We start from the raw sequence: 72,089 nt of genomic DNA, 5'->3' as shown, positions 1-72,089 counted from the left end.
TAGGTCTTCACTATACAACATGATCCCTTCCATCTAACTTAAACTATACACTAGTTTAATATGTGAAGTACTCGGTCCATATTGCAATGCTCAGTCAATATAGATAATTTTATTGATGTTCAACACTAGCTATGTAAATGATTCTTGTGCACTAGTCTTTTCATAAATACAATCTTATGCATCTTTAATTATGTAAATATGAACATTAGCTCTTTTATGTTTGGAACTAATGTAAGATATATCATTTTAATATGCAGTTCCTTACATACCATTCTTGATTAGTTTGAGATGATATGGTCACCTCCTCCATTGAATTGGGTGATCTCATCTCTATTTCCTCCACTATTTCCATCTTCTTCCCTTTTATTCCATGTTTGTTTGATCTCATTCCTTGTTTGATCAATGTCCACTTTTCCTTTACCCTTGTTGTGATTATGATTTATTGGTACTTGGGTCCTACAGTTTTTTCTTAAATGTCCAAACTTGTCACATTCTAAACCTAAATTGTTAGGTGCATGAATCTTCCTTTTGCTTTTCCAATAGGGCCTTGTTTGTGATCTAAATTCATATGCTTTATCCATACCTTTGACAATTTCACCAATAGCCTTCAAATCTAGATGTGGTAAATACATTTTTCATTTTTGATCTACACTCATGTATTTGATGTCCTTGCTTCTTGTGGAAAAAAATAATAACCTGTAAACTTAGGTTTAGGGTTTTGCATATCATTTTTTCTCCTATATATGTTTCTAGTATGGCCATGTTTTTCATAATGATAACATCAAGGCTTGCATTTAGGCTTTGCATTTCTTAGTTCTCCACTCTTGGATGATTCTCCTTGCTTGATAATGAATGACCTGGTCCAAAAGTGTTGCCAGATGACCTCATTAGTTCTTCAAACTATTTCATTATTTCTTTAGGATTTTTGAATCTTTGCGCAAGTTCTTTCTTAGTTTTTAGTTCATTCTTCAATAAGTCCTTCTATGATCATAGATCTATTGTTTCCACATCCTTTTTATTCAACTCTTGATTTGTAAGCATTAGTTGATTCATCATGCTATTGAGATTGCTGGTATCTCTAATCTTTATTGTCTATTAGTGTCAATCACATAGTCATTTACAAGGTAGATTCATACAGTCATCACTATGAATGAGCTACTCTACATAGGATGAGTCAAATGTAAATAAGCTAGTATGTACTAAGAAATTGTACAAAATTTGAGCAAAGTATGGTATATGGAATAAGCTCATTCATATAATGAGTAAGCTATTAGCGACTAAGTATAGTTCCAAGTATATAAGTACCTAGTGATATAGTATGTGCCAAACATAGTATATTCCAAGCATTAGGAAGTTAATAAAGGTCAAGAAAAAACAATACTAAGCACCAATAACAATAGACACCGAGCAATGCAAAGGTTATAAAAAAGTCATGAATAGAATAGAGTTTTAGGTAAAATGATTGTTAGGCTGACTCGGAATGTATATTTAAGTTTTGAAGAGGTTGTTATAGAACATTTAGTACTTGTCGAGTGACTTATTCATAAATAGTGAAAGTGAAAGGGAAACACAAGAGTATCAGATAAGAGAGAGGATAAGTTAGTAATGAGAAGACTCAAAATCAGCTTGCAAAGCAAACTGAGAGTTAGGTACTTAGCCAATTTTAATAGATTTAGATCAAGATAAATCTCTTAACAGAGTGGTCTTAATAAATCTTTGTAAATCTCATAGTAGAGTCCTTACTTGGTTGTAAGTGTCAAATCCTCTAACCAAGTGAGACCTAATAGTTTCATAAGTCTTTAATAGGAAAAAATCCTCACAGAGTAGATCATATATTATGGTCGAACATGGTAACCTTAACTTGTTAAATTTATTACTATAGTAGCGAAGATTTGTGGGTGTCATCCTGACTCTAGTTTTACCTTCACCTTGGAGGGTTTCTAAATAACAAATATTGTGTTATGTGTTATTACTTTCATGCATCTGATTGAATTGATTTACATCTTCCAACATATTTACAATTATGGTATTACATGCGTAAGTTATTAATGGATGTGGATGAATTGGAGAAAATGATTAAATTGTTATAGATCCAGATTCACCTCCCTCTCATGATCTAGTTTACTCCTCTATAAATCAACAATTGGTATTAGAGAATTGATTCTCTAAAGGAAGCTTAAAGGATTGGAGATTAAGTCTTGGAAGATGGAGGCTTTCAAACTAGATAAGACTATTGACAATCAGCTGATGACATCCAACTCACACTACAGAAGTTAGAACAGGCAAGACAAGATCTGAAGGATTACCTAAAAAGGAGGGGTCGGTGCAAGAAGTTGCGTCTCACTTTTGGCCAAAAAATGGACGTGTTTTTCCTATTTTTGAAATTTTTTGTCAATTGATGTCAAAATTTGAGGTATTTAGAGATTGAATATTAAAAAACTCCAAAAATAAAATTTTTAGTGTTCAGAATCTAGTTTTTGAATATGTAATTTATTTGTGTGCCCATATGATAGATTTTTTTTTGGTATGGATCTTTAAAAACCACTTTTTCAAAATGTCTGTTTCAGGACCATACCATGCTCATGTACAGACACCATAATTTGACACAAATAAATGAATTTTTGCAAATCCTTTTAAAGGGAGTTACCTAATACACCTAAGATTCATGACAATATTTTTCCTTAATTTTTTATTTAATAAATTTTTTTATTAATTATTAATTCTCTATAAAGGTAAATTTTAAAACTTGTCGTGTACGAACCACATAATTTGATCAAAATCTCACTTTTTTCAAATTTTTTTCTTAACATCAAAAGAATTTTATGTAGATTGATGACATATAAATTAGTTTAAGAAAAATTATAAAATAAAAAAGTTATTAAAGTTTTAGTGAATGTCACTTTTTAACATTTAGGAGATAGTTTTGATTAATAAATAATGGAAAAATAGAAAATAAACTAATAACACTATAAGATTTAAATTTTTGAAATCAGAACAGTAAAATCTATAATGGGTTTTGGTCTCGTCAAAAAATTCAATAGGAATGACTATAAAAAATTACGACAATACTAGAAATTGTCGATTAAATGCCTTAAAAAAAAAAAAAGGATCACAAAGGCATGGCTTGGTGGGACCAAGCCTATGCCATGCCTTTCCCCAAGGAAAAACCCCATGCAAAAGTCAGGAGCCATACCAAATTCCTGCTCATGTCTCACGAATCGGGTGCCCGATTACTTTGAACCATTGTACCTGACTTTTTGAAAATTAGGTACCCAATTCTTTTAAAAATCGAGTACCCGATTTATAAATGAGTACCCAATTTTTAAAGAAACGATATTTTTAAGCAATCGGGTACCCATTTCTAACGTACCTTTTGGGCTCCAAAAGCTGCCCCATCGAGCCAATTTTAATGCTTGAAATGATTGAACAACAGTTTCGATTTGCAATACCGAATTTCATCATGCTTATTCTATTTTCTTGTCCTCTTATACAATTTGCAAGCTACTGAATCAAATTCAAAATTGGTACAAACATGGGATCAAAACAACAAAGAAAGAAGAAAGCAAGAGTTCTAACAGATGAGGAGATTGCAGCAGATAAAGAGAATGAAGCACAACGTCAACAAGAGAGAAGACAGAGAATTAGAGACTTGAACAATGTTTCAAAGGACAAAGACATTGAGGATACCACAATGGATGAAGAGGTCAAAGAAGAGAACCCAATACAAGAAAATTCAAGTGCACATTCTAATCATGTGTTCAATACAGGTGCGTCTCCAAACCCTCTAATTTTCTCTCATGATGAAATTGGTGATTCTTTAGAAGCAGGTTACAATTTAAATGATTTAGATTTCCTTCATGAGAAGCAATTGTCAAATGATCATGCACAAAACACTCCAATTGAAATGCCTACCCCAAAAGAAATACCAAGAAAATTTGAAAATGATATTCAAATCCCAAATAACAGTGAAAATAGTAAAGTGTTTGAAAATAAAAATTGCATGAATGTAGACATAGAAACACCAACTACTGAATAAAGATGTCAGGATGATAGTAAAGGGTCTAAAAATAATTTTCATATTCCTAATGATGTGTTAGATAATCTTGAGGGATTGGTTTCATGGAGACAAATTAGGACACGTGTTAATAGATTGTATAGGCATTTTTTTTATAATAAGAAATTTGGGTTTCAATGTCAGCTAATGTTGCAACTAATTAAAATGTCTAAAATGTGAAAAGTAATGAGAAGGTTGGGAATGTATGAAAAACCCAAGAATAAAATGAGTCTTTAAAACAAGTTGTATCCACTATTGCTAGTGCCTTTGATGTTATCGAAAAGAGAAGTCGGTCTAAAGATAAGAATGCAGCACGACGAGCAATAACAACATCTTTAGTTAACAAATCAACATCTGACAAAAGATTGATTACCAACATAAGTGGATATCTTAATGTGAATCGTAAGACTCTAGAAAGAGCTGTAAAGAGAAGGGTTAACTTTGAATGTGATCCATCAAATATTTTATGGACTTCTAGTGGTAGACTCCCGAGATGCGATATGAAACTTACTAGTGAAATCAAAAGTTTGATTGAAATTTTTTGGCATGATAATACAATAGTATCACCTAATTCAAGAGATGTTCTTAAATTGAGAAATGGGTCAAAAATACATGATCCACATCCTAAACACATTTTGGACATGACTCAAACTGAATTGTTTAAAAAATTGTAGATGGTAAGGTATTAAATATTACCATTAGTAAAAGATCTTTTGAAAAGTGTAAACCATGGTATGTAAGGATTAACAAGGAAAGAGTCACATGTTGTTGTAAAACTCATATTCAATTTCGTTACCATTATGATGTATTTCAATCTATACATGGTACCATGCATAGTAAAGAAATGTTGCAAGAATGTGGTATAAAAATACCACCTCAAACTATAAAAGATTTCATATCAGGTTTGTTTTGTAAGCCACCTAATGATCAATACTTTCTTTTCAATGCATGTCTTTCTAATACATGTGATATGTGTAGTAATCTTTCTTTGTTAGATGAATGTTTGCATGAAGATGCTTTGACTACTTTTGGACAACAATTAGTTGAGGTAAAAAAATTCAAAACTATTGAATATCCATTGAAGGATGGGAAGATTGGAAGAAGGTGTGATCTAATTACAGATAAAGTTAGTTGTCATGCATTTATGAATGAGTTTAAGAGTGTGATCATACCAAAATATGTTAAATGCTCTCAATATTCTAGATGGCTTGATGGACAATTTTGCATATGTAAGAATACATTTCCAATTGGTACTATACTTTTAGTTGTTGACTTTGCAGAGAACTACACGCTTGCACCACAAGAAGAGGTACAACCACAATATTACAATTCAGTGCAAGTAACAATTTATGTTCATATAGTTTATAGGCATGCACCTGATAGTATAGAGGAGGATCGAAAAATATTGAGAGAGTACCATTTTTATTTAAGTGATAATAAACTCCATTCATCTAAGTTTGTCCAATATTGTTTCAAGGTCTTTTATGATAATTTAAAAGAGAGACAAATTCAAATGACATGACATTGGATATGGTTAGATAATTGTACAGGACAATTCAAGAATGCTAGAATGTTCTATTGGTTGAGTAGGACACATAAACAAACTAACATCCAACATGTGTGGAGTTTTTTTGAGGCTGGACATAGTAAAGGAGAACATGATTGTGTTGGTGCATGTGTGAAGAGAGCCCTTAGAAGAAAGCAATTAAAATTTGAGGAAAAAGCTAAATTCAAAAATGCACATGAGATTGTCGAATGGTGTAACAAATATCTATACACGGGATCAAGTCAAAAGTCTACAATCAAATGTTTCTTCTACCTAGTTGAAGAAAATAATATCCCTTCAAGATACGATTTTGATACAATTAGTGGGTCAGCTAAATGGCATTCATTTAGGAGTTCAGATTCTAACACTTGGACTATATGGATTAGGGAGCTTGCTTGTTTTTGTCAATTTTGTCTTGCAGGTGAATGGGAAGAATGTGAGAATACAGAATGGGTTGAAGATTGGCAAAAAAGATCATTAGCACCTACTGACACACATTTTAAAGATGATATAGTAAATGAGGGCCAGAATGTTACTTTTTCATCAGAAGACTATGATCGTATTTCAGACCTCATAGAACCTAATATGCACAATTTAATTAGATTTTTTTGTGATCTCATGCTTCAATTTATATAATTTGCATATGTACACTCATGTGATTAAAGTCTTTCTATACTTTAACTTATCTTGTAGGACATGTTTATGCTGTTATTGCACCTAGTGATAATGATGAACATATTGAGTATTGGCTAGCTAGATGTGTGGAACCTAAGAAAAAATTGACATGTCATCAAGTAGACGATGATGGTTTTGAGTATCCAATAGGGTCTATTGTTGTAGCTGACACCTGGCTATGTAGATACCTAACAAGAAGAAATAGTTTGCCAGCATTTGAAGACTACCAAACTGAAAAGAAAATTTTAGACTATTCTCATTTGGTTGTGGCAACAAATATAAAATTAGTAAGATACAAAGGGAGACCCGCCAATAAGGTATTATGGACAATTTCAATGGATGAGCACCGGACAATCATAGATGCATTGCAAAAGAGAGGATGTAGATGGTACAGTGGGATGACTACATTTAAATCAAACACATGTAAGTTTTTTCATTATTGTATTATTTTTATATATATGTACTTATATAATTTAATTACATGTATGTTTGTGTTGTCAATACCAATTTAGAGAACTTACATACCTCTTATTCAGGTCTCAATTACAATTTATGCAAATTTAAATGTTAAAGTGGATCGAACATCAACATGTTGTGCAATTTCACATGGTAAGTATATACAAATTACACATATATTTACATAGTTCAGATACCTTGAATATTAATTTATGTGTTTATTAACATGTGTGTTTTTGTTTTACATTTTTATTTTACAGGACCTCATTTGAAGAGATGTGTTCAACCAATTTTATGTTTCAAATGAGTTCACTGAACTATAAATATATCATTAAAATTGTCTTACATATATTGTGAAATATGTTGTACAAATTAATTCAAAAATGAGAGTTTACTTCTATTTGAAAGTTAAAGGTATGTGCACTTGATAAATTATAAATTAATTGTCAATTTAAGTAATGACTTCCTATTTTGTTCCATTACTTTTACATTCAAGCATGTTTAAATTAATGTTTGTTTGAAGTTTCAAATTACTATTGATTGTAATATTAAAAACAAGTCACTTGCACATGATAATTTAAAGATCATTACTCATTGTATTCATTGTATTGATTATATCTTACATTACCAAACAACACATTAAGATCAATTATGATACATTGTTAGGTATGTTATCCATACATGTGTGTCTTATGGGGACATGGGAGTCCTAGTAGGTCATTATGTTTGTTATAGGTTATGATAGGTATTCATATGTTTACTACCACATAATAGGTCTTATTAGGTGATAATGAGTCTTACATTACCAAACAACAGATTAAGATCACTTATGATACATTGTTAGGTATGCTATCAATACATTTTTTAATCTAGTAGGTCAATTTTATTTGTATGAATCTCAATGCATAAATTTGATGTGATATTTATCCAATAATGCTCTATAGATAGTTAAAATTATTGTTCATCTTGCATATATACTTACAAAATGTGTCATATGTTCATGAATAAAATATGTCACAATAAAGAAAATGGTTTGAATATACTTAAAACATGGTGAAACATAGTAATATATGTACTACATACACAAGCATGAAAAGAAGTCATAAAAAAATAGTACATGGTCTAACATACAATTTTAACTATCCTAACACAAAGTGTATACATCATAAATAATATACATCATAGAAACACAATCTATAGGTGCCAACAAGACCTAATCTATCTGATCAAATGTTTTCTTTGCTCCACATGAAGAGGACTCATATGGATCATCATATGTAACATGAGTCGTCTCGTCATGTCACCCTGTGAGGTAGATGTATCACCCTGTGTAACATGAGGCACGTCTCATCATGTACATGCTTAATTGAAATGGGTCTCAAAATATAGCTTGGAAATAAATTAAATATTTAATACATAATAAAATAAATTATACCACATGAGATTGGTGTCCCTCAGTAACAAGAGGAGGCACACTATCAAAACTACCAAATGCAGCAATGGTGAGGTCTTGTAATTTACAATACATGCATTTTTTAAATTTGATTTTAGAGCATAATGAAATATACATTATGTACATAAATCAAAATACTAACCTCAAATGACAATGTAGGTACCTCCATCTGGCTAAGTCCTGTGCTTATAGCAACACTCGTGGTGACGTAGTCCTAAAATTATGGATACATAAACGTTTAGTCAAAATTAAATATACATGAATAATTACAAAGTACATAACTTGTACACTACAATTTTTATACACTATAAATTTAACATGTATATATAATGTATATATCATACCTGAGTGGTAGCCAATGTCACAGATGTATCTATAGGTATGCTAGCACGATAATCATAAGATGGAGTCAAAAATAGACTATACTGAGGCCTATATGGATGAGTATGATATGGCTCCTGTTCATAAAATCAAAACACATAAAATATATATACATGTGAGTCAAAATTGTTTAGATTATAAGTTAATAATAATGTACATACATAAAAATAATAAAAATTATTTGTCTTCAGTCAAAAGTTCATACCACATGTATTTGAGGCTGTGCCTCAGTGGTAACTGGAGTACGACTTGTACTAACATCAATATGTGTAGATGTAGACAATCCCTAAAAAATCAATAAAAAGAACATATGAGCACATGTTATTAAATTTGAATTTGAATGTACATTTTTACAGTGTAATTGAAAGTGCATACCGTATAAGGGATACCAATGTCTGTAGGTCTCGAAAAAAGACTATACTGCCTCCTAGGAGGAACAATATCATCCATCCTCTATTATTTGAAAATTACAAATTAATATAGTTAATACAATTACACATGTATTTAGAAAGTAAATAATTATGTGCACTTTATATTTATATTGAAATTAAAATTTTACCTGCTACTCTTGACTCTCTCCAGGCTCTCCCTACTGCATGAGGTCAACAAATGATGACATGTCTATCTCGTCACTACCATCACAGGGTAGTATATACATCATCATCAAAATCTACACCCTCAACATAATGGCCATCGTGTGCTGCACTAGGATCGCTCTAGGGGCCTGTGCATATACCTCCACAGCTAGTACAGACATGTCCAAGTAGAGGAGCATGTACCGCCTGCGTCCACTGCTGTACTAAATTGCCCAAAAGGGCACTCAAATGGGTAAAAGTATATGAAATTGCATGATGATGGTGAGGAGCAGGCACAATAGGCACAGGAAGAGGTACAAGGGGCTTAGCTCGCCTACAGTTTCTCATTCTATCACTCAGCTTTGCCCAAGGCCTATCCTGAGGCATCCCTCTACCAACGCCCTAAAATGCTTTCATATCAAAATAGTTGGGTTTCAAACCCAACTCAAACTCAACCCATAAATTCCTAAGGAAGTACATGGGCACCTCATGGTTAGCGTGTGGTGGATGGTCAAATACCATCCACCACCACTCCCAAAAAAGTGCTGGTATGCGTGGATGTGTACACCACCTAATGGAAATGTGAGGCTTCTTATCACTAATTGGTTCACCCATCTTAGGGTTTATAAAATAATCTTAAAAATTCACTTTACCTATATGCAGGTTATGAACCTCTCTATATGATAAGCCCTCAGAGTAGAAGGCACACATGCTTTCCCTCCATGATGTAAATGAATCAATGTCTAAATCAAAATGATGGATGGAGTCAACCACACCTTGCATTCTATCTACAAGATGTAGTAGGTGCGGGGGGTGGTGCCTCTCATGTTGAATAGCCTCTATATCACTCATGAGGTCGTTGAGGTTACGCCTCATGGTCTCGCGGAGCTCATCTAGGAGGTGTGGGTGGAGGTGGAGGTGGAGGTGGATATGGAGGGGGCCGAGGTGGGGGTATGGGAGGGGGAGGGTGTGGCAATGGGTCCATCAAATATAATCTGCATATATATTTAAACAACATAAAACATAAAACATGACAAAAATACATCACAACATAAAACATGACAAAATTACTATTTAATAAAATTTAAATCTAAAATTTATCAACTAGATCTAGATATAAATGCGCATATCTTTATTAAAATCATATCAATTAAATAAATAAAGTTAAACACTTAAGTCAAATTAAACATGAAATACTAAATTTTTAAGCCTAATCATAAAATAATAGTCCAAAAAAATATATCTAGGTTAGTTAAAGGTTTCTTTTATTAAAATAGGAGCCACCAAGCTAATTTTGCTTTCTTGTACACTTATTTTGTGACACTGGGGGATTGTATGAGCTCATTATGGATTATACATGTTCATCTCAAGATGAAACAAAGTTAAGATTATGACAAGGTCATGGTTTACAATTTTGTTATGTTAATAGTATTTATGATGGCCAAGCTTAAGATTATTATAATGATTGCGATCCTTTAATGTTAGGGAACTTACCTAGGATTATGGTTTTAGTTAAAATTATATTTAGGTTTTGGATATTTATTATGGTCCTATTTTTTTAAGGATATATAATAGATGGTGTTAAGACGAGAGTTAAGGTTACAATTATCTAATGAAAGCTTAGAGATAGAATTATGATTTGATTAAAAAATATTTATGATTGTAGTTTGAATCCTAACTATTATCCGCTTTTTAATGCAAAATATAATTGTAGATCACGTCAAGTAATGAACTAATACATGTGAACCCTATCCCTAACCATATAATAATCCTAATTCTAATCATAATCCATAATTCATTACCTTATGAAGCTTTGGATATCCATTTTATTGCCAGAGTAATCCCTTGGCTATCCACAAAATGTTCCTAATAGATTTATATAGAAGACCAAATTGATTTGAATAAAATGAGCAGGAAGAAGAGAAACTTACACCCAATATTCAAGGAGAGAATCTTTTAACATACTTGAATTCTAGCAACCAAAGTGAGATAATTAGAGTTCTAGTTGTTGAGTTTTCCAAAGAATTTCTTGTTGATATAAAGACACATTTCATTTATATGTTAGGGTTTACTACAAATGGAATCCCTAGGTACCTAACCACTTAATTATGAAATCTCCATCCAATACCATATTTACTACACAAGGTACGGGACTCAATATTTAGCCCCAATAGATAGATGTAGAGACATAAATCTTACTACTTGATACAAAGAAAAGAGGTCCAATTTGATCATTAAATGACTCATGTTGCACTCTTCTAGCTTAAAAAGAATACAAATATATTATCAATAAACTATGTACATTAGATACTTATTAATTATTTGGAGAGTAGATCCTCTAACTTTTAGAGACAATTGGTTATCTCTAAGGAGATAATGTAATGAGTCAATGCTCAACAATAAAAAATAAAGAGGATGCAAGAGGACACCCTTTCATAATTGATCTAGAGAGTCCTAAAAATTATGATCTAACCCCATTAATTTCTTTACTAAAACCCTGACTCAAATCATAAGAGAGGACACCATTTGAAATTTAATATTGGATGGAGGGCTTGCAACATCATCATAGTGAAACTCCATTCCACCCTTTTGTAGACATTTTCATAATCAATTACTTGAGCATGCCTACACTCTATCCTAGAAATGTTCATCAATCCAAAGTCTTCCAATAGGTTATGAAGTTCTCCAAAATGCATAAATATCCTTAACAAAACACTTTTGTGTAGGGTTAATGATCTTGGGTAGGATATCTTCTAGTCTAGAGGCTAAGACCTTGGCAATATTTTTTTTGTATGATATGTATTTAGGAGTGTCTTGTCTCTAATTTTTAATGAAATTCTTATCTCCCCTCGGGGATCAATTGATTACTTGACCTAGGGATTTTATGAGCCCTCCGTTGATCACTTGATCAATTTTATGAGCCCTCGATTGATTACCTGACGTAGGGATTTCTCATTAAAATTTTTTTGGATGGAGGAGTTGATTTATGATAGAAATGGGTTTATCACTTGGAATAATGCATCTTCATTCTAGTAATGATGGTTCTCATTTTATCCCTATGTTCTAAATCATTTTGAACTATCACCATCTTCTAACAAAAAAAAATTGATAGTAAAATTAGGAAAAAGATCTTACTATATATATCACTAGGTGGTGGGTATTTCTTTTTATAGAATAAGGCAATATTTTGTTATGTGGCCTTCCATTCTGCAAAGGTAATAAACATTTAGGCTACCCATACAGGAAAATACGAAACAAATAGGGGAATCTCGAGTCTCCAAAAAAACTTTTAGGCACTTCCAAACCAAGATAAATAGAAATTAGTCCACCTTAACATAATTATCTAGTTAGGGATTGGGGTGTTAGAGTGCTTCAATACCCTCCTAATTAGATATTACATGATGAATACTCACTTAGGATATAAAGCTTTATCCATCTAGTGGAAAGACAAGTTATTCACTTCTTTAGATATATTCTTAGGCATCCAAGGGTCTAGTTCAGGCTCCTACTCACACTGAGGTGGACACCTCCACCTCTTGATGGTCAAGGAGGGTTACTTAATTAGATGCCTGATTTGTTCAAGTCTCTTCTAATTTTTTTATATGATGTATCATTTTGAGACCTTGATATCAATGTTTAATTAGTTTTAGGATTAGGGTTGAATTTGGTTTGTACTATTTGATTAGGTTTACATGCTTAGGTTTCAATTAGGACAAGAGTTAATAAATTGAATTAAGTTTTAAAGTGCTAAATTTGGTTTTAGATATAGAATTATAGTTAGAGCTTTTAGATTAAAAACCAACATTAATTCAAAAAAGTTAGGTTTGAATTTTGTTTTAAAGTGTTCAATATATTATTGAGTTCTAGTTTAGGGTGATTTGGTTTAGTCTTAAGGTCAACGTTTAACTTGGTTCAATCTTCTAGGGTAATGGTTCAATTTGATTAATGGTTGGGGAAAGGATTTTTAAGGTTAAATTCAAGGTTTCTACTGTTAAGTTGGGATATATCATTAGGTTTATGATCATGGTTTAATTCAATTTGTTTTATAAGTATAATATTTATTAGTTAAGGGCCAAGGTTACCTTTCAATCTTAGGGTTTGACATTTATAAAATTAGTACTTAAGGTAAGATAGGAAAGTTATTTAATTATTTATATATTACTTGGTGTAGCTTTTAGCTAATTAAGATTAAGGTTAAGATGATAGTAAGGGTTATGATTAGAGTTAAATTCAATACAAATTGACATTATAGTTAATCCTAAATGATGCCCCGCCAAGGGATCCAAAGAACTAATCAAAAGTTTTACTAAGCAAGCAATAACATACATACAATAATTTACATTTATAAAAAACATAAGAGATTGCATTCCTTAATGAGAACATTTACATTTCATTTTAAAATAATTATAAACTACTAAAAGTAAAATAAATAACACATCCACATGAAAGAATATTAACTACTTCAGTTCAATCCATTTAAATAATTTATATACATTTGTTCTGAATGCCACTTGGCAAATTAATTCGGAATGCACAATCATCCATTGTACATGTCACAGGGTATGAAAGGTTGAAATAATATACATTTATAAAATAGTTTAAATCATCCATTTTCGATCCATGAAACAAAGTACAATACAATTTAAGTAAAATCATTTTAAATACTATAAGTTTTTTTTTTGGATCCCTTGGCAGGCTGTTATGTGATTAAGTACTTTATATATGTTTAGGGTTTTATTTATATGGTTAGGTCGAGATTATAGTTTAAACAATGAATTTAGGTCGAGGTTATATGGTTTTGGGTCGAGGTTATATTTATTTGTAAAATTACATGTTTAAAAAATGAATTTACATCTAATCTAATCATTCAAAATTGTAATAAATACATAAATTAAATACATTTCAAAACATCTAAAATAATAATTTTTTAAATAAGCATTTACGAAACAATATTTTAATTAACAAATACAAAAATTTAAACTTCTAAGTTCATTAACAATGTAAATTTACAATTTTACGTACATATTAAAAGTGAAAAAACAATAAATTAACATACATATCAAATTGAAAATTGAAAAAAAAAAGTAAAATAGTATAAAACATATTAAAATAATTGGTGTATCGAAAACTAGCAGCAAGGGGGTAGTCCGTAGGGCTAAAAATCGGGCTCCTATTTTTGAGGTCATTAAAATGACCTCAAAAATGCCAAAAAAGCGGTTAAATAAACTTTTAAAAATTGGGTACCTGATTTGTAAAAAGGTGAGCACCTGATATTTGAGCGACTCGCAAGAATTTGCCATACAGATAGAGAATTTCTCTTATGAAGAGGTTGAAACTAAAGGATTATTTTACCCAGTCAATCCTAATGACAAAGCATCTACTAAACTACTAGAAAAAAAAAATCTCCTCAATCAAGAGATAAGAGTACTAAAGAGAGAACATGAAATCCAATAAATGAGACTATGTGAAGTGGCTGAACAAAGAAACAAAGCTGAAGAAGACAAAACAATAACAAAAGATGATAAGAGAGTAATGGCCACTAGACTAGAAGAAAGGTTATTAGATGTGCAGAAGCTTACAAATACACAAATGGATATGATGAATCAACTAATGACTGCAAATTAGATCCTAAATCACAAAGATATGGATATTACCAACCTAAAATCTCACAATGAGTAATTGAAGAATGAACTAAAGAATGAGTAGGAATCTATGGAGCAATCAATAAACCAAAGCAAACAAAGAAATATTTTGAACTTATGAAGTCAACAAGCTCTTCCAATGGGTTAGAAAATTCATGCATTGAGAAAGAAGGATCATACAAGAATGGAGAATTAAAAAATACAAAGCCAAAAGACAAGCCAACTTGCTATCACTATGGAAACATTGACCATACTACAAATACCTGTCAAAGAAAGCATGGTATGCAAAACTCTAAACCTAAGTTTATTGGTTACTATTATTATTGCAAGAAACAAGGACATCAAATACATGAGTATAGGTCAAGATTGTGGAATGCACCTACTACACCTAGATTTGAAGTGTAATGCTAAAACTGTCACAAATAAGGTCATAGATAATTTAAATGTAGATCAGAGACAAAACCCTACTAGACAAATTAGAGAAACAAGAATTATGCAACTAACAATGCATGTTCCAAATGTCACAAATTTGGACATCAAAGAAAAAATTGTAGAACTAAAGTACATTCAGATAATCAGACAAAGGATAAAGGAAAATAAAAAGTAGAAATTAAGAAAGTGAGGAATGAAATGAACCAAAAATATAAAAAGAAACTAGAAGATGGAAGTAGTGGAGTTAAAAGAGCTGAGGTCACCCAATCCAATGGAGAAGGTGATCATATAATCTCTAACTCAGCAAAAGAAGTGTGTATGAAACTGAATACCTAAATGGTGTCAGAAATATAAGAGGAGTAACTGAGAGGGGAGGGGTGAATTAGTTACCACTAAAACAATTCCAAATCCCTTATATGTCAATAAAAAATTCCTTTAAACTCACAGCTTGATTAGAATAGTAACTCGGTTAACAAACCAATTTGATGTATCAATTTGTATTGACCATTAGTAACTTAGTTGTAGAATGATAAATCATTAAGAAAATAACATAAACACATGAGACACCAAAATTTAAAGTGGAAACCCAATTCAGGAAAACCACCAATGCAACTAATTAAAAAATTTCACTCTTCTGAAGTGTGTCCTGTTAGGAGCCTACCTTGTTAAAGGTTACAAAATACAATGTTAGTTGTGACCCTATTAAAGGATTGAAATCACCCTGTTAGGAGTGGCCTTGTTAGAGGTCTTAAAATACTTCATTCTAGAAATGCCACCTAGTTAGAGGATTTACAAAATGATTGTTAAGGCAATGCTATTAAGAGATTTCTTCATTGCTACAATTGTTAGAGAGTAACAATGATTGACTTGATTTATGAAGCAACTGGATTGTAGATTTAGAGTACTATTCTAGCTTATCCTTTGGACCCTCCTTGATTAGAATACTTTTTGCAACTCCTTGGATACTCTTCTCTTAATCATACAACCTTCTCTATTCATGTCTTATCTTCTTCTCCATTTTCTCATATTTAAATCTACACCTTGAACTTGCATATACATGAAATCCAATGTCAAGTCAGATTGAATACCCTTTCAAACAAAAAAATAACATCTACTGAGTCGACTTGAATAAAACAACAAATATATAAAACTAATTTGATGAAGGTTAGCTAAAACTAGGTCACTTAGTTACCATTGAGTTCCTAGATAATTGATTTGACTTGGTTTACACTAAACTCCTTTGATAAACAACCTGAATTGGTTTGCACATGAATTCTTGAACTTTTCTTCTTTCAAAAATTTTTTCAATGAATTTTAGAGCCTTCTAAACTTGGTTCCAATTGGAAATTCTTAGTAAGATTATAACATTTGTATAACATCAATGACAATATACAATGAAATAGTTGTTATCAACAATCTCCCTTTTTGGCATTGATGACACCACAACATGTCATTAAGAAAAGAAAAATTAGAGAAATTAGGACGATTTAGAAGAATATTATAATATCCTTTGTTTCAATTTGATTCTCTATCCATCCTTGAGAGCACCCTCTCAGATTCTCCCTCTACCATCTTATCTTCAGACTCCATCAAATCAAGTTCTCCCTCTTTCAGATTATTGCCTCTAATTCTTCTCTGATTACCCCAATATCTCTCAATGAATATATGGCATGATTCTCTCCCTTTTTGAAATCAAATGCCAAAGAATTTATGTAGTGATTTTACAATGTACCAAATGCACTGATTCATTTACAATGAGCACTAACTTCTTTGCATCAACTTGATAGGTTTGCAATGCAGATTGGTTGATGCATCACTAATCTATATGCTATTGAGCATCAAATAGAGGAATGACCCCTAGCTTTCTTCTTAGATACAAAAATATATCCTTTGGTAATGGTTTTGTAAATATGTCAACAACTTACTCCTTCATGATAATATATTCCAATCTAAATTTTTTTTTTCATCTTGAACTAATTCTCTTAGAAAATCATACTTGATTGCAATGTGTTTTTTCTTAGTGTACATCACTCGATTTTTATATATATTGATTTCACTTGTGTTATTACAAAAGATAACCACTAGATCTTTGATTTCTTTCGTCATTCTTGATAATAGCTACCTGAACCACATTATGTTGGAACAATTAATTGCTACAACAATATATTATGCCTCTATTATAAACTAAGAGATGAAATTCTTCCTTTTACTTGTCCAAGATACTAAACTCTTTCCAAGAAAGAATGCTCCTCCACTAGTGCTCTTCCTATCATCAATGCTTCCAACCCAATCAAAATTAGTAAAGGATTTCAACTTGAAGTTTCCTCCTTTCTTGTACCATAGAGCATATCCTTGTGTTCCTTTTTGATATCAGGTCTTGTATGAACACTACACTAAAGTTTCCCAATCACTGATCTATTGGTAGTCTAATTTACCTCTTTTGAATCATCATTCTTGGATAAATTATGTCTAGTAGACATAGGTGTTTCAACTGGTTTGGAATCTTCCATTCTAAAGGTCTTCAATATCCCCCCTATCTACAAGTTGGTGTCTTCTAACTATGACTCAATTAGAACTATTTATAACTAAGGTTGCACTGGCTACAACTTAGTCTCCTCTATTTGAAACTTAGTTCCCACGGTCTATGACTTGGGTTCCTCTATCTGAGCTAGAAAACATGTAGTTTTAGTAAATTCTAGGTAAAACAAATTACCTTTTGCCTGATTGCTGATTCAAATTAGGTTTCCTTTACATTCGAAAGCTTGGCCTTCTCATTCATGAATTCTACCTTGAATCCATTAATTTTTTTTAGCTATGCCACATTCAAAAAATTATATCTTAGTGCTTCAACATAGTAGGCATTATCACATCTAATTCCTTCACTCAATGCGATGCATCCTTTTCCCTTTACATAACATGGTTCATTGTTACCAAATTTAACACATCCACCATCATAGTGCTCCAAGTGTTCAAACATAGTTTTATCACTAGTCATGTAATGAGAACAACCACTATCTATTATCCATGTGTTAATTTTTCTAATATGAGAAATAAGTGCCATCTTTTCATTATTATCATTTTCCTCATCATCTTTAATAGCAATATACACCATTTCATCTTCATTGTCACTATCTAAATCTTTAGCAATATAACAAAATTTATCACCTTTTTCTTTGTAGTCATTGTAGCTCTTGAAATATTTCTTGCCTTTGAACATGTTGGGATTTCTATCATCTTTAATTTCCTTTTTTGGATACCTTGCAACAATGTGACCAAATTTCTCACAAGAAAAAAAAATCAAAGGAATTTTACCTTTTTATATAATGTTTCCTTTTGGTAACCTCCTTGCAAGTAGGGCTTCAGTGGCTTCAAGATCATCATCAAATTCTTTATCTTCTTCACTATAAGATTTCGTTCTTTTTGAGTTTCCTCCCTTTCTAACAAGGGTTAGTTTTTCTTTGAATTTTAATTCTATGTTACGAGATCCAGGAAGATAGTTATCAAAGTTATCCAACCCAAAAGCTGTTAATCTTCCCACTAGTGCATCCAAAGTTATATCATTTTTGAGATCACATCTGATCTCTTGAATAGATGAAACTCTAATTGTATAAATAGGAATAAGAGTTCCTAACACCTTTCTAACTACTGTTGTATCTTAATTTTTCCTCTCAAGGCTTTAATTGCACTCACACTTTATTTTATTCTCTCAGTGGATTTTGCAATGTTTTCATCTTCTCTCATCTTCATCTTCTCTTTATGCTTTAGCTCTCCTCAGATTGGCATCTCTTCCATAGATCTTTATTATAATATATAGTCCACCAATATAATTGAGAGGGTTGGGGGGTGGGGGGATGAATCAATTATCCAACTATTATCACCATTATCCAATTTAAACAAAAATAACAAGATGAGTAATATAATTAGAAACTACAACAAGATATTCATACACAATAACATCAGATATGCTAACTAAGGAAATCCTTGATTAGAGGGAAGACCCTAGTGGGGATGATATCCACAAGATGATGTACTAATATAAATATTTCTTGTTAGAGGATGGACCTTGTTAGGAGTCTATAAGAACATTCAGTACATATCAATCCCTGTTAGGAGACTTCGAATCCCTATTAGGAGTTGTACCAACCTTGTTAGGAGTTGTGGAAGATAGTTCAATGCACTACCCAAAAAAATTCAATGTTAAGACCAATGAACCCACTATCTAAATGAGTTATATATTATTCCTTGTAGAATAATAAAAATAAATAGTACTTCCTTCCTCTATCCTTTCAACCAAACCTTTTCTCCTTTTGATCTTGTAACTAGATTACAAATATCATAGCCAATAATCCCTTGGACTACTTACTTGTATTCAGTAAAAACTCTGCTCCTTTTTGCACTTTGCATTTTATATAATGATCACAATACTCATAATCTCATTACAAACAAGGAAAACATCTTTCCTTCATACCATATCTTCAAAATACTTCCTTGAGTTAACCTTGAGGCTTTCCCAAATAATAATAATATAATAATTAATGAATTAAAATTACAATAGCACTATTAGATCATTGTCTATACAAGACTTCACATGTGCAATAGTAGGGCTTGTGCACTTGTTGATGTCACCAAAAAAATTTCCTCTATTACTGGCTGATTGCGCATCTTGTTAGTTCATCTGAAATGTAAGATAGTGAACAAACACTAGGAACTACTTTGCTAGTGCTCTATTTTTGTATTGCTCTCCTTAAATTAGGTGCAACTTCTATACATCTTTGACTTATATGTTGCAGAGTAAATGATTTCATCAAGACACTATATTGAATATGTCCATGATCGCACATCACTAGACAAGAAAAACCTTGTCCATACAACTACAATCTCTCTTAGTTACTTTGTTAGTCTTCATAGACATACTACTATGTTGACATCAAGGAAAAATACATTCATGAATGCAACATGTCAATACTCTCCAATGCTTAGGATACTCCCCCAAAGTAGTGTCATCAACATTGATGCTAATAATCTCTCCCTTTGACATTGATGAAAATAGAGATGAAAAACATCTAAGTTCCAAGAATACCAAAAAAGCACTCTACTACTACTACTGTTATCAACTTCTCAAATCATCTTCATTAATCAAATCTAAAATCCTCTGGTACATTGTAGTTTTCTTCTTCTTCTTTAGGATTGACAACAACTATTCACAGTAAACAACTCACAATACATATCTCCCCCATAGAGATATTCCTCCTTCTTATTTACTTGAATATTTCTAAATTTCCCTAATAAATATTTCTCTCCCATTCATACTTTTTTTATACACTCTCTCCTTTGTACAACTAGAGAGTGTTTTTCATGCATATTCTCTCCTCCATTGACATCAATGAAAAAGTTCTCATTATGTCAATTTACTGCTCCAAGTCTTCAAGCATCCAAAGACACTATTCAAGACCAAATACCAAGAGTCCTCAATGACTCGGCTCATCATAAATACTCCCCCATATAGGAAGCATCAGCATTCAGTCCAGTCTAAAAATAGTGCTCTATACCATTGGACTTATGTACTTATTGCATAATCTACTCAAAAGTCTGTAGGGACATAACCTCATGCATACCTCTAAGGTACTCAAATGTATCTTCAGGTAAGGGGTTCATAAAGATATCTGCAATCTAATATTTAGTACTCACATACTCTAATATGATCTCCTTTTTTTCCTCTTTTTCTCTCAACACATAATATTTAATAGATATATGCTTAGTATTAGAATGTAATACATGATTCCTAGACATACTCACTGTACTTGCATTATCATAGTCAATGATAATAGGTTCTATAAACTCAATTTTGATATCCTTCAACATCTGTTTCATCCACATTACTTGGTTACAATTATTTTTTGCTACAACATATTCTGCCTTAGATGTACTCTGAGAAATACAATCTTGTTTCTTTCTTATCCAAGAAACTAATCTTCCTCCAAGAAAAAATGTTCCACCACTAGGGCTCTTTCTATCATCCATACTACCTGCTCAATCTATATTAGTGTATGTACATAGAGTAAAGTCACTTGATCTATCATATCAAATTCCATAGTCATATATTCCTTTAAAATATTAGAATATCCTCTTTATTTCTATATAATGATATTCCTCAAGATCATCTTGAAATCTAGCTACAATCACAACTACATTTTCTATATATGGTCTGGTGTGAGTAATATATTGTAAACCTCCAATCATAGATTTGTACTTCTTCTGCTCAACTATAGGTGTCTCATCCTTGCTAGATAACTTGTGACTATTTATCAATGGTGTACCAACAAGATTGCAACTTTCCAATCCAAATCTCTTCAACAAATCCTTCAAGTATGTAGCTTGTGAAATGAAAATTCCATCACTATTTTGCACAATTTGTAATCCTAGGAAAAACTTCATTTCTCCTATCATTCTCATTTAAAACTTATTCTTCATTTATTTAGCAAACTTATCACCTGCATTGTCATTTTTTCCAAATATGATGTCATCAACAAATACTGCTATTATCAGAAAACTATTATGAATTTCTTTCAAATATAGGTTACTATCTTCTGTACCTTTAGCAAATCCAAGCATTGTCAAATAGTTGTCCAACCTTACATACCAAGTTCTTGGTGCTTGCTTCATACCATATGGAGCTTTCCTTAGTCTTCCTACCATGTCTTTGTATTTCGTCAAAGGATAACCTTTAGGCTACTCAATATATACCTCTTCTTCAAGTTTTCCATTCATGAAGGTTGATTTAACATCCATCAGATATACTTTGAACTTCTTATTTAGTGCATAAGCCAAAGAACATTCTTACTACTTCTTTTCTTGCTATAGGTGCATATGTCTCCTCATATTCTACGGATTTTTTCTATGAATATCCTTTTCTTACATGTCTAGACTTATTTTTCACTTCACCTTGCTCATTCATCTCATTTCTGAATATCCATTTGGTTCCTATCACATTCTTATCTTTAGATCTAGGAATTTACTCCCACGTTTCATTCTTCACAATTTGATCTAAGTCTTTCTTGATTGCTTGAATCCAATGATCATTGTTATATGATTCATCTATGCTCATAGGTTCAACTTATGAAATCAAACATATCTCTTCATTAACTCTATTTCTTGTCATCACACCTTTGTCATTGCTTCCAATTATCTACTCTAGAGGGTGATTCTTTGTTAGATTCTTGTTAGGGGTAGGAGTTGACATTTCAACTCTTATCTCATCTCTAGGTTCAAATCACTACTCTCCTATTTGCTCAACAATTAACACATCATTCTATAGATCATTGTTAGTCTTAAAGAAAACTTCTGCATTTTTCCTAACAATCTCTGGATCATCAATAATAGTTACCTTTTAGTTATTTTTTCATAAGTAGATCAATACATTCATTGATTTTGTTGTGTCCTTCACATATAAATCTATCTTTACTTCTATTCTTTTGTATGCAAAAAAAGTTTTCTTGATCATGAGACTTGATGCTCATATCTTTACACACATCTGACAACACGCCAAGAATCTTCATTTTTAACTTAGGACTATTCTTTTTGAAAATGACTTGTCATGATCTCCCAAAGTTGTTATTCTTTCTCTTCAAGAACCTGATGCTTTGATACTAATTGTTAGAATATATAGTCCACCAATATAATTGAAGGAGGGGAGGGGGGGTTGAAATAATTATCCAACTATTATCACCACTATCCACTCCAAGAAAACATAACCATATGAGTAATATAATAAAAAACCAAAATAGGATACTCATACAAAATAGCACTAGATATGTTAACTAGGGAAACCCTTGATCAGATGGAAAACCTAGTGGTGATGGTACCCATAAGATGACATGCTAATATAGATATCCCTTTTTAGGGTATGGACCCTATTAGGATTCTATAACTACATTCAGTACATTTCAGTCCTTATTAGGAAATTCCAACCTTTTTAGGAGTTGTGGAAGATAGTTGGACCCATTGGCCAAACAACTTCAAGGTTAAGACCAATGAACTAAATGTCCAACCGAGCTCTATAGTATTCCTTGTAGAATAATAGAAATGAATAGTACTTCCTTCCTCTATCTTGTCAACTAGACCTCTGCTCCTTCTGATCTTGTAATTAGATCACAAATCTTACATCCAATAATCCCTTGGATTGCATACTCACATTTAGTAAACAGTCTACTCATTTTCACACTTTGCACTTCATACAATGATCACAACACTCACACTCTTATTATAGATAGGGAAAACATCTTTGCTTTATACAATGTCTTCAAAATAATTCCTTGAGTTGGCCTTGAGGCTTTCTCAATTGATTATAATAAGATAATATATTAATTACAATTACAATAGCACTGTCGGATCATAGTCTATACAAAATGTCACACATGCGATACTAGGGCTTGGGAACTTGCTAGCATCACCAACAAACTATCCTCTATTATTGGTTGGCTACACATCTCTTCATTTCTTCTTAGATACGAGATAATTACCAAAAATTAGGAACTTATATACATCTTTGACTTACATGCTACACACTGAACCACATTATTAGGACAATGTACTAAAAATATCCATGACCGTGCATCACTAGATAAGAAACACCTTGTCTATACAACTATAATCACTCTCTTTTACTCTTCCACTCTTCACAAACTTACTACTATGTTGACATCAATTTCAAACATAGTCATGAATTCAACATGTCAATACTCTCCAATGCTTAGGATAAATCCACAAAGTAGTATCATCAACATTCATTTTTTAGCTTGTTCTACATTTCATGATTAGTAGGAAAAGCTTTGACTTTATCAAATTCAACATAATTGAGAGAAGAAGAAACATTAATCATCATCATGTTGTGATTCTATTTATCTACCATCTGATCCATAGTCAAATGATTAGGAGGTGACAGATACTAGTTCTCTAGGAATATTAGGCCTATGTCTCCAATGGTTCCCAAATTAAACCTCATGAGTTCCTGCCAAGATTTGAAGTTATCTTTGTTCAACTTGGGAATCTTTCTTCTATAAGACATCTTGATCTTTAACTTAGGTCCTTGAAACCTTTTCTGCAACCACCAAGAGGAGTAACTGAGAGGAGAGGGGTGAATCACTTACCACTAAAACAATTCCAAATCCCTTAGATATCAAAAAAAACTTTCTTTAAACTCATAGCTCGATTGGAATTGTAACTTGGTTAACAAAGAAATCTAATATATTAATGTGTATTAAACTTTAATAACCTAGTTTTAGAAAGATAAAGAAATATGAAAATAACATGAACATATGAGACACCAAGATTTAACATGGAACCCTACTTTGGGAAAACCAACAATGCAACTAGTTACAACTTATCACTCTTCTAAAGTGAGCCCTATTAGGAGCTAACCCTATTAAAGGTTATAAAATGCACTATTAGGTGTGATCCTATTAAAGGATTTAAGTCACCTGTTAGGAGTGGTCTTGTTAGAGGTCATAAGACACTTTAATCTAGAAATGTCACCTAGATAGACGATTTACAAAATGACTATTAAGTCAACTCTATTAAGATATTTCTGCACTATTACAATTGTTAGCGAGTAACAATGATTGACTTGATTTATGAAGCAATTGGTTTACAGATTCAAATCATTGTTTTGGCTTATCCTATGGATGCTCCTTGATCATAATATTCTTTTCATCTCCTTCGATACTCTTTTCTCAATTAGACATCCTTCTCTATTCTCATCTTATCTTCTTCACCTCTTTCTTATTTTTAAATTCACACGTTGAACTTTCATATATATGAAATCCAATGTCAAGTTGGCTTGAATACCCTTTCAAATAAACAAATAAAATCCATTAAGTTGGCTTGCATAAACCAACAAATGGATAAAACTAATCTATTAAAGGTCACTCAATTACCACTAAGGTCCTTGGTAACTAGCCTCACTCTATTTACACTAAACTCTTTTGGTAACTGACCTAACTTAGTTTACATAGATATACTAAAGTCTTCTAAACTCAGTTCCAACTAGCATTGCTTAGTAAGAGTATAAAATTTATGTAAGATCAATGACAATATACAATTGAATAATTATTATCAACATATGGTACATCATACATTAGTTCCTTACATAAATGTGTGCCAAATGTTCATACCTTCATATATCAAAAACAAGAGAACAAAGTTTGTAAAAGGTTTCCATGTATCAATATTTTTTCTATGTTGATCCAATCTTGCAACATAGACTAAGCATTATAATAGAGATCAAAGGCTATGAAAGAGACCAAGTTGTTATGTTAGCTGGCTTCCACTCAAAAAAGTACACAAGAGTTTATGGTAAAATGAATTGATCAAAAGGAAAGGTATATAGAAAATTTCAAATCCATTATTTTATACCATGCATACATATTTTGAAGAGCTTAGAGTGATAAAGTGATCAAGAGATAAAGAGAATTCAAGAAACTGTCAGAGACATCAAGAAGTGAATTGATCAAAAAGGGTTGAATAGGAGCATGCTCGAGTGCCAAGCATCCAAAGAATGAAATTCATCAAAGCCTACTTACAATCATGGCAGGTTCGTCGACTACTAGAATAAGCCAAAAGATTAGTAAAATTCAATTAGTGATGAGTGACACATGTCTGCCTCCTAAATTTTGTGCTATTCCAGAAATTATTGTTAAAGGAGACTAAATGGGTGTGTTATCCTTGATACCACCTAATGTCATCATGATTCATGATGTCAAAAGTTGCTACATGTATAAAGTCAAAGTAGTTGAAGACTATGAAATTAGAGAAGCATATGAAAAGCTGTGTGATGAAGGAACCTTAAAGGATGAGTTCAAATTTGTTGAAAGGAAATGGTTAACTAGAGCCCTATAATTTCCAAGAAATTTCTAAATAGAATGGATCAAAGTCATCTTAATTATAATTTATAATATGAAGTACTGGCTATGAGATCGACCAGTAGAAATCACAAAGATGATGGTGCATAGGGTTACTAGCTATCCAACCCTAGATAGGAAGAAAACCATGTGATGCTTGAGCTAACGAGAAGTTGAGGCCAATTCAAGAGCCAATTGGAATAGATGTGGTTTGTTCATAAAAAACATTTCTGATCTACTTATAGAATTTTTAGTGAGAGTCATTGCTCACAAATTTTATCAATCTAGCAGATTATATAGTGTGCTGAGTGTTTATGTGGACCAAGCATGGAAGGTTGTGATGAAAGATCATGAATATGATCTTTCTGTGTTGCAAATGATACAATTGGTAGAAAATCTATCATCAATATGAAAGACAAAAAATTCAGTGTGTAAGTTTCATCCCCTAATTAGTTGTGCATTCTTTAATATTCATAAGTATTTTCCTAGAATATAAAATGTTGTATGGGAATAAGACAAACCAATAATAGGGAAAATTAATGAGCTTATTACTAAATTGGAAGAGACTTTTGATAATGCAATGAATACATATTTTAATGAATTCAAGTTGAGAATAAGAAGGAGAATTGAATTCTAGAGGAATTGGACAAAAATTAGTACAGTGACATTTGTTTTCTTGTTGATGTGAATAACACATTTGTGCAAGTAGTAAAGCCAAGGAAGGGATGGCTATAAAGTTTTGGATAGGAAATAGAGAGCGATGATGTGAGTACAAATATTGATGCATTATTGAAGAAATAAATAGATGATGAGGCATAATCATTTGGAAGATATGAAGAAGTAAAGGCAAGGATTACAGTAAGCATCAAGATAGCTTCCAAAGAAAAGAAAAGGAAGAAGATGATTGAAGACCTAGAAGCTAAATTAGGTACCCTAGGCAAGGGTAATGAACCATTACAATTGACTCAAGGTCTTGGTGATGATGAAGACCAGGAAAACAATGAAGAGGAAGGAGAAGCAGAAGAGGAAGAAGCTGACAAGAGTAAAGCCCTAGTTTTTTTTATGCTACTAAGAAAACAAGCTCAAAGGTCAAAGAAGAAGAAGGTAACAACACATCCACCATCAACTAAGACAAGGACTAGCGCAACTGCTGTTGCCAAATGCTCTATAAAGCTGAAAGTAGTAGAGGGCATTGAGCTAATTGAACCTTGAACCTAGGGAAGGAGATTGGGAAAAGGATCACCTATTAGATAGATCAAAAATATTGAAGAGGTATGTGATAGCATGAGAAGATATGTAGGTTTAGCTAGTTTCAAACATTTGAAATATGATACATTAGACAATAATGATAAAAATAAAGTGGATGAAGATATTGTAGAAATGATTGCAAATAAAAGGATAACTCCTAGTGCAATAGAGAAAAAGATACCCAAGGATCTATTTGATAGATTTGAGAGGAAATGATAGTAGGCTGAAGTAACAAAAAGTTACATAAGAAATGGCACACCTGTCAAAGTTATGTTTAATCTATTTCAAGAACAAAAGGATAAATTTATAAAATAGTGTAGGTGAGAATTTGTTCCTAAATATAGAATGTTCTTCATTTGACAAAATAAAGAGGAAGTTATATGACAACAAAGTGAATTGTTGTGAAAAGCATTTTTGGGCTTACAAAAAAGAAGGTAGAAATTGTGAACATTGATGATGAACACAGTAGTGGAGAAAGCTTAGGTGTGTTAAATCCACAAGATAATATGTCTCCTATACATGTTAACACCCTTGAAACTCTAGAAGTTGAGCAGTCAAGGCTCACATATGAAGAAGAAGATGGTGAAGACAAAGAAGAAGATGAAAATGAAAATACTATTTCAGCACCTCAAATTGAGGAAAACATAGAATCAAATAAGGTTGAACCAAGTACCACTATTTTTTCCTTGAGCATAGATGCACAAGTAAGACTAAGTGGTGATACCCCTTCACCAACTCCTAAGTCATTATCGAGTAGCAATACTCCTTCATTAAAAATGAAGAGAAGAGAAATAAAGGATATATCACCAAATATTGAAGTTCATTTTGTTGAAAATATTGAGATGCCACAATTTGATCTGAAAAATCTCACCTTGTAGAAAAACTTCTTGCTACAAAAAATTTTGAAAAAGAAAAAGAGACAAGAGCTCAAGAAAGAGTTAAAGAAACAAAAAAAATTACAAGATGTAAAACATATTTTTTTCAAATCTTTTGACATAAATAATGTAGATGAAGAGACATCTATTATTGATCAACATGTACATATCATTGATTAAGTTAGTATAGGAAATTTTAAAACAAATGATAAGTTGATGGACTACTCAACAAGAAGAGTTGAGACTAAGGTTATGGATAATTTTTTTATAATTATAGTAGAGTAGAAGGTATTATTATAGGAAAAATCATAGGTAATGATGGATATTGTACAAAGGGTACAATAGGTGTATATAATTTTTTTTATATGTGCCAAGATTTATAGATGATATTCATGGACAAGTAGATAAGACTCAGGCTGAGATGAAGGGACTCAATAGTGTTGTCTTAGAGTCAACATGATCTAACATAGATCATTACAATGTTCTACTAAAAGCTCAAGGTATAATGGTTGAGCTTCAGGAAGATGATAGCACCATGAGATCCAAGTTGATCTCAATTCAAGAAATGTTGATACCTCATTTGGAGGTAATGCAGAGAGAATTGAAAACAACCCAGGATCTTGTTACAAAAGATCATAACTTATCAATGGCTAAGAGTTTGATTGATTTAGCTACAAGATTACAACTATAGAATCAATTTTGGAGGTAGCAAGGACTACATGGAATCATGTGGGAGCCATGATTACTAGATTTTACAAGGAATTCATTGAGACATATATATTACTTCAACTTTTTCAACCTTAGAAATAGTAACATCATGTGTTCAAAAATAAGGGGGGAATGTATATAAGTGAGAAGAGTATAGGAGCATCATGTACATGTGATTAATCTTTGTATTCATTTTTGACAAGTCATAAGACTTAGGGGGATAACTCATTCATTTTTGTATTGATATGATAAAGTGAAAATATGAAAAAGTGTTTTTTTTTTCAACTAATGTCAAAGGGGGATATTGTTGAGATTGTTGGTATCTCTAATCTTTGTTGCCTATTAGTGTTAATCACTTAGTCATTTACAAGGTAGAGTCTTATGATCATCACTGCAATTGAGCTACTCTACATAAGCCAAGTCATTTACATAAACTAGTATGTACCAAGAAATTTTACAGAAGCCAAGTAAGGTATGTTATATGGACTGAGCTCATTCAATGACTAAGTAAGTTATTAGTGATTGAGCATAGTTCCAAGTATATAAGTATTGAGTGATATAGTATGTGCTAAACATTGTATATGTTGAGGATCGAGAAGTTAACAAAGGCCAAGAAACAATAATGCTGAGCACCAATAATAGTAGAGGTTAAGTAATGCAAAGGTTATATAAAAGTCAGGAATGAATCATAGTTTTAGGTAAAATGATTATCAAGCCAACTTGGAAGATATATTTAAGTTTTGAAGAGGTTGTTATATAACATTTAATACTTGTTGAGGTTGTTATAAAATATCTACATGGCATGGATCACATATCCCCATGTGTATATTCAATGACGAGGATGAAGAGGAAAAACATGGAAACATCTAGAAGACTCTTCTTGGAATCTTTATAAAGTGATGATCTTATCCTAGATTAAGAGTGTGCAAGAACTGAGAAAGTGGTCTTATGTGTGCATGTGTAAAAAAAAGAAGGAGATCAAAAATCATTCAAGGTTTTTGTTATCACACGAACAATTGACTTATTCATGAATAGTGAAAGTGAAAGTGAAAGATAAGAGTATCAGATTAGAGTATAGGACTAATTAGTAAGGGGAAGACTCAAAATTAGCTTGTAGAGAAAATTGAGAGTTAGGTACTGAGTTAGTTTTAACATATTTGAATTAGGGTAAATCTCTTAATAGAGTGGTCTTAACAGATCTTTTTAAATCTCCTAACAGAGTCCTTAGTTGTAAGTTCCAAATCCTCTAACTAGGTAAAACCTAATAGTTTCTTAAGTTTATAATTGGATAAACTCCTCACAGAGCAGATCATATATTATGGTCAAAATTTTTAACCTTAACTGGTTAATTTTATTACTGTAGTAGTAAAGATTTGTGGATGTCATCCCCACCCCAGTTTTACCTTAAGCTTGGAGGGTTTTTGGGGAACAAATATTGTGTCATGTTTTATTAATTTCATGCATGTGATTAAATTAATTTATATATTACAAAAAATTTACATTTATGGTATTACATGCATAAGTTATTATTGGATGTGGATGAATTGGAGAAAATGAATAAATTGTTATAGATCCTGATTCATCCCCCCTCTTAGTATCTAGTTTGTTCCTCCACAAATAAACACATGTCTAGTTGAATGTTGGTAATATTTTGTACTTCATATGTCCTTTATTAAAGTTTAATTACCATTTTCCTTTTTTCTTACTCAACTTTCTTCTTTTGCTTGGTTACTTCATATAGCCCCACTGGAGAATCTCATGTTCACTTTTTAGTCCATTGACTTCTTCATTTATGATTTTGTTCTTTCCTAGTAGACCTACAACATCTACATTAATGTTACTTGAATTTATAGATTCAAATAGTCCTTGAGTGTCAACTTATTCATAATTAATACCTTTTATTTGAATGACCAACTCCTTTCTCCTTTTTAGGGATTTTCTTAGCTCCTGTCTTGCTACCTTAAGTTGTTTTAGTATAAGCTATATGTCAATCACTTGATTGTCAATAACCATTCCCAATTTATAATTCTTCAGTTCCATGATTTGATCTCCCAATCTATTAGATTTTTTCAAGAGAATCTTAGGTCTGATACCAATTGTTGAAAGTCTTAATTAGGAAGTTAAGATACTAAGAGGTGGGGGTGGGGGGTGGGGTGACTCAGGATTTATAAAACTTAAACCCTTTTTTTTAAGGAATTCTTTAGTGCATTGACCATATTTACCACCTCATAACTTATAAAATCAAATTATAGTAACATGTAGATCTAATTTATTAATCACATGCATAAAATGTGAGCACATAACACAAAAAATTGGTTACTTAGAGACCCTCCAAGTTGAAGGTAAAACTGGGGTGTTGATGACACCCACAAGTCTTCACTACTACAATAATAAAGTTAACTAATTAGGGTTATAATGTTTGATCATAATATATGATCTACCCTATCAGGGTTCTTCCTTGTTAAAGGTTGCTCAGACTATTAGGTCTTACCTTATTAGGTCTTAGGTCTTACAACACATAGAGATCTATGATCCATGTCACAAAATATGTAATAACCTCTACATGTATTAAATATTTTTTCCATGTCAGTCTAAAACAATTTACCTCAAAGTTTGTGTCATTCATGACATGAATATCAATTCTTCTTATATCAACACTGTCCATCTCTACTACTTGACATTCATTATAAATGTTACTAATGCTTGGTGTTTTATCTGCTTGGCACCAATATGATCGAACTACTTGACAATAATTAGGCTTGGCTTAGACTAAAATTATTTGATGATCAAAGACATTTTTATCTTGTATAGAGCTTGAAATATACATGTTTATATAAGTCTTTATATGACTTGACCTATGTAGATAAGATCAGTTGTGTTGTGGTTCCACAAAACACACCCCATTTTTGAAATTGAAAATAGAAACCCCTTTTTTTGGCTCACAAAATCTTGTTTGGCAGGGTAGGGTATCTTCTAAAGAGCATTGAGGAGTGGAACTTTGTAGTTCAAGTTTAGGAGTTTGGTCAGTTAGTGCCATTTTTAACCCCTAGCACTAGTATATTGATGTTTATCTTTTGTGTAGGTCATCATGTCATCCTCATCATCCATGGCATAAAAAACTATCATGGTATTCCATGCCCATTTTCAAAATAGGTGCCTTGGAATTTTAGATAGAAGAAGTACGAGTTCAAGTCTATGAAAATGTTGGGCTATAAAGAGGGTATAAATTATCAAAAAGGGAAAAAAAGTACACTAGAGTGCTCCCAAATTCCGTTTGAGAAAAAACTAGACACCATTTTCAAAACTGAGAACTTTTATTTTTTGAAGAATTGAGCACCTTGCATAATTCCCTCAATGTGTGCATGTAGGAATGTGTGTAATTTGAATATTTGGTGAATGAATTTTCTTTAGAAGGAGTGTAGGTGCAAAGGTGCATAGGTGTCCATTGTAATTTTGAGATATGCATAAGTTGAAGGACTCAAGAAGGTGTGCATGTGCAAAGGTGCAAAATTTTACAAGTTTTGAAGAGAAAAGTATATAGGTGCGCAAGGTGTGCAAATAGGCCTAATTCATCAAATAGATCAAAATAAGTATACAAGAGTGATCTAAAATCCCATTTGAGTGAAACCTAGAAACCATTTTCAAAATTGAGAACTTTGATTTTTAGGTGAATTGAGCACCTTGCACAATTACCTAAAGGTGCATAGGTGCAAAGTTGCACAAGTGCACAATTTGAAGATTTTGTGAATGAATTATATCTAAAGGTGCACAGGTGCACATATCTAAAACATCTAGAGGCCCCCTAAAGTCTTGAACATTTACATGGCTTCTTGTCTTCTATAGTAGCTAAGATCACACTCAAATCCATGACTTTCAAGTTCCAAGGAATGCCCAAGAAGTAACACTTCATGATTTCCTTTTGGATGTGAGGGTAAGGTATGAAGCTTTAAACTTATTAGTTCCTCAAGAAATAGCCTCTATCATCCAAAAGTTAAAAGGGAAACATCCACACACCATTTTGGTATAAAGGGAAAGAAAACTTAGATGTTGGAAACCAAGTTTTGACACTAAGAAGATATTTTATATTTTTTGGTCCTGTCACCAGGGTGCGTAGGTGCACTTTTTTAAAAGGTGCATTAAAATTTTTGAAGAAGAAACAATGCACTGATAGTTAATTGCAATTTGCTATTTTAGAGCATTCCATGCATCAAAAACATATTTTGATGGTAGTTCAACTCTGAGAAACACCTAGAGAAGGCTGAGCTTCCATTTTAGGAGCAACTAGAGACTCCCAGATCATCTCATGGCTTCTATTTTCTTATCTTCTCATTATTTTATTCTTGTAATCCATGTGAAGGCTCATGCACCCATTAATTGATAAAAACAAGGGTGGAGAGCTACTTAGCACAATTTAGAGATTCAGTTTGTATGTAAATAGCTCTATTTTATTAGTTTTTTAGCATGAGTTTGCATTAAGAGCTCTAAATCCTAATAAAAAGGAAGGAGGGAATTTATTTTAAATACATGGATGCAATATGTAATTGATCCCATTATTTTGATGCAATAATTTATGCTATTGGTGCTCTCATTCTTAGTGTAGTTATTCTTGTCAGAGTGTGTTCTTTTTTGTGAATGCATGCTCATGAATAATAATGGAGCCAATGGTTTTATTGCATTCTTATGATTGTATGAAGTTTTAGTCCTAGTGTTTTCCTCATATTAATGAATTTTACTATTGTGACAAATTGGAGAAAGGATTATCTTTGTTCTTACATAGCATCTTGTCTCACATGAGCACACTTTTTGTGGTCTTGCAATTTGATGAAACATGAAACATCTTTTGGTATATATTGAGTTCCCATTGACATTGCATCCATGGAGTTGAGGAAGCACTTATACTAATTTCATTGGTTTCCTACCCAATCCTTTTGATAATTTAATTCATAGACATGTTGTTACCTTGGTTTATGTCCATTAGGAATTTCCCTTTCGAATTATTTTCTTTAGTCTCTTATTATCCTATCATTGTTATTTTCTTTTCTAAAACTTGATTAAAATAGGAATTCATATAATTGTATTGGTAGAATGCACTCAACATAAAATATAAAATACAAAAATATATCTTTTTTGTGGTTACACTTTTCAAACGATAAAAGATTGTCTAAGATTATTTGAATAGAAAGGGCCTCCTTGTTAACATACACATTTATCTTCAATTGAGAAAAATAAGTAGGGTTGCAAAACCCACCTAGAACCTTGGAGTTGGTCCTTGATCAGATTCTCAAGAGAGGGATTTGAAAGGATTCTTGTTGTTGAACATCATGTAAAATGATAATTCAACATAAGTGGTTCTAGAAGGAGGGCCACAAACTATTCCACCCAAAAACCCAATTTTCTATTTGAATTTTTTTTAGTTTTGGAGAGTTTAGAAATTTTCCAAGTCAATCATTGTTAGAAGGTGCACAAGTGTTCTTTTTGAAGGTTTCTTTTTTATGCAGGTGCACTTTTTAGAGTAAACACAAACTAGAAGATCTTGACCAACTATCTCCCTTTCAGCAACCATTGAGGTCTTCACTCCTCAAGCAAGTGTTCCTGGGACTCAATCATTTTCACAAGCCTCACAGTTATACAGAGAAACTTAGGCTCCACCAATTCACATTATAAGTTCCATCATCTCATCCACTCTACATTCTACTTCACAAATTCTCATCATTGTGTACAATGCATTTCTTCAATGCGCAAAGTTCACCTTTGAATCTCACTGGTCCATTACACAACCTACCCAAAAATACTGAAAAGTTTCTCCCATGGTTCATCTATGGAAATTGTGAAAAAAAAAGGATCATATTAAAATTATGAAGGGAATCTGCAATCAAAACTAGATTCAACATATGGGTGTGGTTTGTCACATTTTCCCTTTGTTTCCCAAGCTTCAATCATATCATTTTTTACTTTAGGGTTTGAAGTCAAGTCAAAAGTTAAAGTCTTGAGTCTAAGTCTAGATTTCCCTTAGGATGGTCTTTCTTCACATATCCCTTTTATTTAACCTAATATGAGAAATCATATAAGCAATACATTATTTCCTAGGTGGTTAGGTTTTGGGAGGGTTTGTTATGCATTTTCCTAATGAGAAGAAGATCTAGATCTTTCTAATGATTCATAATTTCTTGCTCCTAATTATGTCTAAGAGAAAGGTTCATGTTGAGAACCATTTCTTCATCTCTGAAAGTTTCTAAGTTCCATGGTCAAAGATTTATATCTAAGGAAGGATACATTATCATGAGCATATACAAAGAAAATGCAATAGAGGACATGGAAGACTGAATCTAAAGCTTAATATATAGATCCCAAGCATAAGTTGAAAGAAAGATTAGTTAATTTGAATATAGAGTGAATGCTTAAAAATGAAGAAATGGTGAAGAACATGGTCAAAGGTGGTGAAGACCAAGGTTTGAAACTGGATTGATGAATCAAAATAGTTTGATCATTCACATCACCAAGTTTAAAACTCAATTGAATGAAAGAAACACATGCTATTAGCCAGTTGAAAAGTTAAATTCTTACTTGTTAGATTGGGTCCTATTTAAATATTAAACATAAAAAGAATACATTCAACCATTTGATCTTACAAGATTGACATCCATCACTTTTTCACTTTTCAAAGATGCTTGAGGTTTAGACAATGCAAAAAAAGTGACAAGTCGACATGTGGAGTTGTAGGGCCAAATTTAGTTTTCAAGCCACAAAACGTAAATGTTAGAATGGATGCTAGATTGGAGTAATGTGATTAGTTGGATTCTTTGACAATGACAATGCCAAGTCAGTTTGGTTGTCTGATGTCATTTGAACTACGAGGCTCTCTTTTTCACTTTTTGAAGTTGTGCAAACTTTAGACAATGTGAAAAACTAACAATTCAACACATGTACAAGGAATGAATCATGGTGGAAACTATAAAGGAAAGTCTCAACATTTGAATCATGACCATTGAATTAACATTGATAGTCAAAATTTGAAATTACAATGACCACTGGAATATGAAATAAATAGTTTGGCACAAAACAACAAAAAATAAAAGAAACACAATTTTTTTGAAGATTGTAGGAAGCCAAATGGTCATCATGTGTTCTAGAAGCACCATGTATTAATAAAAAGAATGGAGAAGATGCAACATGTTCATGTGACTGGATAATTTCATATTTGCTTTCCTTTTTATTTTGTGATAGTTGCTTTGCCAGAACTAAGAGATGAAGAAGAATTATAAATGTGATTTAATTTGGCATAAGAAGGGTCGACAAACTTGAGAGTGAATGGTTCTGTAATTCCATTTTTTTTCTTTTCTTTTCATCTTTTGTGGTCCATGCATTAGGTAGTTTTTCATTTAGAGCTAAAAGACAATTGTGTATGATCCTATAAGTAATCAAATGGATTCCACTTCATTACGGTATTTGCAGTTCAGTAATTCCATTTGTTGTTTCATATATAATTTCGTTTCTTCTCTTAGTAGTTTCATACATGTTGGATAATTTATTGGGGATTAAAAAGTGATATATGTGAATCTATTTGGTACTCGTTAAATTCCATTTCATTCAGATCTAATAGATAAAACAATACCACTTGCCTTCATATATAAAGTTCTTTCTTTCCTACTTTTACATTTAGATGAGCAATTTACATTTAGATTAGATTTAGAGGCCAGAAGATATCAAGATAATCTACTACAATCATCCTACTAAGTGTGATAGATTATTCATATATATCTAGCCTAAGTTGTTTGTGCCTACAAACAATTTGATTATCATTTACTACTCTTAGGTTAAGAGCTTATAATGTCAAGATTTCTGACCTCATAAAAACATATTCATTGCATATCATTGCAAATCATAGGGAGCTTTTGTAGACAATTAAAATTGTCCTAAACACTATATTAATTGATTTAATAATTCCCTTGACATTATAATAGATCATTTATTAATTAATTAATATTTGTCACATTCTTCTCCTATTTAATTAAATTTAATTAAATTAAATAGGTTCATTTTTGTAATGTGTTTAAATTTAATTAAAATGCATCCCCTCTAATGTATTAAATTTATTTAATGCATAGTGCTCCATAAAATCCCCTTTTAAATATATCTCAATTTATTTAATTCCCTCCACTTTATTAGATTCTTTACTCTTATCATTAAGTCAAATCTTAGTTGATTTAATCCTAATCTTATCCTAAAACCTAGTCTAAACCCATCACTCTCATCCTTCTAAGCCTACCCATTAATTAATCCCACTTAATTATCCTAAACACATTTCCAAACACCTTTTAGTGCCTGAGTATTTACTCACACGTGTCAGCAACTCAAGATCCAATAAAGCTTATATTTTATTATTTTATTCACACTTCTTACACCTCTTACACACTTGGTCCCCTTTCCTTTCTCTAAGATTTCTCACAAATGTGTGAGCAAACCTTGAGCCATCACTTTCATTGAAAATGCTTACATTGACCTTTGCATGGCTTGTCCCCTTAGCCCATGTGTCTCCCTTGTGGCACCTATGTGGATGCCCCATAGATGCCACCTGCCCAAGGCCTCTCCAAAACCTATAAATAGAACCATTGTCTTAAGCATTTTTCATCTCCCTCATTTGCATTATTATCATGCTAGTTTAGACTTAGATCTTTCTAGTGAATGTAGAGATTTTTTAATACATTATTACTAACCCCTTGGTAATTTCTAGATTTAATTTCATTATTGTATTGATAATTTAGTTTTCTTTCTTGCATCCACCTCAACTTTTTAGGATGTTTTGAGAATGACTTCTTCCATAGCCTCCTATTGAAGCATTCCTCACTCATCTTAATTAGGTTCATATCTCATCTTGCATTGCATTTCAAACTCTTTGGGATTAAAATTGTTGTGTTTGGGAGAGCACATCCACATCCCTCCAACTAGAGCACACCAATAATGTTCACATTAGGTTCCCTTGTTGAGCTGCTCCAATGTTGCGTGGAAATCTTGTTAGTTGTTTAGCTTAATAAAACATGAGTTGTTTAGTTGTTTCATTGCTCGAATGTTTCTTATATGAATATGTACAACTAACTTTGCCTTGTTTGAGCATGCTCCCAACAAGTAGGTTTTTCATGTATATAGTTGTACCTAATAAATTTAGAGGGTAGTGATAAAGTATATACACTAAGCTAGTTGTTGGTAAACATCTTTTTGTCTTTCCAAACACTGGGTATCAAAGATTCAAGATTATAAAATCTAATAGGAAGAAAAACTATTAACCAATAGTTTTTGGTGACTCCACTGGGGAGAACTGAAATGAAAGTTCTATATATATATATATATATATATATATATATATATATATATATATATATATATATATATATATATATGTATGTATGTATGCATGTATGTATATATGTATGTATATATGTATGTATATATACATATATATGTATACATACATACATATATACATATATGTATATATGTATGTATATATACATATATATGTATACATACATATATATATACATATATATATATATATGTATATACATATGTATATACATATATATATATGTATGTATATATGTATGTACATACATACATATATGTATGTATGTATACATATATGTATGTATGTACATACATACATATATATATATATATATATAGTTGCAAGAAAGGACTTTTAGTATTTGTGTGTTTTCCATAAGAACTTGATACCACTTTACAACCTCAACCTATTGAAGAAGTGTAGCCAATTCAAAGTTGAAGATTGGTAAGATACATTTGAAAAACACCATTTACCTAAATATTTGATACACTTTGGATTCCAAATATACTAGTAGTGCCAAGGAAAAAGGAAAGATTGACCCAATATATGAAGAGCTCAAGAAGGCTAACTGTCCTATCCTAGAAGACCTTTGTAGAAGAGGAAGAAATGGTGCAAGGGAATCTATAACCAAACAACTCCAAGGTACCTTTTTGTCCAAAATTGTTCATCCTAATAGAAAATAAAGAAGTCAATCTTCTATTCCTCTTGTTTTCAAAAACTCTTTTCCTCGTACTTTTGATTCTTTGTTGTTGATTGGTGCAACACTCCCACTTTCTATTACATTTTAGACAAATCAAATCATTGTACTAGCAGTTATGGAATGACCTTGGGAAAATTCTATTGGTCCTCTTTCCCTTGGGACTAATAATGATCCACCAATAACATCAAGGAAGAACTTTCCAAGATTCAATGGAGATGGCTCTACTTTTGTTGAACAACACTTGAGTGATTTTCATAAGGCTTGTGGTGTAGTAAATCCTAAACATGAGGATGTAATAGTCAGAATGTTTGTTGACACATTGCTAGAAAAAAATGTAGATTGGTTTCAAGATCTACCTATAGGATGCATCAAAAATTTGAACACAATGAAACAAAGGTTTGAAGAAGGATACAAAAGCACAGGAGATGCACAAACCTTGTTATGACAATTGGAATAAATAAATAAAGAAACCTCAACTTCCATGATAGATTTCAATGCAAAATTCAATAAACTTCTCAAAAGAACTCCTACTACAAGTGCACCTACTAATGATAATAAGAAAACTTTCTATATTGGCTCAATGCCACTTGATCTAGGATACTATATTAGAAGAGCAAATATGCCCAACTTGCAAGTTGCTCAAACATTAGTTTTGAAGATGGAAGATGACATGATAGTGTCTAGTAATGGAAAAGAGAGTTTCAATCTAGAACTATGGGCAATATAGATAATACTTCCAATATAATAGAAGCCATGCTTCAAAAATTGTCTAATGAGCTCATTTCATTGAAAAAATGAAAAAATAGGCTTGCTTATCAACCTCATCAGGAAGGTTATAGAAATACAAATGGAGGTAAAGCATTGCAAATGCCACCTATTCAATAGAAATTAGTAGTTGAAGGTGCTCCCAAAAGGAAAAAGATGCGTGCTTTTCACTTATGAATAGATCATGATGGAGATACATGTATTGATATGATCAAATATAGACAGATGGTGAATAATAAAGAACATACAATTGAATACCCTAAAAGTGAAGATGATCATGCTCCTTGTGGTGACTCAAAAAATTATTTCATAGAGTATGAGTCAAATTTAAAAGTAGGAGGAGAATTTTTTGCTACTCTAGAAGGACCTAAGTTAATATTAGTGACTAGAGGTTAGAAGAATAGAAATCAGAACAATAATTCAGTCCTTATCAATAACAATGCACTATTAAATAAATTTGATAAAGATAGTGGTATAGTAACTTCATCTTCATAAAAGGAACACAAAGGTAAGTTTGGTAATTCCTTTAACATATTAGAATATTTTGAAGAAGAAAGAATTTATATATCTCCATTTCATTATTTGAAATCTAATCCTATTTAATTGCAAATATTAGTTGAGCATTGCAACAATAAAGATCAGATAATGATAATATTAATGCCAAAGTTGAAAATCATAATAAGGCTAACACTAGTGGAACTTCTTTTGATAATGAAGATTCTTCAATTCCTAGAGTGTTTCAAGAAGAAGAATCTATTGTTTTAGCTACTTTACCAAATCAAAAGCTAGATCCTTTTTTTTTATATTTCTTTGTTCATCAATGGAAATTGATTGAGTAGTTGCATCATATATTCAGGAGCCTCTAATAATGTGATGCATGCTTCTATTGCAAAATCTTTAGGACTCCCATTGAATAAAACTTTTGGTAGATTCCACTCAATGAATGCTAAACAAGTGCCATTGCTAGGAAATATTAAAGATGCTCAAATTTCCCTTATTGTGCACACCTCTAAGAGATCTAAATTTACTATTCTAGTAGTAGACATCCCTACAAGCTATTAAATGCTTTTGAGTAGAATCTTTTGCAAAGACATGGGGGAAGAAATATAATTAGATTGGTCTACTACCACCATACAAGTTGGAGACCAAAAGGTGAAGTTAGAACCATAAGAGAAAGCAAAATTCACTGTTTTGAAATCAGAGGATCCTAGATCCAAAATCTTGTATCATGAAATGTAGTTTGGAAGTTATATGTTATTCTTTGACACCCCTAAAATGTTAGAAGAATCAGAACAAAAAAAGGGTGATCAATTGTGGACCATGGAATTTGATTGAGGTTGTGTAAATGCTAGATCAAGTGGAGGTGTGGTGTGGATATCACTTGATGGAGAAATCACTATTGGAAATATTAAAGATAAGATAGGTTACTGAGAGTGGAGGGGTGAATCAGTAACTTCAAAACTTTAAACAATTTAGTACTTTAACTATTCATCATTCATTCATCTAATCTACATATATGAGAAATCAAACATCCATAACACATATACATAGTGATTTGGTGACCCAGAAACCTTTCGAATAGAAAGTAAAACTAGGGTGGGGATGATACCCACAAAAATTCATTACAACGGTATGAAGTTGGCCTGTTAATGCTGTAGTGGCAGAGAAGAGAAACGCTACAGGAGGCAACATTGTTGAAAATGTAATACGGAATTTAATGTTATGTTTTAAATGCTTTTAGTTTTTGAAGTTTGTAATAACGTCCTACATGTGGTGGCATACCTAGAGTAGCAGTTCGATAAGCTCTCCAGATATAGCCACCTAGGACCAGGTATAGGTTATTAAAATTAGAATAGTTTTAATTCGTAGATAATGATTGTGAGATTTCAATAATAGGTAGTAGGTAGTTTCAGATTCTTATCCTTTTCTTGGATAGAAGACGAAAAAAACATGGATATTTAAAATGTGGCCTACTACATGATTGTCAGATTCCAATAATAGGTAGTAGGTAGTTTCAGATTCTTATCCTTTTTTTGGATAGAAGACGTTCTTCTTTTCTAAATAAGAAGAAAATGTTTCACATCCTTTAATTAGGAAAATAAAGTCAGTTTTAAAAAGAGAGCCAGTCGGCTATGTAAAAAAAAATTGAATTTGGAGAGATATGGAATGTTTTTTCATTTTGTCTTTGTGCAAGTTTTCGATGGTCTGAGTTTTGAACGGATTTTTCTTATCTTCTCACTGGAAACAAGTTGATAGTTTGCAAAAGATTAAAAAGTTTTAGTTTTGGGTCGAATTTGGTATGTTTGCAGAAAATTAGTCTCAGTGCATGGGTAATATCTCCCAAATGCACCATTGGATTTCTCTAAAAATTTTATATGTTGTTTGAAACCTAGCTACACAAAATCTCAATGGTTGGATTGAGTAAATATTTTCTGGTTCGAAAGTTATTCATGTCTGAGTGTAGGTCTATCCGGAGGAAGCAAGAAAAATTTTTGGGAGATTTATTTTCAAAGTTTTGTTTTGAATCTGATTTCAGTGTGTGACCCTAGAGGTTGTAGATGCCCCTTGAAGAAACTTAGTTGAGTGAGTTTTTTCCTCCTGAGTTTTCCAAGGTGTGGCTCTGCATCATTTTTGGTATCAAAGCTCAGCAAAAGGTTTGGGAAAAAGTAGTTGTGTATATGTTTGTGTGATTGTAAAAGATTGAGAGAAATAGTCTGAGAAGAAGTCTAGGAGACTAGATAAGAAGAAAATAACCTAGCTAAGGAATGATGGGACAAGAAGAAGCAGCTTTATTGTATCTTTTTAGAAGGTATCGGCAGAGAAAGGATTCTAAACAAAAGGAGATAGAGGAAAAGAAGAAAAGAGAGAAAGAAGAAAGGAGAAAACAAAGCGAAGAGCTAAGCAAGATAGAAGAGGAGATAAACAATTTGAGAAGGAAACTTGAAGAGAATGATGCTAAGTTGAGAAAAAATAAAATGCAGAAAGAAGAAGTGCAGCAAGTAACTATTGGTGAGAGAAGTAATGTGACAAGTCCTATGGGATTTGAGTGTGAACAATTTGTGGTTGGAACAGTAACATGTCCTTTGAAAATAGAGAAGAGTACAATGTTGGAAGGTACTCCTACGGAAAAGATTTTGGAGGCAACTGATGAAGCCTTAAATATGAATAATGAAGAAAAATGTCAAGAGAAATGGCATGAAGATGAAGCTAAGGAATGTGTAACAGAAAGTTCTAAAGAAGAATCTAATTTATGGGAAAAATTTGCAGCCATTGTGGGAGAATGGAAAAGGCATGGCGGTAGTACGGAAACTCAGCTTAAAGAAGAAATGAAAGAGTGCAATACTATCATTGTTCTTGAGCAAAGTTGTAATAAGAAAGAGATATTTGAAAGTGAGATTACTACAGAAGATCAAGATGATGATAAATGTTTAATAAAGGAAGAAGAGATAAATACAATTCTTAAGATTCAAGATGTGAAACTGGTTGATAGTCAAGAAGCAGATAAGTTTATGGTTACTATTGATGAAGATAGATATGATGCACATTACATGGTGTATAAGGAAGCTCATATTCAAAAAGAGAACTCAAATAATCTTAATGCTGATGATATGTTTTCTTCTAATAATGCTTATGCAGGGATGCAGATTTCATGTATAGTGAATCATGCTGGAGAATTTTCTGTGACATTTACAACATTAAAGAATCAAAGCTACAAGGTGGAGAAGTTGGATATTATTTTTGTTTTTCTTGTAGATATGCTCTTCTTAGTTCAAAGAAATTAGAAAGTTTGAAAGAAGAATGAGATTCATTTCTACAACACATCATCTCAAGAGGACTTGAGATTCATTCTACAGGGGAGTATGCTGCAGTGGCAGAGAAGAGAAACGCTACAGGAGGCAACATTGTTGAAAATGTAATACGGAATTTAATGTTATGTTTTAAATGCTTTTAGTTTTTGAAGTTTGTAATAACTTCCTACATGTGGTGGCATACCTAGAGTAGCAGTTCGATAAGCTCTCCAGATATAGCCACCTAGGACCAGGTATAAATTTTTAAAATTAGAATAGTTTTAATTCGTAGATAATGATTGTCAGATTCCAATAATAGGTAGTAGGCAGTTTCAGATTCTTATCCTTTTCTTGGATAGAAGACGAAAAAAATGTGGATATTTAAAATGTGGCCTACTGCATGATTGTCAGATTCCAATAATAGGTAGTAGGCAGTTTCAGATTCTTATCCTTTTTTTGGATAGAAGACGTTCTTCTTTTCTAAATAAGAAGAAAATGTTTCACATCCTTTAATTAGGAAAAGAAAGTCAGTTTTAAAAAGAGAGCCAGTCGGCTATGTAAAAAAAAATTGAATTTGGAGAGATATGGAATGTTTTTTCATTTTGTCTTTGTGCAAGTTTTCGATGGTCTGAGTTTTGAATGAATTTTTCTTATCTTCTCACTGGAAACAAGTTGATAGTTTGCAGAAGATTAAAAAGTTTTAGTTTTGGGTCGAATTCGGTATGTTTGTAGAAAATTAGTCTCAGTGCATGGGTAATATCTCCCAAATGCACCATTGGATTTCTCTAAAAATTTTATATGTTGTTTGAAACCTAGTTACACAAAATCTTAATGGTTGGATTGAGTAAATATTTTCTGGTTCAAAAGTTATTCATGTCTGAGTGTAGGTCTATCCGGAGGCAGCAAGAAGAAATTTTGGGAGATTTATTTTCAAAGTTTTGTTTTGAATCTGATTTCAGTGTGTGATCCTGGAGGTTGTAGATGCCCCTTGAAGCAACTTAGTTGAGTAAGTTTTTTCCTCCTGAGTTTTCCAAGGTGTGGCTCTGCATCAGTTAAGGCTTGCATTGACCACTTCTAGTGATCTGCCCTATAGGAGCATAAAGGACTGCTAGGTCCACCTTGTTAGAGGATTTACAAACATACACTGAAATATGCACTCTGTTAGGAGATTTGTACAAAGATTGTTAAGTCTACCCTGTTAAAAGATTTGCAAAGCTAATTCACTTGTTAGGATGAAACAGTGGATCTACTTACAAACTTGATTTTCTGATTAGATGTTTGAAGTATATATCACCTCTTGTGACTGATGAATCATTATTGCTCCTTGTAGACCTTGCTGAATATTTTGCTCTTCTGCTAATTCGTATTTACACTTCTCAAACATTAGATGTCTCTCTTGATACTCTAATCATCATACACAACTTACAAATGATATAATACATTACATATATATACTATTCCGATAATTACAATTGCAAGGTTAGCTAAAACACAAGTGAACAAAATATTACTGAGTTGGCCAAATAGTGAATAACTCGGGTTCACTGAACTAACTTGATGACCTTTTAATACTCGACGTCCACTACATTACTCGGCATTGGCATGCAGTTGGTAGAAGTGAAGGCTTGGTCCATACTAATCACCTAATGTAGTTCTGAACTTGATAACCATTGAAGACTTGGTGGATATAGTATCACTCAATAAAAGTTGAATCCTTCATTTACCTTGCTTTTACTTAGTAAACATTATATTTTCATTACTCGGCAAGCACTGCACTTGCATCCCTCGGTAGACATTGTGCTTTCATCACTTGGTAGGCACTATGCTTTCATCACTCGGTAAACATTTCTAGATTGCACATTCACTCAATAGCTGTACTAAGCTTGGTTAACACTAGAATGCTCAATGTGAACTGTGAAGCTTGGTGTAAACTTCTTAAGTGATGAATGTACAAGGTAACCACAGAATGCTTGGTATACATTGTAGATTGAGTGATGAGCTTAGTAGTTATATTGATACAGATAAGTGTTGTCGCTAATGGAAATAATAACTTAATGCCAACAATCTTCCCCTTTGGCATTAGTGACAAAAACACTTATAAGCCAAAACATATGTACACAGCCTGACTGAATGAATTTAGGTTTTTCCAAAATTGACCTTTGTAGAATTGTTGATCTTTGTAGAACTGTTGCATATAAAAATATAGTTATGTACACATGCAAAATTTATTGTGTGCTAATTGCCCCTATCACTTATAATGATACCTCTCCTTATTTATTATACTAAATCTTTGAATCTCTCCCCCTTTTTGACAATAATGCCAAAGGATTGCATATATACAATTTATATGGTTACACCAAATTGAGATAGAAATTCTTGATGTACCTTAAGAATGGAACTGCAAAATTACTATCCTAAGTTTGCTACAAAATTTGACAGGTGGAGAGAGAAATTTGAACTTCTGTTGATAATTGGATCAAGTGATTAGCCAATGAGAAGTTCTAATCTTGGACCAATGTTTTGAAATGTACAAGATGTTTTTGCATTGTGTCCATGATAGGAAGGATCATGTTCTGGATCTCTATTAGTTGTGACCAGATCCTAGCTTCCCCTCTTAATAATTCTGCTTGAACATCTACCAAATATATGATCTTGGTGTGATGGGAGGTTGTGGAGGAGGAGTCCACCTTTAGCTTGGAGGCACTTGATTGCATATCAATATCAATCTTATTTAACTTATCCTTTATTTCTTTGGTGAAGCCAGAAACATCACAAAGTTTAGCAAAAAGTGATGTTGCATTAATAAAATAATTTTCAAAATTTCCCAAAAATGTTGACAATTCAACTTGCTTTATTGCTACCTTTTGAGCAATATGCTCTAGCACCTTATTATCAAATTTCTTTTCAGCTTTCTCAATAAGTTTTTCTTGTCCAGAAGAATCCTCATTGAATTTCTTTATAGCCTCTTCTGATTGAATCAAAATGTGTTGAGCAGAATCTACTTCAACACCTATAGCATCTATAATTATATTCCTAGCATTCTCAATTATTCTCTATTCCTTATCCCTTTCAGACCTTAACTGCTTCTATGTAGCTTTCATCTCTATTAATTGACTAGCTAACCTTATCTCTTCAATGGTAGCATTTTCATAGTCAATCTTTGGAATTACTATCTCTGTGTCTAAGTCAATATCTTCTGCAATTTCCTTTCTAGTGATCAAAAGTCTTAATGGATGCTTTTGTTTGACTTCTGTGATGATTGGTTTGACCTTAGGGATGGACACAATAATGGATATGGAAGGGCTAGCAGTAAAAACTAGGATAGGACTTGAGCATTGAATGCCAATAGGAGTATTAATCAGATCAAAAATTGAAAAACTTCCCAAAAATGGTATCATACTCGGTAGAGTACCCATAGTAGAACTGATTGGAGTGGAAGTGGATATAGTTGATGCTAATGGAAACAAAATTGTAGAACTTGCTAGAATTGATGAAAACAAAATTGTGGAACTTACTGGTACACTTGTTGTTGATGAAGGAGTAGAGGAGGTTGCCTCGGTGGCTAAAGAAGTGACAGACAGCTTGGTAGATGAAGTGCTTGGCACCTCTATTTCAGATACTTGGAGTTGGGAGGTGGTCGGTGAAGGTTGAGAAATTGACGTGGCAATTGTGCTCACAATCTCACTTGCAGAAGCTGTCTACATAGTGGATGTAACAGTCTTTGGTGGAGAGAGAGGAAGGGATGCAATCATTTCTACTACAATTTTAACTGGATCTTCTTCTTCCTCATTTTCTTCTTCCTCCTTTTCTTCTTCCTCTTTTTCTTATGTGAGTGCATGCAACTCTGCTAGAGTAACTGTGATGGATGGAGTGCTATCAAAATCATCACTGTCACTGCTATCATCATCCTTGATCTCAATTAGATCTTCACTGGGCTTTTGTAGATGATATATGTTCTTCCACATATTTTTTGCATCATTTACAACATGCTCAATGTCTTTAATTAAGATCAAACATGTGTAAAATCTAATCGTCATTTTACCTTCATGGTTTTTCAGTGTTGCCTTTATTTCTGCTGCAGTGAGACTCAGTAGAAGATTCTTCAGAGATTGCTCATATATGTCTTTAATCATTTGGGTGGTTGACTCGCATCTCAATTGCAATCTCTCCAACAGTTCTTTGGAGATTTGAGAGGCAGGCTGGTTTGGGGAGTATTTCCATTTACCAATCTTATTGAGTACCAGTTCCTTAATCTGCATTTTCTCAACATTAGTTCTTGTTTCAAATTTCAATTCCTTGAAATTTTTGATGCTAGCTCCTTCTTCCAATTTTTTAAGCCTTTCTTGGAATGTGGGTGGAGGCCTGACTAGTATAGGTTCTTGCTTGCTTTTTCTGGTTCTTCTGAAGAATACTACAGTGGGCTTTTTCTTAGGTTTGGTAATAGTTATCTTACCTTTTTTCTTTGGCTATTCCTCTTCAGATTCATGTTCTTCTTTTTCTTTTGCTCCTTCTTCTTCATTATCTTCTTCATCCTCACCTTTTCCCTCAATAAGCATAAGAGGACTAGTAGCAGTTTTCAATTTTGCTATCTTCCTCTTGCCTTTGCTTATGGCCTGGGGTAGCTTGATTTCAAGCTCAATTCTAGCCTTTGCCTCATCATATGTTCCAAAGATTGGTTGCCTTGGGTCTAGTGTCTCATTCACCAGTGCTTCAATAATATCCCTGGCCTCATCAATATTTACCTCATAAGGAAGAGGTTTTACCCATGCAGCTCAGGGTCTGACTGTCTAGATTTATACCTTATCATAGTCAACCATAAAGCATACATCATCTCTGTAGTCTTCAACCAATTTTGGTGGAATTCAAAACCTATTAATCATTCTCTCCTTGAAATATTCAAAGTAATTGTCCATGATGCTATCAAAATTTTCACCCATTTCTGCTACAAACTCATTAATCTGATAAAGAATGGGAATGTCTTTTCTCCATACAATTGTTCCTTTTGATAGAAAGAATTTTTGAACACAGAAAAATAAACAGATTGATAGAGAGCCAAATTTACAAGGATTATTCGTTGAAGTCCTTATACTATCCATATTTTTATTCAATTGTCTCAACAATAATTTCGATAGATCAAATTCAATGTTTTTCTTTACAATTTTAAAGGCCAAATCCATAGCCTCACAAGGTACACTATTAAGTTAACTAGAGCTATAGATTTTGTGGTCAATTACATGAATGCCAAATCTTAGTTCGACATCTGAGACAATGGTGACCTTTAAACCTCTACCATCCCATTCGGCTAGGGTTATCTTCTATAACTTGTCCTGACCTAGGGTTTTGGTGGTTTTTTCTTTGCTGAGCATAGGGAGACCCATGATTTTATGAATCATCTTCTTTGTAAGTAATATTGGCTTCTCTAACCATAGTTACCCATTGTGCACTCAACTCAAAATATACCTAATCCATTTAGTTTGGAATTTTCTAGGCATATGTGAGATATGAGTCAAACCTCTGGTCTCAAGATGCTTGTGTTCAAGTTTCAGAGAGCCATCTACACTCATTTCTCCTAGGGCATTGTCCATCTCTAGGTTTCCAATTTCTTGACCAAAACATTTGAAATGAGTATGAATATCATTGATAAGAAGTACCTTAGGTGGAATTTGTGATTGAGCTCCATTTGGGTCGAGTGATTCTGCAATGGACAGAATAATTTTGAAGTTGGGTGCTTTCCATTCTGTACCCTTTACCAACATTTCTACCTCTTTTTTCCTTGGTGCCATTGCTACTCCTAGATGCCATTGCTGCTTGGTAAATGTAAGAAAATTTTGAATAGTTTTTTGCTTTAAAATCGCTTGAAATTTCTTAGCTCTGAAATTGCAATGAAGAATGAAATCAAATTCTGCCCTTTTGACAAATTTTTTTGCCATAAATACTTGGTACAAAGGTAGTTGAGATGATAGAGTGTTTGACCAGCTGTCATTTACTTCCTCGATAGAAGCTTGCAACACGGTGATTGAATAAAACTTTTGTTGCTCCGAACCTAGCTTGGTAAGGTTGATAACTAACTTTCCTCGGTAGATGCAACTCGGCAAAAGATATGCTTTCTTTGATCTTCGTGTATCTGAAATATTGATTTGATCATTTTGGTTTCTTGCATCTGCAGCTGCTCTAGATATAGCTTGATGATATAGTTCTAGATCCTTTATGAATCTAATTGAAAATGATGGAGTCACCCACTTCTTGAGTGACATTTCCATCACTTGAACTATCTTGCTTGGTAGATTTTGGAATCCACTGTTGCTTCATTTGCTTCTGAATGTTTTTAGCTTTAGCTTTCTTTTCATCTTCAACCCTTCCAATATTCATGCAATTTTTGGCTATATGACTGAGTTCAGTGCATGTATAACATCTTACTATTGTGTCTCTTTTCCTCAAGTGATGCCTTGAGCAGTCTTTGCCAATGTGTCCATATTCTCCATAATAATGACATCTGCACTAGGTATTGTAATCCCATTCAAAGATTTCTTTAACAAGTTGTTCAGCTAGATTGAATGATTTGGATTTGCATTGGAATGCCTTGTGACCATGCTTTTTGCATTTGTGACAATTGCCTTCAAATTTTGGTTTTTCCTTGCATTCATTAGCTTTATGACCATGCTGACTGCAATTGTAGCATTTACCATTGAATTTACCTTTTCCATTGCTCCAACACTTGTTTGATGTGTGACCTATCTTACCATAGTGATTGCAAGTAGGTCTTTGATTCCTTTAGGCACCTTTTTTGGAAGTTTCACCTTCTTCCTTGTAACCAAGTCCAGCTTTGCCTTTCTGTCTATGAAGATTCTGCTCACTTTGCTGATTTAATTGAGTCATGTCTCCTTGTGATTTCATCATTCTCCAATTGATTTTCTTTTTAGTGATAAGGTCATTTTCCAAACTTTCATTGATTTGTCTTTCAGTGATCAGATCATTCCTTAGGCTTTCATTTTCAGATCTTAGATTCATAATTTCTTCATTTGCATTAGATAGTTGATTTACAAGATTTTGATGCTAAAGGGATTGATTATTTCTTGCCTCTAAGTCTTCATTTTCCTTGTCTCTCTATTCCAAAACTTCACATAGCCTGATTGATTGGATTTCTTGTTCTCTTTTAAGCTTTCTTACTTCTTCCTGCAGAGAACCATTCTTTGCTAGGAGTTCCTTCATTACCTCATTAGCTTCATTTGAACTGCTTGATGGTAAGAGGTCTTTAATCTTTTCTTCAACATACTAATGATCATTCATTTGTCTTGCAAGTTCCTTCCTTCTCTTCAGGGATTGAGAAAGATGCTCCTTAGCTTCTTTGAGTTGAGCCATGGCTATTTCCAAATCTAGCTTTTCATTTCCAATAGCTTTGTCAAGTCTGAATATCTCCATTTTCCTTGATCTTTGATCAAGCTGTCAAGCTTTTTCATGAGAACCAAAAGCTCTGATACCAATTGTTGGAAATATTTAAGATAAGATAGGTTACTGAGAAGGGAGGGATGAATCAGTAACTTCAAAACTTTAAACAATTTAGCACTTTAACTATTTATCATTCATTCATCTAATCTACTACATATATGAGAAATCAAACATCCATAACACATGTGAACAGTGATTTGGTGACCTAGAAACCTTTCAAATAGAAAGTAAAACTGGGGTGGGGATGATACCCACAAAACTTCGTTACTGCAGTACGAAGTTGGCATGTTAAGGCTTACATTGACCACTTCTGGTGATCTATCCTGTTAGGAGCATAAAGCACTGCTAGGTCCACCTTGTTAGAGGATTTAGAAAAATACATTGAAGTATGCACTCTGTTAGGAGATTTGTACAAAGAGTGTTAAGTCTACCCTATTAAAGGATTTGCAAAACTGATTCACCTATTAGGATGAAACAATGGATCTACTTACAAACTTGATTTTCTGATTAGATCCTTGAAGTATATATCACCTCTTGTGACTGATGAATCATTACGAATCCTTGTAGACTTTGTTGAATATTCTGCTCTTCTATTGATTCACATTTACACTTCTCAAACATTACATGTCTCTCTTGATACTCTAATCATCATACACAACTTACAAATGATATAATACATTACATATATATACCATTCCAATAATTAGAATTGCAAGGTTGGCTAAAACACAAGTGAACAAAATATTATTGAGTCGGCAAAATAGTAAACAACTTAGGTTCACTGAACTGACTCGGTGACCTTTTGATACTCGGCATCCACTGCATTACTCGGCATCATCATGCACTCGGTAGAAGTGAAGGCTCGGTCCATACTAATCAGTTGAGATAGTTTTGAACTTAGTAACCATTGAAGACTCAGTGGATATAGTATCACTCGATAAAAATGGAATCCTTCATTTACCTTGCTTTCACTCGGTAAACATTATACTTTCATTACTTGGTAAGAACTGCGCTTGCATCCCTTGTTAGACATTATGCTTTCATCACTCGGTAGGCACTATGCTTTCATCACTCGGTAAACACTACTGGATTGCACATTCACTTGGTAGCTGTACTTAGCTCAGTTAACACTAGAATGCTTAGTGTGAACTGTGAAGCTCGATGTAAACTGCTTAAGTGATGAATTTACAAGGTAACCAATGAATGTTCGGTATACATTGTAGATTGAGTGATGAGCTCAGTAGTTATACTGATATAGATAAGTGTTGTCACTAATGGCAATAATAACTTAATGCTAACAATCACTTGTTTTGCTTATAAGTTGGATTTCAAAAACACTAATAATAGTGCATAATATGAAGCTCTCCTTCTTGGTATAATGACAACAAAACAAAAGGGAGTCACTTAAAGCACAAGGAGATACATAGTTGGTAGTAAGACAAGTCAAGAATTAATATGCAGTGAAGAATTAAAGATTGAGAAACTATTGTAGTAAAGTGTGGGATGAAATTGAGGGTTTTTAGGCCTTCTCAATTACATTAGTGCTTAGAGAATTCAATTCAAGAGATGATTCTTTGGTAGTCTTTGCATCATTTCTTTCACCACACCCTAATTTCAAAGATCAAACCTATAATATAGAAGTTCCATTCAAGCCTAATGTCCTTGATAATGAGGAGTCATCGCAAGTATTTGAAAATGATAAAAAAATACTCAAATTCATTGAAAGGGAAGATCCTTTTGAATGTGTGTATTTTGAAGGAAGCACTAATGCAAAAGGTGATAGTTCAATCATAGGAGATAAAAAGAAGACAAGATCTGATGTGATTTGGTTGAAAGGTAACAAGATTACATCTCCTTTAATCTCTTTAGAAAAAAAATTTCATAAGCATGATGCATATATAAAGAGAGAAAGAGATAAGAAAGAAAAGACCTATGGTGAATATGATGGGATCAACATAGGGATAAAAGTCAATCCAAAGATGATAAACATGGGCAAGTGTTGCACATGGAGGAGAGAGTATAAATCAAGAAATTACAATTTGTTGAATGTCAAGATATATTTTCTTGGATGTTTGAAGACCTAAAGAATTTCATGGGTGGAAAGTTTAAACAAAAGATCCCTCTCAAACTAGATGCAACACCATTCAGGCAGAAGCACATAAATTATAACCCTATAGTTGAAGGGGAAATCTTCAAGGAGATTGAAAAGATGATGAAGGCTAGAATTATATACCCTATTCATCATTCAATTTGGGTGGCTAATATTGTACTAGTGAGGAAGAGGAATGGAGAGATAAGTAGATTTTATGAATCTAAATTAGGCCCCACTCCAAGACAATTGTTCTCTTCCTAATATGGATGATATTTTGTAGACTATTGAAGGATAAAAAATGATGTCCATGTTATATGGTTTTTCAAGATATAATTGAATTTAGGTAAATGAAGCAGATTAGTTCAAGACTACATTTACCACACCATGGGGTACTTTTTCTTATAATAGAATTCCTTTTGGTTTAATCAATGTAGGTGCAACTTTTCAAGATGGTATGAACTTAGCCTTTGAAGGTTTAAAAGACATAATTATTTTTATATACCTTCATAATTTGACAATCTTTTCCAAGAAGAGAAAAGATCATATTAAGGATCTAAAAAAGGTGTTGCAAAGATGTAAAGATCATGACATCTCTCTAAATCTAAAGAAGTTAGTATTTTGTGCGATAGAAGTAAAGCTACTTGATCATATTGTATACCGAGAATGAGTAAGGATTGATCCAAATAGGGTTAAAGTCATTCAACAATTAAGCCTATCATTGAGAAGAACTGGAGTGAAGTCTTTCTTTGGTCAAGTAAACTTCTTGAGAATATTTGTACCCAATTTCATTGAAATAGTTAAATGTATAGTTGATATGATGAAAGGCAATGCAAATTACAAATGGAGGGATGTTGGGAAAATGGCTTTTAAAGATATCAAGGATGCCACTACTAAAGCCCCTATACTTGTCCATCTTGATTACACTAAGGAAATCATCATTTACTATTATGGTTCAAAACATACTATGTGAGCTATATTGATGCTAGAGAATAGAGAGAAGATACAAGCTCCAATAGCTTTCATGAGTATACTATTGAAAAATTAGGAACTGAGATACTCTCAAATGGAAAAACATGCATATGCAATAGTAAAAGCCCTCAAGAATTTCAGATTTTATGTATTGCATTCTCATTCAATAATATACATGCCAGATCCTACAATAAAAAGTATCGTGACACAACAAGAACTTGGTGGTAATAATAGAGGGTTATGGATAACAAATGTCCAAGAATATGATATAGAAATAAAAGAAACAAAACTTGTAAGAGGGAATGCACTTTATAAAGCTTTAGTAGAGGATCAACAAAGCAAAGATGAAGATACTCCAAAAGTTCTTATGGTAAGTTTGCAAGATCCTTGTTTCTAGAACATTGCTTATTTTTTGACATATGGTGAATTACCTAAAGGATTGACTACTAAGAAAAGGAGAGATCTAAAAACTAAAGCCTTGAAATATATAATTTCATGATGATGTCTTGTACAAGAGAGCCATTGATGGAACATTTTAAAGATGTGTAGATAAGGAGCAATATGTAGAGTTGTTAAGATATTTTCATAATGAAGCATGTGGGGGACATTTCTATAGCACTGTCACTGCATTTAAAATCTTGAGAAAATGTTATTATTGGCCTGGTATGTTTAAAGATACATATAAGTTGGTGGCTAATTGTGAGAAGTGCAAGATGTTTTCTAGTAAACCTCAGCTAGCTTCCTTACCTCTTAGACTAGTGTTAATTAAAGGTCCTTTTCATTGATGGGGTTTAGATTTTAGAGGTCCAATTAACCCCCCCTATAGTTGAGGACATTCATATATACTGACTACCATAGATTATTTTAGTAAATAGGTTCCAGCTAAGCCAATGAAGAAGACTTCATCATAAGTGGTATGTGAGTTTCTCAAAGAACATATTTTGGTAAGGTTTGGAGTTCCTATAAAATTAGTAATGGATAATTCATTTACTTTTCCTCTTCATAAATCATTGAATTTTTTTATGATCATGGTATTCAAGTTTGAGATTCTTTTAATTATTTCCCTCGAGGAAATGGGTAGGTTGAATGTAGTAATAAAAATCTAATTGGTATTTTGAAGAAATTGGTCTCAGACAATAAGAAAGGTCGGTAGAAGAAAATTCATGATGCTTTATGGGTTGATAGGACCACACCTAAAATCCTTATTTGGATCTCATCTTTTGAATTGGTATATGGAGTAGAAGCTAATTTTCCATTGCGTTTAAAAATTTCTACCTATAAATTGAAAACTACAGTTGAAGATGAGGTTTTCAAAGATGGGTTAGAGAAGAGGATCTTATATCTCACCAAATTGCAATAAGAAAGAGAAGAGATTGTGGATAAGATCATTGAACATCAAGGAATGATAAAGAAACTTTTTGATAGAAGAACAAGGCCTATAAAATTTATGGAAGGAGACTTGGTGTTGTAATGGGATAAAAGACATGAGCCAAGATGTATGCATTCCAAGTTTCAATCTTTGTGGAAAGGACCTTTTTAGATCACATGAGAAAATCAAATAATTCTTTCAAATAGATATATCCCATTGGCAAAATCTTGCCATATTCTTATAATGGACAGGACTTGAAGTTTTATAGGTAAAACTTACATAGTATTTAGATGGCTAGGTTTCCTTTCCCTACATTTTCTTAGTTTAGTTGCTTGTTTTCCTTAGGTAGTTCCTTGTCAATTTCTTATTTTAGCCCATTCTCTTTATTTCCAAGTTTTCACCTTTTATGTGTAACTAGAGATTGCTTGGATTCTTTCAATAATTATTATGCTTAAACCCCCAATTAGAGCCAGCTGTTGCCCAAGCTTTAGCCATATCATTTTTTACTTTAGGGTTTGAAGTCAAGTCAAAAGTTAAAATCTTGAGTCTGAGTCTAGATTTCCCTTAGGATGGTCTTTCTTCACATCTCCCTTTGATTTAACCTAATACAGGAAATCATATGAGCAATATATTATTTCTTGGCTAGGTGATTAGGTTTTGGGAGGGTTTTTTATACATTTTCTTAATGAAAAGAAGATTTGGACGTTTCTAATGATTCATAATTTCTTACTCCTAATTATGTCTAAGACAAAGATTCATGTTGAAAAGTAGTTCTTCATGTTTGAAAGTTTCTAAATTCCATGGTCAAGGATTTATATCTAAAGAAGGATACATTATTATGAGCATATATAGAGAAAATATAGCAAAGGACATCAAAGACTAAGGGCAAAGATTAATATACAAATCTGGAGCACAAGTAAAAAGAAACACCAATTGATTTGAATACAGATTGAACACTGAAAAATATAGAAATGGTGAAGGACATGGTCCAAGATGGTGAAGGCCAAGGTTTGAAATTGGATCGACAAATCAAAACACATCTGATCGTCCACATCACCAAGTTGAAAACTCAATTGAATGAATGAAACACATGTTTTTTGGCTAGTTGAAAATTCATACACTTACTTGTCAAATAGGATCCCATTTAAATATTAAACATAAAAAGAATGTATTCAACCTTTAAATCTTACAAGATTGATGTTAGTCACATTTTTTCTTTCTGAAGATGCTTGAGGTTTAGACAATGGAAAAAGATTATGAATTGACACGTGGAGTTGTGAGGCCAAATTCAATTTGCAAGTTGCAAAAGGTAAATGTTAGAATGGGTGCTAGATTGGCATAATATGATTGGTTGGATTCTATGAAAATGATAGTGGTGAGATAGTTTTATAGGGTCGTGCAATTTTGTTTGATCTATGGCGCTTGGTTTTTTTCTTTTCAAAGTTATACCAAGTTTAGAAAATATAAAAAAGTAATGATTCAACACCTGTACAAGGATGGACCCATGGTGGAATTTGTAAAGGAAAGTCTCAACACTTAAATCACAATCGTTGATTTGACATCGATAGATAGCATTTGAAAATATAATGAATGTTGGAATATTAAATAAATAGTTTGGGACAAAAAAATAAAAAATAAAAGAAACAACGATTTTCCATAGAGTTTTCTGAAGATTATAGGAAGGTGAATGCTCATCATGTGTTCTAGAAGCACCATTGATTAAGAAAAAGAATGGAGAAGATGCCATGTGTTCATGTGATTGGACATTTTCATATTTTTTTTCTTTTTTATTCTGTGGCTATTTCTCTACTAGAATCAAGAGATGATGAAGAATTATAAACATGACTCCATTTGACATAACAAGGGTCAGAAAACTTGAGAGTGAATGGTTCTATAATTTTATTTACAGTATTTTCTATTAATATTTTGTGGTCGATGCATTAGTTAGTTTTGCATTTAGAGCTGAAAGACAATTTTGTATGATCTTGTAAGTAATTAGATGGATTCCACTTCATTTTGGTATTTCTAGTTTGGTAATTCCATTTGTTGTTTCATATAATTTTTTTTTTCTTCTCTTAATAGTTTCATACATGTTGGATAATTCATTGGGGATTAAAGAATGATATATGTGAATCTATTTGGTACTTGTTGAATTCCATTTCAGTCAAGTTTAATAGATAAAGCAATTACACTTTCCTTCATATGTAAAGTTCTTTCTTTGCTACTTTTTAATTTAGATGATTAATTTGAATTTAGAATATATTTAGAAGAGAAAAACTTTCAAGATAATCTATTGCAATAATTCTACTAAGTGTGATAGATTATTCATATACATCCTACCTAAGTTGTTTATACCTATAAAAAAATTGGTTATCCTTTACTGCTCTCAGGTTAGGAGCTTATAATGTCAAGATTTCTGATCTCATAAAAACATATTCATTGCATATCATTGCAAATCATAGGGAGTTGTACCTAATCAATTCAGAGGGCAGCAATAAAGTATATACACTATCCTAGTTGTTGGTAAACATCCTTTTGTCTTTCCAAACATTGGGTATCATAGAGTCAAGATTATAAAATCTAATAGGAGGACAAATTGTTAACCAACACCCTTATACTTTGGGGGAAATGGAATTCAATTGGTACCTCAATCTACCACTAGCATCAATAAGGGATTGATATTATTTTGAGAGAAAGTTTTTGGCACAATTCAAGGTCTATATTGATGTAACTATCCTACATATTTAGTTCATCTCAATTAAGAGGGATCCTCATGAGACTATTTCATAGTTTAATCATCACTTCTATAGGATGTGTCAAAGAATGGAGTTTCCTTACAATGTACCATAAGAGGCTATCATCCAAATCTATTTGGAAACAATGGATTCATTAACTTCTATTTTTCTAAGAAGACTCCCACCTAGAGACATTGATATGATTGAAAATGTCTTCAAAGAGGCTATTACATTCATGAAAGAGGTAGATACCCATGGTGGAGGAACTTAGTGTCTTCCTTCACTTTGAATAATACAACAGCCATACTACTATTTCTAGAAGGATCATCTTCTATGCCCAATAAAATGCCTAGGGTATGAGCCCCAAAAGATTGTATTATTTGAGAAAAAAACTTCACCTCCTACAATACTCAAGAACAATATGGCTAGTGAGCTTAATGCCATGAAGAAGATGATTTCTCTTTTCTCCAATGAATGCATCAAAATAAAGTTGAGTTCCTCAAAATACCAAGGCAATTATCCAAGACAACTTGTTGCCCAAAATAATTATTCTCAAAATCAGAGTAGAAATTATGGTCCCTATGATAACACCAAGAATGAGAATAATGGTTTTATAGGCATGAGTTGAAGTGAAAATGGACATGGGTACAATGATTTTTTAGATCAACCTCCCCAAATCATGGATAAAAAACCTATGAGAAAGGCCATGCACCAACAGATCGACCTGTTAATGCCCAATACAACCAATAATCTTATAGAACAAAATGAGGTGGTTAAGCCATGTCGTGAACCATATGAGACATTTTGGCCCACTATTAGCACAACCTTTACAATTTAGTGCATTAGTATTTGAATCATATGATAAATTTGTAGGAGGTCAAAATGATGAAGATGATCAAGAGGAGTTTGTCTTCCCATTCAATGAAGAGAAAGATCATGGACCCTCTGGGATACCTGTTTGTTGCAACAATAATATGAACACATAAAGTTTTGAAAAGAAGAGAAAAGTCTCTAACATCCTACTCCTCTAGATATGTAGGTCTATAACACTCCAATGTATTGTGAGGCTCCAAACAAAATTACCCTTATAGTTTAGAAGAAATTACATGTAAAGAATGAGGTTTGAAAGGTTTTATGGACAACATAGCAAGAAATTTGAAGTATCTTGGAGATCAGAATCCAAACATCCTTTTTATTACTAACTATTGTCACCTCCATCAAAGGATTCATTTAGAGTTGGAATATGTGAGTTGTTAAGATGCAATATCTAATGTGTAAGCATAGATAGATCAACTTGTTGAAATTGCTAGAAGTAATAAAATTGTTTCAAGTTTTGGTCTTGCAATAAGTATGAATATTGTAGTAAATTTTTAGGATGCATAAATTTTTGAAGTTCCCAAACTTCATGGAGTTGCAAAAATTCTCAAAGTTGCAAAAAATGATGGAAATGTAGAAGATCTTGAGGTTGGTTAGGTTTCTAAATCAGAAAGTCATGAAGAAGAAGATACCAATGATTTTTCCTATGTTATTGATCCCCCATTGGATAACGATAAGATACTTTCCTTAGAACAAGATATGTCATCAGATTAGATGGATAGAATGCTTAATTTGGTCTCAATCTTGACTAAGGAAATGTCTATTTATGTGTATTCTTTTCACATATCAAACTATACAATAGAAAATTCATCCAGAGTTCATCCCTTTGGGTTCCATTTAGAAGTGAGTTATCATTATTTCTTGTTAGCTAGGGAGATCATAATGGAGGATAAGTATGATTTTCAACATGCTTCTTTGGGATATGAGGGAGAAAACACTTTGATTAATGATATTAATGAACCCTATAATTTGAAACAAAAGGCTGATATTGAGCTTGGTAGTCCCTAGGAGCCTTAAGGTGATAACTCATGGTTTAAAGCTAATGATGGTGATAATAAGGATCATAAATACAATGTTTTATCTTTTGGGTTTTGTTCTGATATCTATATTACATCATCAATGCTAGCATTTCCATGTGTGTCTGGAATTGTGTACCATGACATAAGGCCACTAGAAGGATAGATTACAATGTCTGAGTGTACCCCTATGGTGGGGACTCACTAGATCAAGTGACATCTTTTCATTATCCCTCTTAGTTTGATGATTTTCAATTTGAATATGATGCTAAAGGTAAGAGAATTTGCATGTGGATTAATCATGGCCATGGAGAGTTACCAAAACTTCTAATTTTGTGTGATTTATACCTAGAATTTGAACCAAGATTTCCTAGATTTTTTTTAGAAATATATGAGTCGGGTTATTACTATTGCACATAATGAGAAATCTACTGACAACCACCCCACATTCTTATTATTTAGGGTTTTCTCTATATACATTTTTTTTAAAAAGTCCTTTTAGTTAGGTTTTAGTTTTCTTTGTTTCAAATGTATTTTGTATGGGTTTTTTCATCTTTTTTCTTCTTTTTTCATTTTGAGTCTTTGAGTTAGGGAGTCATTGTGTTTTGTCAAGGTTGTTCCCAACATGTGGTCCACCCCAACTAGTCTCTATTTTTGGAAGAGATATTTCTTTGTCAAAGCATTTCGTTAATTGTGCTTCTTGTGAAAACTAAATACATATGTCTCTCATAGGTAAAGGGGACTTTCAACCTTAAATTAGATTCTAGATTGATCACTCTCAACGCTTTACAAATTTAAAGAATTGGTCATCTAGGTTTCTTTCAACCTAGGTGGCTAGTGACTAAGGGATAGTCCAAAACTTTATGGTTTGAAGAAAGTATTTCCCCAATGACTTATCAAAATCACTTATTGGCATGCGAGTTTCCCAAATTTCATTAAAAGAGGAACACATGAGTCATCCGATTGGAAAAGGGTCCATAAGAAAGGAACACCAACACCTTGAGAACATAGTCTAATAATTATCAAGAGAAAAAAATAAGAAAATGGTGTCATCAAATAGGACTCCAAAACTTCATATGAACCAAACTAAGGCGATCAAGTGGAGCTAGCACAATATAATCACTAGCTCACTTCAAACAAATAATTTTAAAAAAAAAGAATCAAGTGGAAACACACAAGCTTTGTGAAGCTGAGAAATGGATGACTAGAATACAAAATACAAGTAATTGATGAGTAAGTAAGAGCCCTCTGAATGGTTTCTCAAAACTGGTCATATAGTGATTGGAAAATTTTTGATGGGTATTTTTCAAACTTTCACCAGTCGAAAAAAGATTATTTCTATCTTGTTGCACACTTGTGGTGGTTCGCACTTAGGAGCATCAAATTATTTAAGACACTAAACACACACTAATTGTGAAAATTGAAAAGTTCAAATTTCTTTTTTGAAGTTCTCAAAAGCCATTAGTGACATCTAGAATCAAATTGCAAACTTGATATAGGTTTGAAAATTGCTTTCTTATAAAGAAATGCCTTTCGTTTCTTGCTTTCATCAGGGCTATTTTTTGTGGTTCCACAACACACACCCCATTTTAAAGTAAAAAATGGGCACTCCCCTTTTTGGCTCTCATAATCTTTTTTGTCAAAATAGGGTATCTTCCAAGGTGCCTTAGACAGTGGAACTTTGTAGTTTGGGTTTACAAGTCTGGTCAGTTCCTCATCATTTTTTACCCCTAGCACCAATATATTAATGTTTATCTTTTGTGTTGGTCATCATCACATCCTCATCCATAGCACAAAAAATGATCATGGTATTCCATGCACATTTTCAAAATAGGTGCCTTGGGATTTCAAATAGAAGAAGCAAAAGAAGTTCAATTATATAACAACATTGGGCTATAATGAGGGTATACATCATCAAAATAGGAAAAATAAGTATACTATAGTTCTCCCAAACCCCATTTGAAGAAAACAAAGAAACTATTTGCAAAACTAAGAACTTTTATTTTTTTGTGAATTGAGCACCTTGCACAATTCTCTAAAGGTGTATAGGTGCACAATTTGAAGATTTGGTGATTAAATTATCTCCAAAAGGTGTGCAGGTGTACATTTTAGTTTTGAGATATGCATAAGTAGAAGGACTCTAGAAGCTATGCACATGCGAAGGTGCACAATTGTATAAGTTTTTAAGAGCAAAGTACATAGGTGCACAAGGTGCACCAATAGGCCTAAATCATCAAAAAGATCAAATAAGTACACAAGAGTGATCTAAAATCCCATTTGAGAAAAACTCAAAAATGCATTTTCAAAACTATGAACTTTGATTTTTTGGTGAATTGAGCACCTTGCAAAATTCCCTGAAGGTGCACAGGTGTGCAGTTTAAAGATTTGGTGAATGAATTGTCTCTAAAGGTACATAAATGCACATATCTAAAACATCTAGAGGCCCCCCAAGGTCCCAAACATTACCATTTCTTCCTTGTCTTCTGTAGCATTTAAGATCACACTAAACCCATGACTTTCAAGTCCTAGAGAATGCTTAAGAAGTCACAGTTCATGATTTCCATAGGGAAGTGAGGGTAAAATATGAAACTTTAGACTTATTGAATCCTCAAGAAATCACATCTAGCATCCAAAAATTCAAAGGGAAACATCTGCACACCATTTTGGTATAAAGGGAAAGAAAACCCAGATGTTGGAAATCAAGTTTTTATATTGAAAAGATTTTTTGGATTTTTGGGTCGTATAACCAAGGTGCACAAGTGCACTTTTCTTAGAGGTGCAACAATAGTTTTGAAGAACAAGTAGTGAATTGATAGTTAACTTCCAATTGATATATGAGAGCATTCCATGCATCACAAACATATGTTGATGACACTTCAACTCTCAGAAACACCTAGAGAAGGTTGAGCTTCCATTTTTAGAGCTCCCAGAGACTCCTAGATCATCTCACGGCTTCTATATTATTATCTTCTTGATATTTTTTTCTTTTAAGTCGTGTAATGGCTCATGAACCCATTAATTGATGAAAACAAGGGTGGAGACCTACTTAGAATGATTTAGAGAGTCAATTTGTATGTAAATGGCTTTATTTTATTAGTTTTTTAGCATGCATTTGCATTAGAAGAGCTCTCAATCCTAACACAAAGAGAGGAGTGGATTTATTTCAAAGAGAGGAGTGGATATATAATGTTGTGATTGATTTGTGTGTGACTACATCCCATGATTATCTATGGTTGAGTCATTATTTGGGAGTTATGCTTAATGGGGACACTAGGAATTAAATTCCTTGAATAGGAATTGGTGTGAGGGTTTCATATTGGGATCTTAGCCTAGGGGATATTGGAAAACCATCCTCCATCCCAATAGGTCTCATAATTCAATTCATGGCCTTCTTTATATTTTTTTGAGTTCTTTGGAATGAATGAGCAAGAAGATTACATCTATGCAGAGTTATACTAAGCATATATGCACCCTATATTTAACCCCTTATGTCCACCTGGTAGTAAAAATGTACATCTACCTAATAAATGTGTAGATATATTGAACACATGTGCAATTTGTCTTGACATATGTACAGTTATATTGAACAAATGTGTAGTTCTAGTTGATGTATACGAGTCATCATTGAATAAATGCACATCAACATTGAACATATGCACAATTAAAATAAACATATGCACATTAACATTGAACATATGCATGGTTATAAGAAACAAATGTTGGAAAACATTGAGCAGATGCATGATTATAACAAACAAATGCACATTTTTACCATTTTGATATCCTGTAGTTAGTTTTCCCACTTGGTTGAGATGCTTTGACTTGTGTGACTTTGCATGAATTTTATTTTGGTTTTGGACTAGGGTAGGAAACCCTAGGTGAGTGGATTACCATAAGTGTTGGGGCTCAAAAGTGGCTATTAGAAATCCTATGCCTAGAGATCAGTGCCCTATGTAGGCTGCCTCTATACACAAGTTAGATAATAAGTGATAACATAATAAAAATAATGGGTTAGGCATGAGTTACACATATTAATAAAAGATTAATTTTGAATAATTTTAAAGTACTCATAGAGTGCACAATCTATGTAGAATATGGTCCCTAACTCAAGGGAAGGATCCCAACATTACTAGGCCATACATATCTTGTTGGAGTACTTGGGGAAATGACATTTTATGTGGTAGGATGGTCCTTGGCTTAGGGGAGTGATCACAACATTATAGGAATGTATGATGACACTTACCTAGATGTGATTTAATCCCTCACTCTTCTTATGCCTCTAGTTTTCCATTTACTTTGTGGGTTCCTTTTGATCTTTATTCTTTTGTGTGACCTTTTGTTACTCTTTCCTAGTTCTCAATGCTATTCCTTTTAATCTAAGTTGTAGTCAAGTCAAACTCTAGTTTTAGTCCATGTCTAGAATGACTTTAGGATGACCTCTCTTCTCATTATCCCTATAAATCTAACCTATATGGGAACTCATTTAAGAATTGCATTGGTCAAAGGCTAGGTCATTTAGGTTTTAGTAGGAAGTCATAAGTGGTTCCTTGATCAGAATAAGGTCTATAAGTTCTAATGATTCATTATTTATAGATTCAAAGGGATTTTGAAGATAAACATTTGCACTAATTGCATCTCAATGGAAGAATTAAAGTGATTGAGCTCAGAATCTAGAGAAATAAATTTGTATCAATGGCCTACATGGATAAGGGGAATGGTCAATCAATAGAAATAATGCATCTCATTGGTCTATTGAAAAGTCAATTGTTATTAGAAGTAGATTTCTGGTCATTAGATGGAGAATAGATTGACAATTTTCACAATCTCATAAGTGGTTAGTCATAACGTAAGATAAGCTTTGGGAAAGGGAAAAATCAAGAATGTATAGCTTTACAAGGTTATGCAATGAGTTATAGGTTCAAGTTGCAAAACTATAATGAAAAGAAATATATAAATCAAACATTGATCACTACATCACTCAGGTTAATGCTAGCATTTAAGATCAAGATGCGAGAATGTGAAAAGTGACATTGCAAGTTAAGTATGAAATGATCTCATGATTGGAAGTTAGTGCTAGCCAATGTAAATCTAAGTTGTGATTTTGCACAGAGAAAACAACATGACACATGGAGAAAGTGGACACACATTGCATAGCAGAACAAAGAGTTAAGATCTTCTTTTCCTGGCTATCAAATCTAAAAGATCAACTCTCACCTCATATTCACAAGTAATTTAGGATAACTTGTAGTTAACATAGAAAATTAATGAAAGGCCATGGATCACATGGTTGTAGGGGTTAAAGATAAATCATAAGTTAGAGCAGCAAAGGTTCAAAAAGACTAGAGATCACATGGTCACAAAGGGTTAATCATAACCTGGGGTTGATGCTACAAAGGACTTATAATAGGTGTTCACATGTTCACAAGGGTTAAGTGAAACCTTGAGTTAATTCAGTGAAACATCAAAAGTTGATTGATTACATCATTGTGTCAGAAGAATATGTCATTTGAATATCAAGAAGCCACAAGGAAAAATAAAGAGTATTATTATGTTTTAATCATGATTGTTAATTTGAGATTGATAGCCAAAATTAAAGGTTGCAGTGACCATTGAAATTTAAATTATATGAATATGGTGCCAATAATAGAATATGAAGAAAATGAAGATGTTTGCAGGGTTCCTGAAGCAGTATGAAGATAAGCAGTCACTATGTATTTTAGAGGTACCATGAAGTCAAGATCATCAATAAAAGGATGTAACTTGTTCATACCATGTTGTAGATTAGATATTTTTATGTTTTTCTTTATTTTATTATGTGACTGTTGCTCTGTTAGAACTAAGGGATGAGGGAAAACTATAAATGTAATTTTTTTTGATAATATAAAGGTCGACAAACTTGAAGGTGAATTGGCTCTGTAATTCCATTTACGTAATTTTCTTTTAATGTTTTTGTGCCTACAAATTAGTTCTACATTGAGAATTGAAGGATAATTATATGTGATTCTGTGATAACCACATGGATTCCATTTCACTATGGTGTTTATAGTATATGTAATTACATTTTCTTTTTCATATGTGATTATGCTTCTCCTCTTTCTTGTTTCATGGCATGTTAAATAGTTTCATTGGAAATTGAAGTATAAATGTGGATGAATCTATTAGTGTTCCATTTCATTCAAGAATAATAGTTAAAGAAACTTCATTTTCCCTCATGTGTACCTCTCCTTCCTTTTCTCTTTTTCATTTAGATAATTAATCTGCATTTAGAATAGGAGTAAGAGTTAGAAATTATCAAGATAACCTACAATAGTCATTCCATTGTGTGTGATACTTTAAGAAAGACATATTCATTGCACATCATTGCAATTCTTAAGGAATTTGTACCTAATAATTAAGAGGGAAGTGATAGAACACATACAATAACCCATTTCTTAGTGACATCTTTTTGTCTGTCCAAAACCTTGGGCATTAAAAGAGTTAGATTATAAAATGAAATAGGAGAAAAAATTGTTAACCAACAGTTTTTGGTGACTCTATTGGGGAGAATACAAATAAAAGCTCTAAATAATTTTCCTTCATATTAGTTTTTAGTCTAATTCCATTTGTATTTTGAGTTTCAAGGAAGGTCTTTCAGAAATTAATTGTTCTCCATGGGAACTTGATACCAGTCTTATAGCCTAAACCTGTTAGAGTAAAGAAGTTAATTCAATGTTTAAGACTGGTAAAGCTTCCTTGATAGCCAAGGTTAAGGTAAACTAAAAGCACCATTTTATAAAACATTTGATACATCCTAGATCAAAAATATTCCAAGAGTTCCAAGGAAAGAGAAAGAATTGACCCAATATTGACCCAATATTTGCATAAGAGGAAGAGGACATGCAAGGGAATCTGTGACTCAACAACTCCAAGATACTCACTTTTCTAGAGTTATCCTACTAGAACAAAGAGAATTCAATCTTATTTTACTTTTTTTACTAGGACTTCTATTCCTCCTATTTTTTATGCTTTCTTGTTAATTGGTGCAATGCTTCTTATTTCTATTACTTTCTAAACAAACCAAAACATTGTACCAGTAGCTATGGTAGTCCCTTGGGAAAATGCTATTGGTCCCCTTGCCCTTGGAACTAATAATGACTTTCCAAGGGCATCAAGGAAAAATTTCCCAATATTTAATGGTGATGGAACAATCTCAACAGAACAAAATTTAAGTTCTTTTCATAAAGCCTATGGTGTGGTGAATCCTCAACATGAAGATGTGGCAGTCAGGATGTTTGTAGATACACTTGTAGATAATATTGTTGATTGGTTCCAAGATTTACCTATAGGTTACATCACAGGTTGGAATGACATGAAGCAAAGGTTTAAAGAATGCTATAAAAGTACAGAAGATGTGCAAGTGTTATTGCTACAGTTGGCACAAATAAAGAAAGAACCATAAGTTTTTATGAGAGATTTTAATGCAAAAATTAACATACTCATCAAAAGAATACCTATTGCTAGTGCACCAATAGATGAGGATATGAAAATCTTTACATGAGTTCTATGCCTCCTAATCTAGGATATTAGATTAGAAGAGAAAAGATAGAAAATTTACAAGCTATTAACTATGGAGATGGAAGATGACATGATAGCCTTTGGTAAGTGGAAAAGAGAACTTCAATCTAGAACCATGGGTAATACATGTATCACTTCAAATAAAACAAATTCCATGCTCCAAAAATTGTATAATTAGGTCATTTCATTGAAGAAACAAATTGGCCCATGCATTCTTTCCATCAACCTTACCAAGAAGGCTCTAGACATCCAAATGGAGGTAAGGCTTTGCAAATACCACTTGTTCAACAAAGGTTAGCAATTGAGGCTACTCCCAAGAGATAGAATATGTGTTCTTTCCAGTCAAGGGATGATCATGATGGAGATACAAATGTTGACATGATTAGGTATAACAAGATGATGGATAATAAAGAACAAATAGCAAAATATCTAGAGAGTGAAGATGATCATATTCCTCATGGTAATTCTAAATATTTTTATTTGGAGTATGAATCAGAATAAAAAGTTGGAGGGGACTATTTTGCAAGTCTAGATGGACCTTAGTTGATAGTCATGACCAGGGTCAAAAGAATAAGATCCAATCCTCGAATGTAGTACCTACTAAAAATCATGCATCATCAAATAAATAAGATAGAGATAGTGGAATGGTACCTTCAACTTCACAATAAGAGCACAAAGGAAGTTATCTAAATCATTTGACATAATGCAATACTAAGATGTGAGAATTTTAATATCTCCACTAGATTATTTGAAGTCTAATACTAGTCAATTGCAAAGGTTAGTTGAGCATGGTAATAGTAAAGATAGAGGACTTGTTAGTACTAATGTGAATATTCACCAGCATAACAAAGTTAGTACTAGTGGGAATCCTTTGGTTGATGAAGATTATGTCTTACCTAAATTGTTCCAAGAAGAAGAAATCATTGCCTTAGCCAACTATCCAAATAAAAAACTAGATCCTTTCCACATTTCCTTGTTTATCAATGGAAATAGGTTGAGAAATTGTATCATAGATTTAGGGGCTTTGGAAAATGTGATGCCTACTTCTGTAGATAAAGCTCTAGGTATTCCACTGACTAGAACCTTTGGCTATTTTTATTGAATGGATGCAAAACAAGAAACCTTGCTTGGATAGGTAAAAGATGCTCAAGTTACCCTAGCTTCCTGCCCTACCAAGAGACTTAAACTTACCATCTTAGTGGCAAACATCCCTTCTAGTTATGGAATTCTCCTAAGTAGAAGTCTTTGTAAAGAAATGGGGGGAGAGATAAAACTAGACTCTAATCTTATGCTATTATTCCAATTGGGAACAAGAAGGAGAAACTAGAACCACAAGAAAACAAAAAATTCACTATCCTAAAATTAGATGATCCTAGGTCTCAAATATTATATAAAGAAATGTAGTTTGGTGATTATATGCTATTTTTGGATACACTTGACATTCAAGAAGAATCAAGGTAGTTTGATAGTGAACAATTATGGACTTTAGAATTTGATGGTAGTTGTGTCATGAGTAGTGCTAAAATCAGCTAGTGGATAATTGATTTTTTTGGTATACAAGTTATATTTCAAGAATACTAAAAATTCTATAGAGTATGAAGCCTTTCTCCTTGGCATAATTACGAAAAAACAAAAAAGGATCAAAATACTCAAAGCTCAAGAAGATACGAAATTGGTGGTGAGGAAAGTTAAAAAACCAATATGCAATAAAGAACTTAAGATTGAAGAACTATCATAATAAGGTGTGGGATGAAATTGAGAGTTTGGATGCTTTCTCAATTATATCAGTACCAAGGGAGTTAAATTCAAGAGTTGATTCTTTGGCAGTCTCTGCATCATTACTCTAACCACATTCTAAGTTTAAAGATCAAATTTATAAAGTGGAAGTTCTATCTAGGCCCAATATTCTTGATAATGAGGATTCTTGGCAGGTGTTTGAGGATGAAAAACACATACAACAATTCATCAAAGGGGCTAAACCTTATGCATGCTTGTATTTTGAAGGAAGCACTAATTCAAGTGGTGATTTAGTGATATATGACAAAAAGAAAATAGAGCTTGATATGATTAAATTGAAAGGTAATAAGATTCCATCTCATCTAATGTCTTTGGAAAATATTTTTGATAGGCATGATGCATACATTAAGAGAGAAAGAAATGAAAAAGGAAATTCTTGTGGTGAGTATGATGGAATTAATATAGGGACAAAAATCAGTCCAAAAATGATAAACATAGGAAAGTGTTGCACACAAAAAGAGAAGATAAAGATCAGGAAGTTACTTATTGAATTTCAAGATGTATTTTCTTGGAGCTATGAAGATATAAAAAAATTCATGGATGGAAATTCAAACATGAAATTCCTCTTAAACTAGAACCAACACCATTTAGATAGAAACAAAGAAATTATAACCCTATAGTTGAAGGAGAAATCTTCAAGGAGATTGAAAAAATGTTGCAGGCTAGTATTATATATCCTATTCATCACTCTACTTGGGTTGCTAACATTGTTCCAATGAGGAAGAAGTATCTAGAGATAAGGATTGCATGGATTTTAGAAATCTAAATTAGGCTTCTCTCAAAGATAACTTCACACTTCCCAATATGGATCATTTGTTGTAGACTATTGTAGGGTTAGAGATGATATCTATGTTGGATGTCTATTCAAGATATAATCAAATTTAAGTAGATGAAGTAGATCAATTCAAAACAAAATCCACCACATGATGGGGTGCTTTTTCTTATAATAGGATTCCTTTTGACTTAATTAATGCAAGTGCAACATTTTAGCATGCAATGAATTTAGCTTTTGGTGATTTGAAGGATAAGATCATTTTCATATACCTTGATGATTTGACACTCTTTTCCAAGAAGATAAAATATCATATCAAAGACTTAGAAATAGTGTTACATAGGTTTAGAGATCATGGTGTCTCACAGAATCGCAAGAAATTAGTATTTTGTGTAATAGAGGGTAAATTACTAGGTGATATTGTATCTAAAGGAGTGAAGATAGATTCGAATAGAGTTAAATCCATTCAACAATTAAGTTTTCCATTGAGAAAAATCGAGTAAAATCTTTCTTTGGTTAGGTAAATTTAGTAAGGAGGATTGTGCCTGATTTCTTAGAAATAATTAAGTGTATAGTTGATATGATGAAGTGTACTAAGACCTTCAAATGGAGTTATATTGGAAAGAGGGCTTTTAAAGACATCACATATGCTATTGCCAAGGCCCTTGTTCTTGTTCATCTATATTACACTAAATAATTCATCATATATTGTTATGCATCAGAACATACCATGTCAACTATATTGATGTAGGAAAATAAAGAAGCAATACAAGCCCCAATTTCTTTTATGAGTATGCCACTGAAAACCCAAGAATTGAGATACTCACAAACAAAAAAACATGCATATGCAGTGGTTAGAACACTAATTTTTTTTAGGTTTTATATTTATCATTCTGATTCACTGATATATGTGCCAGATTTTATATTAAAAACATCTTCACATAACATGAGGTTGGGTTGAATAATAGAGGAGCTTGGATAGAAAAGGTTCAAGAGTATGATATTGAGATCAAGCCAACTGAACTTGTAAGAAGAAATGCACTTTGAAAAAATTTAATAGAGGATCAACAAGTTGGTGAAGACAATACTCCAAAGGTTCTTATGGTAAGCCTTTAGGATCCTTGGTTTTTAAATATTGCTTACTTTCTGACATATGGTGAATGCCCTGATGGATTGACAACTAAGAAAAGGAGAGATCTAAAATAAAGACCTTAAAGTATATAATTCATGATGATGTTTTTTATAAGAAGGCTATTGATGGTAAATTTCTAAGATGTGTTGATAAGGAGGAACAAGAGAAATTCTTAAGGTCTTTCCATAATTAAGCATGTGGAGGACACTTCTCTTCTACCATTACTGCATTGAAAATTTCAAGGCAATGCTACTATTGGCCTAGTACATTCAAAGTTGCATATAAGTGGGTTGCCAATTGTGAGAAATGTAGGATGTTTACTAGTAAATCTTAGCTAGTGACCTTGCATCTTAGGCTACTGGTGATTGAAGCTCCTTTCCATCAATGGGGTTTGGATCTTATAGGCCCAATCAATCCTCCTTCTAGTCAAGGAAATTCTTATATTCTAACTACAATAGATTATTTAAGTAAATGGGTTGAACCCAAGACAATGAAGAAGACTTCATTAGAGGTGGTATGTGAGTTTCTCAAAGAACATATATTGATCAAGTTTGGAGTTTCTATGAAATTGATCATGGACAATGCATCTTACTTTTCTTCCTTAGAAGTTGTTGAGTTTTGTAATGATAATGGTATTCAAGTTGGTCATTCATTTGATCGCTTTCCTCAAGGAAATGGATAGGTTGAGTCTAGTAATAAAAATCTAATTATTATTTTGAAGAAGTTGGTCTTAGATAATTAGAAATGTTGGCACAAGAAGATACATGATGCTTTATGGGATGATATCTAACCACA

The sequence above is a fragment of the Cupressus sempervirens genome, chromosome 10, assembly GCF_028749045.1.
Source record: "Cupressus sempervirens isolate cs-2001-9-10 chromosome 10, ASM2874904v1, whole genome shotgun sequence".
In the NCBI taxonomy this organism is placed as follows: Eukaryota; Viridiplantae; Streptophyta; class Pinopsida; order Cupressales; family Cupressaceae; genus Cupressus; species Cupressus sempervirens.
The sequence above is the reverse complement of the archived record's forward strand: the minus strand, read 5'-3'. Positions refer to the sequence as shown.